General features: G+C 41.2%; 2 protein-coding genes and 1 long non-coding RNA gene across 5 annotated transcripts; 1 reads left to right on the top strand and 2 right to left on the bottom strand.

Annotated features, from left to right (window-relative positions):
* Window positions 1-4,063: 4,063 nt before the first annotated feature.
* On the bottom strand, window positions 4,064-4,968 carry LOC308660758. The gene is made up of 4 exons (XR_014024815.1): window positions 4,705-4,968; window positions 4,464-4,513; window positions 4,266-4,359; window positions 4,064-4,150 (listed from the first exon to the last, which is right to left on the bottom strand). It is a non-coding gene; the product is annotated as an uncharacterized lncRNA (long non-coding RNA).
* An 11,671-nt stretch (window positions 4,969-16,639) lies between these two features.
* RAB1A (RAB1A, member RAS oncogene family) lies at window positions 16,640-37,719 on the top strand. 2 transcript variants are annotated; one of them, XR_014028641.1, is made up of 7 exons: window positions 16,640-16,898; window positions 26,562-26,634; window positions 29,183-29,278; window positions 30,147-30,242; window positions 30,610-30,741; window positions 32,207-35,885; window positions 36,014-37,719. XR_014028641.1 is itself a non-coding variant. In XM_081345461.1 (6 exons), the coding sequence occupies exons 1-6, from the start codon at window positions 16,876-16,878 to the stop codon at window positions 32,402-32,404; spliced, it is 618 nt and encodes a 205-aa protein (XP_081201587.1). In that variant the 5' UTR covers window positions 16,640-16,875; the 3' UTR covers window positions 32,405-35,944. The 2 variants fall into 2 exon arrangements, 1 of the variants encoding a protein (XP_081201587.1); XM_081345461.1 differs by lacking the exon at window positions 36,014-37,719 and having other exon boundaries at window positions 32,207-35,944.
* A 198-nt stretch (window positions 37,720-37,917) lies between these two features.
* Window positions 37,918-64,886, bottom strand: CEP68 (centrosomal protein 68). Of its 2 annotated transcripts, none has more exons than XM_081345402.1 (7): window positions 64,792-64,886; window positions 49,773-49,888; window positions 46,775-48,193; window positions 45,258-45,380; window positions 42,754-42,850; window positions 41,222-41,384; window positions 37,918-38,279 (listed from the first exon to the last, which is right to left on the bottom strand). In XM_081345402.1, exons 2-7 carry the CDS (start codon window positions 49,815-49,817, stop codon window positions 38,276-38,278), a joined length of 1,851 nt encoding a protein of 616 aa, XP_081201528.1. In that variant the 5' UTR covers window positions 49,818-49,888; window positions 64,792-64,886; the 3' UTR covers window positions 37,918-38,275. The 2 variants fall into 2 exon arrangements, with proteins under 2 accessions (XP_081201528.1, XP_081201529.1); XM_081345403.1 differs by lacking the exon at window positions 64,792-64,886 and adding an exon at window positions 61,901-62,166 and having other exon boundaries at window positions 41,192-41,384.
* Window positions 64,887-69,788: the final 4,902 nt, after the last annotated feature.

Raw genomic sequence — 69,788 nt, 5'->3', positions numbered from 1 at the left:
TTGCTAAAGCAGTCGCTGCTTTAGGGAACAGTAGCGGCTGACGATTTGCAGGAAGTTATGGTAGAGCAGAGGTCTTCAAACTTGGCCCTTTTATGACTTGTGCACTTCAAGTCCCAGAATTCCTCAGCCAGGCATGCCTGGCTGAGGAATTCTGGGACTTGAAGTGCACAAGTCATAAAAGGGCCAAGTTTGAAGACCTCTGTGGTAGAGGCTGAGCGTCAAAGGATTGAGGCCTTTGAACTCTGGTGCTGGAGAAGACTCCTGCGAGTCCCTTGGACTGCAAGGCGTTCAGACCAGTCAGTCCTAGAGATCAACCCTGGCTGCTCTTTAGAAGGCCAGATCCTGAAGTTGAAATTCAAATGCTTTGGCCACCTAATGAGAAGGAAGGACTCACTGGAGAAGAGCCTAATGCTGGGAAAGGTTGAGGGCAATAGAAGAAAGGGACGACAGAGAATGAGGTGGCTGGATGGAGTCACTGAAGCAGTAGGCGTGAGCTTAAATGGACTCCAGAAGATGGTAGAGGACAGGAAGGCCTGGAGGAACGTTGTCCATGGGGTCGCGATGGGTCGGACACGACTTCGCAGCTAACAACAACATGGTAGAGCTCAAGATTAAAACTAGTTGCCATTATTATATACACAAGATGAAGTCACACCTGGCAGTTCTTTAGCTGTTCACCTTCATTGGCATAAAGTTCTTCCCAAGAACCTAGGATATCGTAATGTATTCACCTAGTACAGAATATGTGCGGATCCAAGTAGGGTGGTCAAGGGGTCCACATCTGACTTAGTACAGATATTCCCAAGGACCATTGGCTGATTTTTAGTCTTTGGACAGGAAAGTAGTTTTGATTAGTGCTTAAAACTATATCCGAAAGAATCCTGACAATCAGCTGATGGATTCTCTTTGACCATTCAACACATTTTTGCCAAACCAGAATGGACCTGACCAACCTTTTCACGTGGGTTAGATATAGCAGATGTCTGATATGCTTATATTTATAAAGTTCAGCATGCGTTATCTACCACATATCAGTAGTATCTCAGGGAGATTAAGATCTCTGAGGCAACGATCAGGTTAGATACCTGATGTGCATCAAGAAGCTAGTTTGAAAGAACAGACTTCCACTCCTCATGATCCTCGAAAATAGGGAAGAGACGGACTGCTCAAAGCAGCCATTTTTAAATTTTATTTTAGACCATTTGTAGGGCCTTCAACTTATAAATCACTCTAGGTGGCCAAAAAAAGTATAAGGAGTAAGTAAAAGGACGCAAAAAACACATATAAACCTGCTGGGGTCAAAATTCACATGTATTAATATATATTTATGGCTCATGGTCCATCCAGTCCCAACATCTGATGGGAGAAACAGGTCTTCAGAACTAAGGCCAGAAGGTGCAGAGTAATCCTGGTCTCCAAGAGAATGTTATTCCATAGAGCAGATAGAGTTAGTGAACAGGAACGCTGCCAGATGGCACTATTTAGTAGGTGGTACTAGAGTTAACCAACAGTGTAATCTTGTTGGAAAGGCAGAGAAAATTGGAGATAGCTGGTCCTTCAGATGGCCTTTTGAAAGGCTTTGTAAATGAAAAATCCATGTCTTAAATTTTACTCAAGAGCCTACTGAGCAGAAGTGGTGTTACATGTGCATGTCAAGATGTACTTATAACTACCTCCATTGCAGCATTCTGCACCAGGTGTAGCTTCCGAGTGCAGTCCCTTGTGGATTGGCTGCAGTAAACTACAATGGACAATCACCTAACTCTAGGTTCCCTTCCCCCAGATACAACTTAACAAATTGCAATTCTCACCCCCATGAAGCAGTCATTAATCATTCTCCAATTAGCCTGAAGTGCAGGTTCTCCCCAACTCCTCAGCCCACCAAAACGTTATCAGTCTGTGTCCTTTAGTTCCCACAGAGCTGCATTATTATTATTATGGCTAGCTGAGTTCAAGCATTCATACCCTCCCCCCTTCTACATCTAATTTCTAAACAGAAGAAAAAGCATATTAAAAGCAAAGCAAAAATAGCTGCAATTTCCATCAGAGAAGACAGCAGAAGAAAAAGGGGAGAAAAAGACAAAGAGACATCACATTAGCTCAGGCTCAATATAGCAACAAGAGAGAGTAGACAATGTAACCAAACCCATGATGTTTAGCAAATATAGTTGGACATAAAAGAGACTTAGAGAAGACAGAATAACAGAGTTGGAAGAGACCTCGAAGATCTTCCAGTCCAACCTACTGTTTGAGCAGAAGACCCTATAACAAATGGCTGTCCAATTTCTTGTTCAAAACCTCCAGAGATGGAGCCCCAAAACTTCCAGAGGCAAGCCTTTCCACCGATTCATTGTTCTCACTATCAGGAAATTTCTCCCTAATTCTAGGTTGGATTCCTCCTTGATGATTTTCTCTTGGTTACTTTTTCTCCTGTTCTCAGATGCTTTGGAGAATAGGTCAGCCCCCTTTTCTCTATGGCAGCCCCTCAAATATTGGCAGACTGCTATCAGGACACTCCTAATCCTTTCCTTGGTGAGACTAGTCACACCTAATTTCTTTAACCGATCATCATAAGACTTAGCCTCCAGATCCCTAATCATCTTTTACTTCACAGTTGGATGGACATTTGGGCAGATGGAAGGTATCAACTTGGCTGGCAAGGCCGTTGGCCAAAGCACGCTTGATGTCTTTCCCCTGGGCGCTCTTGAGGTTTTCTTTCTTAACATCCCAGGTACTCGGGGCAGAAACTTGCAGGGCCCCATCGTCCTGTGTGACACTCAAATTTCTGGAAGCATTTTCCTGACTTTGACCCCCAGACAAGAAGGGAATGCCAGAAGCAATTTCTTCAGGAGCATATTTGGTGGTGAAGGAGAATTTTCATAATATAGGTAGTCATCGTGTTGCAACTTCATTTGGGACCATATTGGGACCAATTGCCATTGTCTTTATTAAGGGAAAAGGTGTAAAAAGTGATGTATGTCACTTGACTGCATCTCTGAGCCACAGCTGGTCCTGGTTGTTCCTGGTTGGGTTAAGGGAGAAGAGGAAGTCCCCCAAAAAGGTACAGGTGTCTTTGAATTCAGTGAAACAGATTAAAAACAAGTAGGTTAGAGTGGAAATCATGTTAGTGCAATCCTGTATTTGAAGATTGTATTTGAAGAAAAACCAGATCTTATTTTGAAACAGAGATAAGAATTTCAGTAAAAAAATAACACATTAAATTACATATCAAACAGCTTTTTTGCCTAATCCAACCCAGCAAGTTGAAAGAGACAATAATTTATCTGATGAATAACTTCTCAGCAAAAATTAGCAGGTAGAATATTAGCCAATTTTTAAATTACATTTGCCTTTGGAACAATTCAGCCCAGCACGTCAACAAAAAGCCGTCTAAGCTCTACATAAGAGAGGGCATTCTGTCTAAAATCTCCTATTACATAGCTGAATGTTATAGTGACTCCGAAATATGTTATATTTTATCTATATCTTAAATTTGTATTTTATTGCTATTTCATCTTAAATTGTATTTTATTTTAATTCCATTTTAAATTGTATTTTATCAAATTCCATTTTGGATTGCTTTTATCAAGTTTTGGTGACGGTTTGTTGCTGGAACTTTGCACTTTGATATGGCCCAAGGGCTAATCAATGAAGTTGTTGTTGTTTACCTAATGTTGTATGATAACTTTTCTATGGAAAAAAAACATGTAATGTCTTTAAAAAGCGTAACATTTACCTTCTTGACGCATTCAAATATTATCTCCTATTCGCTTCTTGCAGAGGCTGAAAATTGTTAAAGAGATATTTTAGAACGGGGTTGAGTTGCATCAACTATTTCTCTCCCAGAAGCGGAAGGACAAAACTCACCGACAATCTTCTCTGAGAGTAGGGTATAGAGAGCAGGTGGGAGCAGACGGCATCGATTGCCTGCTCCCGAGCTCTCATAAGGTCTCTATTCCTCTCCCTCTCTTTGAACCTCCTGTCAAAAGAAATTGAGCAAGTACATTATAAAATCTCGCTTACAGAGGTTGTTCTAATTTCTTACTATCATGTAAGATACTTACAGTGGTGAGTCGGCTGATTGCCTTCTGGTACCTTTCACGTTGGTTCTTTAGGATTGCAACTAACAATTCCTCTCTGTCAGCGTCTCCTGGCAAAAAAAAAGTAACAAAAGAATTAGAACTCGTACAGCCAAGATGAATAAATCGCTTTTGTTTTTAAAATGAAAACAATTAAAATGTTGTTAAATTAAAAATAATACTCACTTTCTGGATCCAGATTTAGTTTGTGCTCCAGTTCCTCCTTCTGCCTCACTAGGAGGGACAGTTCGCTGGATAAGCTGCTGTTCTCCTCTTCCAGCTAAGATGCAGAAATTAGAGGAAGCGTGTATCCGTCATTGAATATAAGTTCGCAGACCAAAAGAAGGACTTAAATCAGGATTGTAAGGGAAATGAATGACTTACAGCTCTTATGGTGGCATCTTTATCTGCCAGCTCTTCTGTCTGCCTCTGTTCTGTATTTTTATGGAAAAACATTTGTGCTGTTAAACAATACTCCCAAAAGACATTACATATTAACACACAAACAACACTGAAATTTAAGACTGGTCATTCAATAGGAAGGTGTGATACAGAGGGAGGGTTGCTTTTGTATCCCCACTCCTGCCACAGCTTCTCACACACACAAAAAGAGTTGGTTACTCACTTAGTTCTCTTTGGTGGTCTCTATATTTCTGCAGACAGACCTGCCAAAAGAAGACATTTTGAACACGTCAGGACAAACCAACTGGAGGAGGCGAATTTACTAAGTATTATAAATCATAGTGTGGATACAATCATAGTAGTTGCAGTCATATCCAGTTACAATGCGCGTTGGCTGCATGGTGACTGTTTGTTCTAAAGCACTTTGCAGTAGTTCTGGCAAAATGCTTTGACCAAAAAGCCACATTTTGAAAAGCAAGGTAACTAAACCAATCTATGATTACTCTTACATTGTAGCTTCTTTTACTAGTTTTCAATGGAATTTAGAGATCCCTCCTGTAAGCAAAAGTTTAATACTTCTAGTTGAGATAAAATTTAGATCTTTAAAAATAATATCAACCTTGCATATAATCCATATAATTCTTCTATGATAACTCAAAACTGAGATCTGGAAGGTATTATATTACAATTTATATTTGTATTCTAAATATAGGTACATTTTTGGAAATGTTGCTGTTTGGGAATAATCATAACATGGGTCAACAAAACCGATTGGATTAGTGAAAAGGCTTTTTTTTCACCTGCTCTGCCTCTGCAGCCAGTAGAACATATTAGATTGTTTCCTGTAAAGTTAAATCAGGCTAATAATATAGGTCTGGGCGCTCTTGAGGTTTTCTTTCTTAACATCCCAGGTCCTCGGGGCAGAAACGTGCAGGGCACCATTGTCCTGTGTGACACTCAAATTTCTGGAAGCATTTTCCTGACTTTGACCCCCAGACAAGAAGGGGATGCCAGAAGCAATGTCTTCAGGAGCGTATTTGGTGGTGAAGGAGAGTTTTCATAATACAGGTAGTCATCGTGTTATGACTTCTGTTGGGACCAAATTGCCATTGTCTTTATTAAGGGAAAAGGTGTAAAAAGTTTTTTATTTTTATTTTTTCCAACTCTCCCCCATACATATCAACAAATATACTGTAGTATTTTATCAAGTATTAACATACATTCTTTTTATATTGTTATCTGTCAGATAGTCTTAATAACATAAATGTTGTTGTTGTTAGCTGCGAAGTCGTGTCCGACCCATCGCGACCCTATGGACAACATTCCTCCAGGCCTTCCTGTCCTCTACCATCTTCTGGAGTCCATTTAAGCTCACGCCTACTGCTTCAGTGACTCCATCCAGCCACCTCATTCTCTGTCGTCCCCTTCTTCTATTGCCCTCGATCTTTCCCAGCATTAGGCTCTTCTCCAGTGAGTCCTTCCTTCTCATTAGGTGGCCAAAGTATTTGAGTTTTAGCTTCAGGATCTGGCCTTCTAAAGAGCAGTCAGGATTGATCTCCTCTAGGACTGACCGGTTTGATCGCCTTGCGGTCCAAGGGACTCGCAGGAGTCTTCTCCAGCACCATAGTTCAAAGGCCTCAATTCTTTGGCGCTCAGCCTTTCTTATGGTCCAACTTTCACTGCCATACATTGCAACTGGGAAGACCATAGCCTTGACTATACGCACTTTTGTTGACAGGGTGATGTCTCTGCTTTTTAGTGTGCTGTCTAGATTTGCCATGGCTTTCCTCCCCAGGAGCAAGCGTCTTTTAATTTCTTGGCTACAGTCCCCATCTGCAGTGATCTTGGAGCCCAGGAAAATAAAATCTGTCACTACCTCCATTTCTTCCCCATCTATTTGCCAGGAATTGAGAGGGCCAGATGCCATGATCTTGGTTTTCTTAATGTTAAGTTTCAACCCAACTTTTGCACTCTCCTTCTTCACCCACAACAAGAGGTTCTTTAGTTCTTCTTCACTTTCTGCCATTAGAGTGGTATCATCTGCGTATCTTAGGTTGTTGATATTTCTTCCGGCAATCTTAATTCCAACTTTTGATTCATCTAGCCCTGCCTTTCTCATGATGTGCTCTGCATATAAGTTAAATAGGCAGGGCGACAGTATACAGCCTTGCCGGACTCCTTTCCCAATTTTGAACCAATCAGTGGTTCCGTGTCCAGTTCTCACTGTTGCTTCTTGACCCGCATATAGGTTTCTCAAGAGACAAATAAGATGGTCTGGTACTCCCATCTCTTTAAGAACTTGCCACAGTTTGTTATGATCCACACAATCAAAGGCTTTAGCATAGTCAATGAAGCAGAAGTAGATGTTTTTCTGGAACTCCCTAGCTTTCTCCATGATCCAGCGTATGTTGGCAATTTGATCTCTAGTTCCTCTGCCTCTTCGAAATCCTGCCTGTACTTCTGGTAGTTCTCGATCCACATACTGCTGAAGTCTAGCTTGTAGGATTTTAAGCATGACTTTACTAGCATGAGAAATGAGTGCAATGGTGCGATAGTTTGAACATTCTTTGGCATAACGTAAATACATACACATAAATTTTGGTGTTTCTCGTCCATTTCCCCTTTCCTCTTGTCTACCTTCTTTCTCACTTTCTTCTCTATTCCATACTTCCCTCTTCTTCCTCTCCTCTCCTCTTTCCTTAACTGCTCTCCTCCCATTTCTCCCCACTTCTCCTCCTTTTCTCCTCCAACCTTCGTACTACCTTCCCCCCTCCTCTACTCTCTTCCCTCTCTCCTCTCCTTTCTTCCCTCTCATCCCTCTTCAAATACAATTCAGGGGTAATGTCCAAGCAACTCCACTCCCTAGATTTTCAATATCTATATTAGGTACAATAACATTAATTTTCTATTTGACCTTCTCAGTATATACTTCTTGAAATATTTATACTACCTCCATTTATCCAATACTGTGTCGCCTGGGTCTCCCTCCTTATCTCCTCCTTTTTCTTCCATCTAAATTAGTGTTAGCTGTCTTTTAACCATATTCTCTTTTCGCCCAATCATAAAATTTTCCCCAGATTTCATAATACTCTGACTCTGTCTTATCTTTATCACTGTTACTGTTCATTTCCGCACATTCCAATATTTTCCCAATCACCTCTCCCTCAGGGGAGCGGGGGGGGGGGGCTTTCAGTGCTTTCCAATTTTGTGCAAACACAATCCTAGCTGCAGTGGTTATATGAATAATCAAATACATTTCCTCTTTACTATATTTCTCTGGTAAAATACCCAACAGGAATGTTTCTGGTCTATATATTGTTGTATCATCTTTTCTATCCATGTTCTAATTATATTCCAATAAGTTTTAGCTTCTACACACGTCCACCACATATGATAAAAAGAACCTGGTATTTGATGACATTTCCAACATTAAATAGATCTGTCCTTAAATATTTTAGCTAATCTTTCTGGAGACATGTTCCATCTGTAAAACATTTTGTACATATTTTCTTTATACGCTGTCACCATTGTTAGTTTATAGTTTCTTTCCCATAATTGCTGCCATCTATCAAATTCAATCGTATATCCAAAATTTCTTGTCCATTTTATCATTGACTCTTTCACTTATTCCTCCTCTAATTCCATATGTAGTAACTATACATCTTTTTTATCCATTTTTCTTCAGTTCCTGTATTTCATCTAACTCTGTTGTCCCCAAGTTAAAACCATCTATTTTAACATCTTTTTCATATCTAGATTGTATTTGCGTTCTCATGTACCAATCCATCTTTATTCCTTGTTCCTCTAATTGTTGTTTGGTTTTCAGCTCCCCCGTGTCTGTTAGTAGGTCTTTTATAATATTTCCCATATTAAACATATTGGGGTGTATTAGCGCTTCCATAGTTGAGAGCCAATTTGGAATCTTCAAATAATGCTTTCTCTTTATTTTCTCCCAAACCACCAATAAAGAATTCCTTATATGATGTGTCTGGAAATAGCTATGTATTCTATTTTTCCCATACCATATAAAAGCATGCCATCCCAACTGCAAATCATGTCCCTCTAATGTCAATAATCTCCTGTTCCTCAATAAGATCCATTCTCTCATCCACGATAATGCTGCGGCCTGGTAATATAATTCCCAATTAGGTAGACCAAAGCCACCTCTGAGTCTTGCATCTTGTAACATTTTTACATTAATCCTTGCCTTTTTCCCTGCCAAATATACTTCAGAATTATTTTATTAAGCCCCTCGAAATATTTCTTTTCCAATCTTATTGGTATTGTTGAAAACAAAAACAACAATCGTGGTAATATATTCATTTTGATTATTGCAATCCTTCCCATTAATGATAGTTGTACATTTTTCCATTTATCCAAATCTACTTCAATTTGTCTTTTCAATTTGTGATAATTATCCTCTTTAATTGTTGTACATCTTGCTGTCAGGTGAATCCCCAGATATTTTACCTTCTTTACAATCTGTATATCTAGCTTTCCCATCAATTTTTTTTGTTTTTCAGTAATACTTTTCACTAGCATTTTTGTTTTATCTTTATTAATTTCATTTCATTTCATTTCATTTATTGGATTTCTATACCGCCCTTCTCCCTAGGGACTCAGGGCGGTTCACAGGGCATATATAAATAACTGTACAAAAATTAAAAGAGAATTAAACCATGCCCAATTAAAATACAGCAATAGTAAAATAATAAAACCAATTAAAAACCCATATTCCCCTTCAGGCCAGACCAGCTAACTCAAACAAGTGGGTCTTCAACCCGCGACGGAAGGATCTTCCTCACTACCTCATCATATTTTTCTATTTGTTCTATTAATACAGGTCCTATCTCTAGTGGTTCTTCCAAGATAAATACTAAATCATCTGCAAAAGCTTGTAGCTTATATTCTTCTCTCTTACTTTTCATACGTTTTGTCATTATTGTGTCTTCTATTTTTGTTTAGTACCTCTAATGTCAAGATAAACAATAATGGAGATAGAGGACATCCCTGTCTTGTTCCCTTCATAATGTTAATCTTCTCAGTCATATCTCCATTTATCATTACTTTGGTTAATTGCTTATTGCAAATTGTTTTAATTACATTTATAAATTTCTCCCCAAATTTTTCCAGAGTACAAGGTATCGTTGTCATCGTTCTGATAGATCCGTGGTGGCGAACCTATCAATCAATTTCAACTTCTTGCCGGGGGAAAAAAAGATCTCGCAAAGTTGGAATTGCTTGATTGAACTTTATTTTCAGTCCCACAAAGTGGTGGAGGAAGTAATGGGTCGGAGCTGGAAAAAAGGTTCTGTGGGGGGGGGGGGAACGGCAGGAGCAGGGCGCTCCATGCAAGGGGTGGGGCAGGGGCTGTTGCTTCCCTCCCCCTGCCAGACACCTGCCGAAGTCGTGCAGGATAAGATTGCCGCCCCCACCCCCACCCAGATGCCCTCACAAGAAATTAGAAAGTCTGATGGAACTTTTTTTTTTACTGCAAACACATGGCAAAGGCTGAGAAGCAAACAGAGAAACGGAATGCAGCTGAAAGGCAGGTTAGTAAAACCTTGGGGGAAGCAAGGGCATCTGGGCGGGGGCAGCAACCTTACCCTGCATGGTGGCGGGAGGGTTAACAGCGGGCACGGGGGCCCCAGGAGCTGTGCAATGCAGGCGTGTGGAGGCCGGGCAGATTGCGGGAGCCAGCGGCAGTGGCAGCATGGAGACCAATCATAGGCGCGAGCGGGACAGCTACCCAGGACAGAGGCGCTGCCCAGGCCCAGAGCGGAGCCGCCACCACAGTCCGTCCCGGCTCCACTCCGGCCCTAGGCAGCACCTCTGCCCTGTGCAGCTGTCCCGCTCGCACCTGCGATCAGCCTCCACGCCAGCGCCCTGCAGCCCCGCCCGGCTCCACTCTGGCCCTGGGCAGCACCTCTTCCCTGTGCGGTTCTCCCGCTTACGCCTGCAATCAGCCTCCGCGCCTCCTGTGCCCCCCCGTGCCCACCATTAACCCTCCACACTGCTGCAGAAGTCACAATGGGGCGTGTATCTGGGCAGCTTTGGCAAGAAGGTGGGCTTCGTAGGGCTGGACCTGAGTCCTCCCATGACGGGGCCCTGCTGATTGCTGGCTCCGAGGGTGGTGGCGGTGGTGGCAAATGCGGCTCGATCCTCAGCAAGCCCTATTTGCCGCCTCCTGCCCAATACCGCTGCCATGAGGGCGTGGAACAAGCCGGGTGGAGGTGGCGGGAGAAGGGCACTCTGCAAGGGTTGGGTCTGACGCACGTGGGGCTGCTGCCTCGCTTTCCGTGCCGTGCCGGGGCTGGACTGGGAGTGGACCCTCCTTTCCGCTTCTTCCCTCATGGACATCAGGAGCACCCCCCCTTACTGCTGGTTCCAGGGCACCTGCCGCCATCCCGTGCTCTCCAGCCCATCGCTAGTCAGCTGGGCGCACCGAACTCAGGCCTCGGGCAGATGGAGGCTGGAGGGGAGCAAGAGCCGTGACTGTCCAGCTCCTCCGCCTGAGGATGCGTGCGGGGAAAGGCGCTCGGTAAGCCACGGTCCGCCTGGAGAAGGAGCAGAAGGATGGACGAGGAGGGCTGGCCGGGGACAGGGCTGCCCATGAGGGGAATCTGACCAACTCCAGCCTGGAGGTGGGGGGGAGAGGCCGAAGGAGCCCAAAGGAAGGCATCACGACATTCCTGGCTGGCCAGCGATGGGCTGGAGAGCGCAGGATGGCAGCAGCTGCCCCGGGACAAGCTGTTGGTGGCATGGGCGCTCCCGATGTCCACGGGGGAAGAAGCTACGAGGAGGCGCCATGCCCAGTCCAGCCCAGTCACGGCATGGAACGGAAAGCGAGGCAGCAGTGCCATGCGCGTCCCCGTGCACGAGCGTGCACCTGCCCTGCCAGGCAAGCGGAGCTGCATCTGCTGCAGAAGAGCACAGGCGGGCAGCGGAAGGCACGAGGAGCCCCAATCCCACCACAGACCCTTCCCACTCTCCTCTTCACCTCTCGAAAGAATTGCGTGGCTCAGGAGCCTCCCCCCATGCCCCCCCACCCGCTGAGCAAGATGCCCTCCTGCCCACTGCCCCCACCAGCCAGAGTAACATCGAGCTGGCTACGCCCACCCAGTGGGCCAACACCCCCCCAGGAGGCCACGCCCTCCCAGCACCCAGTAAGTTGGTTTTGGGTTGCAGTTTGGGCACTCAGTCTCTAAAGGTTTTGCCACTATTGACTTAGGTTTCCTTGCTAAGCAAGGGCCTCATGAGCATTGCAGTTGCCCTCAGGGGGCTGGGTGGGCGTGGCCTACTGGGTGGGCATGGCTAGAGTGCGTGTGGCCTACTGGGTGGGCATGGCCAGCTCTACATCGTTCGCATCAAGGGTGCCTATGGGGGCCTGGGCAGGAGTGGGACAGATCTGAGGGTCTCTGGCAGAAGGAGGGTCTCTGGGCCAGGGCCAAGGCAGTGGGGGCCGTTCCCTCACTGTTTCCAGGATGGCTTCGCGGGCCACATGAAACCACTTTGCGGGCTGGATCCAGCCCCCGGGCCTTGTGTTTGACATGTCTGGCTTACATATTTAGAATGTATTGTTGTTGTTGTTGTTGTTAGCTGCGAAGTCGTGTCCGACCCATCGCGACCCTATGGACAATGTTCCTCCAGGCCTTCCTGTCCTCTACCATCTTCTGGAGTCCATTTAAGCTCACGCCTACAGCTTCAGTGACTCCATCCAGCCACCTCATTCTCTGTCGTCCCCTTCTTCTATTGCCCTCGATCTTTCCCAGCATTAGGCTCTTCTCCAGTGAGTCCTTCCTTCTCATTAGGTGGCCAAAGTATTTGAGTTTTAGCTTCAGGATCTGGCCTTCTAAAGAGCAGTCAGGGTTTATCTCCTCTAGGACTGACCGGTTTGATCGCCTTGCAGTCCAAGGGACTCGCAGGAGTCTTCTCCAGCACCATAGTTCAAAGGCCTCAATTCTTTGGCGCTCAGCCTTTCTTATGGTCCAACTTTCACTGCCATACATTGCAACTGGGAAGACCATAGCCTTGACTATACGCACTTTTGTTGACAGGGTGATGTCTCTGCTTTTTAGTGTGCTGTCTAGATTTGCCATGGCTTTCCTCCCCAGGAGCAAGCGTCTTTTAATTTCTTGGCTACAGTCCCCATCTGCAGTGATCTTGGAGCCCAGGAAAATAAAATCTGTCACTACCTCCATTTCTTCCCCATCTATTTGCCAGGAATTGAGAGGGCCAGATGCCATGATCTTGGTTTTCTTAATGTTAAGTTTCAACCCAAGTTTTGCACTCTCCTTCTTCACCCGCAACAAGAGGCTCTTTAGTTCTTCTTCACTTTCTGCCATTAGAGTGGTATCATCTGCGTATCTTAGGTTGTTGATATTTCTTCCGGCAATCTTAATTCCAACTTTTGATTCATCTAGCCCTGCCTTTCTCATGATGTGCTCTGCATATAAGTTAAATAGGCAGGGTGACAGTATACAGCCTTGCCGGACTCCTTTCCCAATTTTGAACCAATCAGTGGTTCCGTGTCCAGTTCTCACTGTTGCTTCTTGACCCGCATATAGGTTTCTCAAGAGACAAATAAGATGGTCTGGTACTCCCATCTCTTTAAGAACTTGCCACAGTTTGTTATGATCCACACAATCAAAGGCTTTAGCATAGTCAATGAAGCAGAAGTAGATGTTTTTCTGGAACTCCCTAGCTTTCTCCATGATCCAGCGTATGTTGGCAATTTGATCTCTAGTTCCTCTGCCTCTTCGAAATCCTGCCTGTACTTCTGGTAGTTCTCGATCCACATACTGCTGAAGTCTAGCTTGTAGGATTTTAAGCATGACTTTACTAGCATGAGAAATGAGTGCAATGGTGCGATAGTTTGAACATTCTTTGGCACTGCCTTTCTTTGGAATTGGAATGTAAACTGATCTTTTCCAATCCTGTGGCCACTGTTGAGTTTTCCAAATTTGCTGGCAAATTGAGTGTAGCACTTTTACTGCACTGTCTTTTAAGATTTTGAATAGCTCAGCTGGAATACTGTCACCTCCACTAGCTTTGTTGTTGCTCAGCTTTTCTAAGGCCCACTTCACTTCACATTCTAGGATGTCTGGCTCGAGGTCAGTGACCAACTCATTGTGATTATCTGGGACGTTAAGCTCATTCTTGTATAGTTCTTCTGTGTAATTTTGCCACCTCTTCTTAATCTCTTCTGCCTCTGTTAGGTCCCTGCCATTTTGGTCCTTTATCATGCCCATTTTTGCATTAAACGTTCCCTTCATCTCTCCAATTTTCTTGAAAAGATCTCTGGTCCTCCCTATTCTATTGTTTTCTTCTATTTCTTTGCACTGTTCATTTAAGAAGGCATTCTTATCTCTTCTAGCTATTCTCTGGAATTCTGCATTCAATTGGGCATATCTATGTTTTTCTCCCTTGCCTTTTGCTTCCCTCCTTTCCTCAGCTATTTGCAAAGCTTCCTCAGACAGCCATTTTGCTTTCTTGCATTTCTTTTTCTTTGGGATGGTTTTGGTTGCTACCTGTTGTACAATGTCGCGAACCTCTGTCCATAGTTCTTCAGGCACTCTGTCTATCAGATCTAATTCCTTAAATCTATTTGTCACCTCTACTGTATATTCAACAGGGATATGATTTAATTCATACCTGACTGGCCTAGTGCTTTTCCCTACTTTCTTCAGTTTAAGCTTAAACTTTGCAAGGAGAAGCTCATGATCTGAGCCACAGTCAGCTCCTGGTCTTGTTTTTACTGACTGTATAGAGCTTCTCCATCTTTGGCTGCAGAGCATATAGTCAATCTGATTTCTGTGTTGACCGTCTGGTGATGTCCATGTGTAGAGCCGTCTCTTGGGTTGTTGGAAAAGAGTGTTTGCTATGACCATCGTATTCTCTTGACAAAATTCTATCAGCCTGTGCCCTGCTTCATTTTGTACTCCAAGGCCAAACTTGCCTGTTATTCCAGTTATCTTTTGGCTTCCTACTTTAGCATTCCAATCCCCCATGATGATAAGGACATCATTTTTTGGTGTTAATTCTATAAGGTGCTGTAGGGCTTCATAGAACTGGTCAATTTCATCCTCTTCAGCACTGGTGGTTGGGGCATAGACTTGGACTACTGTGATATTGAATGGTTTGCCTTGGATTCGAACTGAGATCATTCTGTCATTTTGAGGATTGTATCCCAGTATTGCTTTTCCTACTCTTTTATTGACTATGAAGGCTACTCCATTTCTTCTGAGGGATTCTTGCCCGCAGTAGTATACCTGATGGTCATCTGAATTAAATTCACCCATTCCTGTCCATTTTAGTTCGCTGATACCTAAGATGTCGATGTTCAGTCTTGTCATCTCTTGTTTGACCACGTCCAGCTTTCCTTGATTCATGGATCTTACATTCCAGGTTCCTATGGAGAAAAAATCTTTACAGCATCGGACTTTCCTTTCACCACCAGACACATCCACAGCTGAGCGTCCTTTCGGCTTTGGCCCAGTCGCTTCATTCTTTCTGGCGCTACTAGTACTAGCCCTCTGCTCTTCCCCAGTAGCATATTGGACGCCTTCCGACCTGAGGGGCTCATCTTCCAGCGTCATATCGTTTTGCCTTTTGGTACTGTCCATAGGGTTTTCATGGCAAAGATACTGGAGTGGGTTGCCATTTCCTTCTCCAGTGGATCACGTTTTGTCAGAACTCTCAGCTATGACCTGTCCGTCTTGGGTGGCCCTGCACGGCATAGCTCATAGCTTCATTGAATTACGCAAGCCCCTTCGCCACGACAAGGCAGTAATCCATGAAGGGGTTAGAATGTATATTAAATCCTTAATATCATCTAAAGTTTTCACAAAACTGATATTTCCCCATTCTTACTTATTTTGTAAATGTCTTAGGAAAATAATACTCAGAGAATGTTTTATTTCATCCTCTAATGCACGGGTCCCCAAACCCTGGTCCGTAGACTGGTATCGGGCCATGGCATGCCAGCAACCGGTCCACACAAACAAGCAAAGCCCCATCTGTGGGGTGCAGGCAACACACAAAACCATGCACTCTCTGGTCCCTAGAAAAACCAAAAGGTTGGGGACCTCTGCTCTGATGTATAATGACAAATACAAAGATGCAGTGGTGGGATTCAACCAGTTCGCACCAGTTCAGCAGAACCGGTAGCTAATTTTTTGTTGCCCAGGCTCAGAATGGACTTCCGGAAGCAGCAGCCACACCAAGAAGGACTACATTATATATTGCAAATATTGTTATACTCTTATTAATAGTACACAAAGCGCAGAATAAACTAGCTAATGGTACTTCACCAGGCAATACCATATTTAAACTGTTTAGGAAATGCTTGTGGGTAGACCTTTTGTAAGTTTTTGACATATTAGTATGGCATTGGATAACGGAATCTCAGCGTCAATTATTTAAAGGCAAACAGCAGGGTAGTATTAATCTGCAAGGGTTTACTTGGCGTCAAAGTTTCCGTTTTATAATCCATTCTAAATTGCGAAATAATAAGTCCTCTAAACCTCCCTACAGAGTGCTTATCAGTCCCCACCTGGCACAGACTCACATTTTTAAAAAATCTACTGGCATTATCTGCATAATATTTATAGATTAATACTTTCCCTTTTACCGCGACGTTGGACTCGAAACTTTATCCACGGGGTATTTTTTTTCCAAAAAAATAATAATCTATATTCTAACTGCTACGTCTAACCTCGGTTCAAATTCCAATTCCACGTGATCGCTCCGCCCACAAAATAGCTGGCGTCGCTTTTCCCTCCCTTCGCCGCTTGCCCCGCTTTCTCCCTATCCTGTCTGGAGAAATCAACGGCTCGCCCAAGCTGCCACGTTTCCCTGCTGACGTTGCCCGGCCGGCTGAACCTGTCAGCCAATCGGTTACCAAAATATCAAAGTTGAGTCAACCGGGAAAGACGGAGAAAAAAAGAGCTTGGATTACGCACGCGTCAATCTGCCTGTAGGTTTGCTGGGAAAGCGAGTTTTTCTGTGGGCTCGGCTCCAAAGCAACCCGAAAGCCGTCGCCGGACTTGGGAACTCAATTCCCCAGCATCCCTTGCCAAGGCTCCCGCCGCCTTCTCACCCATCATGTAAGAGCCGGCCCTCCAACGGAGGCTTCTCCGTTTCCTGGTTTCGGAGGTGGCAGCCATTTTGAGTGTTAGGTGCCAGAGCGGAGACGAGGCTGCAGTCGCCGCTTGTGTGGGGAGGGGTTTGTCCCTGTCGGAAGGAGACGCCGTTGTTGCCCGTCTTTGTCACCTTTGGGTGTTTGGTTGGCTAGGAAGCCCGACCGTTCCAGGAGCCGCCGGTGGTGGGTCTGACCGCCGCCTGCTCCGCGGAGAGAGCTCATTCTCTACAGGCCGTGGGGGGCCCCGCTGACATGTCCAGTATGAATCCCGAATAGTGAGTACTAATGGTAGCTGCCTTGCGGGCGTGGGGACAGAAGGGAGTGACGAGGTTGGAGAGGGAGCGGGAGACGGGGACGATGGTGGGGTAAGTGCTGACGGGGTGAAAGGCGGTGAATGGAGCAATTGCTCCTTGCCGAAGGAAAACAGGGACGCGGAAGCGGCTTTGGGGCCACAGCCCTCGGGAACAGGGAAGGCTGCCGGGGCTCTGGAGGGATTTAGAACGGTTGTTCGTGCCCGCAGCAAGTAAACGGAATGGTGGCTTTGGCTTTCATGCTTTTCAAAGAACATTCTGAGATATCACACACACACACACACACACACACACACACACACACACATTGAAAGATAGTAAACAGAATGGTGGCTTTGACTTTAATGCTTTTCAAAGAACATTCTGAGATATCACACACACACACACACACACACACACACACACACAGAAAGATAGTAAACAGAATGGTGGCTTTGGCTTTCATGCTTTTCAAAGAACATTCTGAGATCACACACACACACACACACACACACACACACACACACACACACATTGAAAGATAGTAAACAGAATGGTGGCTTTGGCTTTCATGCTTTTCAAAGAACATTCTGAGATCACACACACACACACACACACACACACACACATTGAAAGATAGTAAACAGAATGGTGGCTTTGACTTTAATGCTTTTCAAAGAACATTCTGAGATATCACACACACACACACATACATTGAAAGATAGTAAACAGAATGGTGGCTTTGGCTTTGTTGTTGTTGTTAGCTGCGAAGTCGTGTCCGACCCATCGCGACCCCATGGACAACGTTCCTCCAGGCCTTCCTGTCCTCCACCATCTTCTGGAGTCCATTTAAGCTCACGCCTACTGCTTCAGTGACTCCATCCAGCCACCTCATTCTCTGCCGTCCCCTTCTTCTATTGCCCTCGATCTTTCCCAGCATTAGGCTCTTCTCCAGTGAGTCCTTCCTTCTCATTAAGGGGCCAAAGTATTTGAGTTTTAGCTTCAGGATCTGGCCTTCTAAAGAGCAGTCGGGATTGATCTCCTCTAGGACTGACCGGTTGGATCGCCTTGCAGTCCAAGGGACTCGCAGGAGTCTTCTCCAGCACCAGAGTTCAAAGGCCTCAATTCTTTGGCGCTCAGCCTTTCTTATGGTCCAACTTTCACTGCCATACATTGCAGTGAAAGTTGGACCATAAGAAAGGCTTTGGCTTTAATGCTTTTCAAAGAACATTCTGAGATCACACACACACTTTGAAAGATAGGGTAGCCTGAAGCTTTGCTGTGAATTCTGTTGTGAGATGTAAATAATCATCTAAGAATAACTCAAAAGCATTGGGTGTCCCAGCCCTTCTGATAGCTAAGCAAGTTGGTTATTTGGTATATTCTCTAGCACAGATGGGAAACTTGTGGATCTTAGTCTGTCTGTCCTTAGCTGCTCTCCGAGAGTGACTTGTAAATTCCCACCTACTCTTCTCCACGATTTAGGTAGGTAAGCAATCCGGGATCGAGATCCCAGCTTCCTGTTGTTAAAGCTTATAGTGGGGAAATGGTGTGCGGGGAAACTTTTGTTCATGGAAGTGTCTTAGGTTAAGTGAAGGGGGAAAGTGTAGTTTCAACAAGGAATTTAGGGAAATGTACAGGTTTTTTTTTTCCTTTTCATTTAATTCTCCCAACTGTGAGGATGGATATACTGGAAGATGATCCAGGGTCATTTACTAAATGATGATTGTGACACTTGGAACACCATACTATATCAAGTAGACCTCAGTCTTGATTTTTTTAAAATTTTGTTCAGTTCACCTTGTCTTAATTGGTGACCACTTAACACGCATACATGTGCACTCCATTGGCTATAGTTTTCCTTAGATGTCTCTGGTTGTTCTGTACTCTTTACATGTTGTACCTTTATGCTTAGTGAGCAGCCTTGACTAAAAGCTGTATTTAATATTTAGGAAAAGCAGGGGGAGACTGTGGGCTTTGGGGAAATTTAAGTTGACTGCTGTAGAGCTTAGTTCTTATCTGTTCCCCACAATTAATGGCAGTGAATTGTACCATTGAGGTTCAACAATCAGGACCAGAAGCATTTACAAAGGGAGATTTAAGATTGTCAGTTGCCTGCCCCTGTATTATTACATTCTGTCTTTATCAGTATCCTCACTTTTATCTTTGCTTTATAAACAAATTTATCTTTTCATTTGTATCTCTAGCCATTCCTGTTCTTGTTCATTTCTTTAAACTTAAAATACAGCCTAACTCTGGACTTCTTTTCCTCTTCACATGTATGTAGCTTGTTTCTCTGTATCCCTGCTTTATCTTTACTTGTTCTCTTCAGCTTGGCAGCATTGGTACTTCAAAGCACTGCTCCTTGAATAATTTATATTGAAGGATAATTTGGCTGCAAAAGTTCAGAAAATAACTCATGTGAATTTATATATAATTAATTTTCCATAGTGCAACAATAACAAAAGTAGGGATATAGTATTCTGAATGTTGGTGGACTTAGTGTATGGCAACCACAATTAAGGCAGCTACAGTTTTTGAGGCCGCCTTAATAGAAGTGTAAATGAGTACTATGTGGAAAGTGTAAAAAGAATGACTTTGAGATGGACTCCTAGTGTAAGAAAGGCCATTCAACAGTGTTACCATTTGATCTCTTTGTACCTGATTCACCCTTTCTGACCAGTTGTTATTGACTGATTATTGTGGATGTTCATTTTAGCTGAGGGTCATGTGTTTGCCACATGATTCTTACAGAATGCTTTCTGGGCTTAGGTTGATTTTGCAATGTTGCTGCATTGCAGTGAAATACTTCTAAGCAATGAAAACTGAAATGTGGAAGCAACACCAAAAGATTAATGCTGACTTTTTTTTCTTATTAAGCACTTTTGATTGCTCAGAAACTTTTCTCATCATCCACCCTCACCCTCTGAGTTCTACAGCTTAAAGGATGAGTACCATCAAATTTGTTCTGCTGTTTCCAGGCAACATTAGTAATGACACTTTGGAACAGCAAGTCTAATTTTATCATGAGTTAAAGTTGCATGTGGTGAGAGCAAGGGCCTGAAGATTAAGTGTGTGTTTGTTTTTAGCATCCAAAACAAATGTCATCCTATCTGTGGTGTAACTTAACAAATTAAAACTATGGCTTGCTTAGTTATGTAGGATTCTGTACATTTAAACTGTGAAAAATTAATAATTTTCTGGAAATTCCCAAATGAAATACTGAGCAACAGCAAAGGAATATGGGGATGACTTTTTAATAGGATCCTAATCCATGATAAATATAGGGGGCCTTTTCTTACCTATGGGATTGGGGTCAGATAATGTTGGCATGACTGTGATATTTCTGAAGGATAGACCAAGAGGTGATGCTGGCAATTGTGCTGCCTCACTGGCTTTTGAGGATTCCATCTTGCCCTTCAGTCCTTTAAATATCCATATGAAACTTTTGGGAAATATTTTTTACAGGTTTGGATTAGAATATTGCTTTAAACTCACGAACGTGAGAGATTGAGATGAATCTGAAATTAAATTCAAATAAAAATGCACAGATACTACTAGTATAGGTACTGTAGGAGAAACTGATTTGTGGGAGGTGTGCAACCATTTCTAGATTGGATTGCATTCCTTCTGAAATACAACATTTGATGATCCTGGATTCAGTGCATAGCAAGCAACCAAATCAAGGCTCCATTATTATTTTCAATTTTACTGGTAAGGATGCAAACACTTTTAATGTTAACACTTTTAAAGTTGATGCTTCTGTTTACTTAAAGAGCAGACCAGCATTAGATTTAATGCTTCAGTTATGTACAGTTCAGAAAAGTACTTGAATGCAGTTGTAATTATTAAAATCAACCTGTAGTTCACATCTGCAGCAAGTTTTCATTGATTTGCTTTATGAAGTAGTGCTAAGTTTTATTAATTAAAAATATTAACCATTTTATTTTGCAGTGGTGAAGTAAAATGTAAGATATATATCTGTTTCGTATAGGTAAAGTGTTGAAAAGTAACTAATTCAAATAAAAACTTCGGTTAAGGATGCATTTTAGCCAAGATATCTGCCTGACATAGCCTGGTTTTGGAAACTAAGCAGAATCGGCTCATCTGATTAGAACCTGGATTGGCAATTTACAAAGTATAACAAGGATGTAGGCTAAACTGGAAGATTGAAAAAACATCCTAGAAGAAGGCAGTGGCAAATTACTGCTGTTTTGCTGCTAAAACAAATATCGTAGTGAAAGTTGTAAACCCTTTAGAGTTATTCATAATCCTGATCTACTTGATTTACAGTGTAACCGGAGTTTCATCTGGCTAAACAAAACACAAAACAATACACCGTGTCATATCTTTATTGAATACTGAGCCACCATTCTCTTAATGGGTTACAATGAGTTAGAATTTCAGACATGTCAAACTCGTGATGTCAAATGATGTCACAAGGCGTATCGGGACTGTTTTGCCATTGCCGGCTGTGCTGGACCAGTATACAGCTGGTCCATTTTATATCTAGTTTAGGAATTAAGAACTGTGTTAGAGTATTTAGCATTTACAGGGTTAATGCTGTATCATTAAGAAAAATGTGAGGACATTTAGCATTTAACGTGTTAAACACTGTTTCCTTAAGAGATGGCTTCTGGGAAATGTAGTCTAGTTAGTAAATCTTATAGTTTATCTAGAACATTGGGAGGAGTTTCCGTGTTTATTGCAGGACTTCCTGGCTTTGTGCCTTTGTATCATCACTCTGGGTGAACCCTAGCCATGCGGCTGGGGGATAACAAGCTCCGTATCAACATGTAACATTTGCACAGGATGAGAAAGTCCATTATTCTTTTACCTAATGAGATGGGTCCAGATTACAATCTATATTCCAGAAGAATTTCTGCTCTAACCGTGAGTTATTCATTGAGGATACCTGTGAATAAAGTAATTTGCTTATCCCATTCATTTGAGTTTTATTCTGGCTGTCTCACGTGGAACCAGCAATCCCATCTACTTGGGACAGCACACCGGCAATGGGGTGGGTGTGGCTTCTGTATGACGTGTCCGGCCCACAGGCCTGCAGTTTGACACCCCTGAGTTAGATGATCCAAACAATGATGATAATGACATGTAACTTTGAGGAGGTCCTTCTCTTTAAAAAAAAAACACAGACAAGTTGTGTCTGCTTTTCAGGACACAATTAATGGAATTGAATCGTGCCCTAATCAGATGAGATCTCTGAACTCTGAAAAGGATTATCAGTGTTCAGGAAACTGGAGAGGACTATGAAAACTTTTGTGAGCAGTCTGCTCTCCATCATGCTCTGATCAGACACATAGTATACAAATGGAGAAATACAATAACATTGTTACTTTCTTCCCACATGTAGTTGTCCAGAAAAAAACACAACAACATTGCAACAATAAAGTACACAATACTCATGTCAGGTTGCAAGGGCTTACATATCATCTGGTATTGACTGATTAGTCCTCCCTAGGTAAATACTAAAGAGAGGATAGAAAGCAAGAAGTCTCTGCTTTCCAGAAAGCACACTGCCACCTGTTTCAAGTTTGCCAAAAACCACATATTGCAGACTGGAACAACGCTGGGTGGGTAGGCAAGACAAAAACGGAACATTGTGGTGTTGATGAGAAATCAGAATTCTGTATTCCAACACAAGAATCTTAATCCCATCAGTGAAACATGGCATTGTTTGAAATCGTTTTGAAGGCTTAGAAATCCAGTGGCTTGCAAATGGTCAGGGAGCAATGGATTCTGATTTGGACCAGTAAATTCTAAAGAGCTTCAGCTTAGCCAGCCCTGAGTCGAATGTGAGTGATGCGGTACAACAGTGGTCCTAGGCATACATGTACAGCAGATTCACTGAAGTAGAAAAAAGTTCACATTTTTGAAAGAGCCAAATCTTAAGGCCTGAATTTAAATCTGTTGAAATGTTATGGCTTGACCTGAAGTAATTAGCATGCAAGATGGCTCCGAAATATCCAAGTTGAAGCAGTTTGTAAAAAGAATAGGCTTCAAGTAGGATTAATGCATACAGAAGACATTTGGATGAGGTATTTGCTGCTAAAGGAGATGCCACAATTAAGGTAATCTTCACATTATTTCTCTAACAAAAACAGTGATTGTTAGTTCAACATATACAGTGAAAAAAATGACACAATATACTGTTTTTAAAGTTTGTATAATGTGAATCTAATTAGTAATAGAATGCAGATGAAAGTCAGATCCATTATAGGTTACAGCAGGGCTTTTCAACCTTTTCACCCATTGTACCACTTTTAGGATATGGCAACATCCGAGTACCACCAGTCACCTAGCAAGGTGTCAAAAACTTGATGACCAAAAAAAAAGTGGAGAAAGTGATGAAGTACAGGTAGTCCTCAACTTACAACAGTTTGCTTAGTGACTGTTTGAAGTTACAACAGCACTGAAAAAGTGCCCCCCAAGCCACAGCCAAGCAAGACACGTGCCTGCCTGGCGGCGCTCTTCCTCCTGTCCGAGGTTTTCATTGTTGTGAGCATTTCTGTTGAGGATTGGCAGCAAGGGTGGGATGGGGGATTGGTTTTTATTCCCCCCATCTGCTGGCTGGTTGCAGCAGGTTTTGGTCACTTCACATGACCCTGGGACACTGTGACCGTCATAAATATGAATCAGTTGCCAAGCATCTGAATGTAAATCACAAGACCCTGGGGATACTGCAACATTCCAGCTGATCGGCGCTTCTTCTGGGCTCAGCAGAAGCACCGGGATCAGCACCGAGCTCCAGCTGGAGCCTGGCGCTGATCCTGGTGCTTCCGCTGAGCCTTAACAGCCCCAAAGAAGTGCTGATCCTGGCACTTCCGCTGAGCCCTGACAGCCCTGCAGCTCCAGCCATCTCTCGCTCAGGCTTGTGAAGTGCTGCCACCTGTTCAGCTCATTCCCTTCCCCCGCTACCACTTTTCTAGGATGGTCATGTACTACCTGGCAAGTGCTAATGTACCACAGGTGGTACCCGTACCACTGATTGAAAAGCCCTGGGTTACAGTACTAGGATTACAATTGCCAAGCATCTAAAATTTGATTGTGTGACCACAAGGAGGCTGCTACAGTCATAAGTATGAAAAATGGTCTTAAGTCACTTTTTTATTGCTGTTGTAACTTTGAATAATAACTAAATAAAAGTAAGTTGAGGACTACTTGTAATTTAATTTGGCTATGACTTGAATAAGGAGTTAATGAAAAACCCTCTACTGTATAAAGAAAATTAGAGTAGCATGAAAGGTTCAGAACATCTTGAAAAAACATTACCTTGTATTGAGATATAGATCCTGGCAGAAAATTATTGCAGTAATATAGGCATGAAACAAGGCATTTATTCACCAATAGAAACATAGGCTCCTCTGTCAGAAATGTTTATCAGAAAATAATCTTAAAATGAGTTTTTTATTCACTCCACTCCTGTAAACTAGATGACCTCCAAGGTCCCTTCCAATTTTATTATTATTATTAAATGTTTCTTGGGATTTTTCTGTAAGAGTTACCTTGCAGTAAGATGGACAAGCTATAGGTTTTATAAATAAATAACTGAACATAGGGAGCTATAGAACTTTAATTTATGTATGAAAAGCATTTTATCTACCTTGTCTTAGATTGTACAACTTATTTAAAAATCAGTTTGATAAATGCCTTGTGCATTTGAAGAATTGATTTTTTTCTGAAGCAGTTATTCTATTAGATATTGCTATGCAGGCTGTTAAAATATTACATTTGTAAAGGGAGTCAGGCTGCAAGATTGAATGCGAGACAACTTAATTGTTCTAAGGAAGTCTGGGTCCAACTTTATAATTTTTTAAAACTCAAATATTTAAACAACATACCCTTTTAGAACTAAAAAGAATGAAAAGAAATGGTTTTATTTCAAAAATGCATTGCTAATATTCATGAACTGTGTATTTTAATTTTTATATTTCATGATGGGATTTTTTTTAAAATTTTAAGATGATTTGCAATACAGAATCTGTTGCTGACATGGGTACCTTTACAAATTGAATAAATAGTATTGATGATCATAAGTGACCTGAAGATTTCATTTAATATAATACACTGGACTTACGTTACTTCCAGCATAATCAAAAAGAGTACAGTACAGAATTCCATGTGAATCTCTCTGCTGTTCTATCTTCTTGAACTTCAGTCTGAAACCAATCCTACTGAGAACTTTTTAAACCATGTGTTTAGAAAGGGTTTTCCTTAAAGTTGTCCATGATTTATTTTCTGTGCTTGTCAGGGACCTGAAAGTCTTAGCATAGCTGATATTTTTCTTTCCATAATCTTTAGGTGTTTTCCTCATAGCTCCTTACTGTGATTGTTAAACCAAAACACATGAAGATTTGTCTACTTTAGTGGTATTTGTATGATTTCTTTGGTCTATCTGTGGTGATAGATAGGAATACATGAGTAAACAGCAGAATATTGAACCAGCCGAAGGGAGTGGGAAAAGTCTCAGTAGTAAATATTGATAATTTTTAATTTGAATATTTTAATATTCTATTTGGATTGAGAAAAACATATAAAAGAATTTCATCCACTTGTTTCAAGTACTTTAAAATTAATTTCCTGTGAGAGCATATAGTTATGAGAGGTTAATTATGTTGTTCTGTAAGTTTGAAATCTCAGAATTAATCACTAGTATTTAAGACTGCTTAAATTTGAATACAGATACAAAATACAAAAATGGTTTCTGAAAATTATTTCATTATACTTTATGTTAGAACTTTCCTTCCTTGTAGTGAAATGCAAACATAAGGTAGTTCAATTTAAAGTCCTTTCTTTCTCTATTGGTGGCTTCTCTATTCAGATGCCAGGGGATCTAGAGAAGGGTGGCTAATTGTATGCTTGCTTTACCACAAAAGACCAAAATGCTACTTAAGAATGTTATTTGGAAACAAATGAAGGCTAGTGGAAGTTATGTAATGCAGGCAAGATATTTTATCTGTCCCAGTCAGCAATCTGGGAGCTTTGTCTTAGACCAACTTAAGTTCTAAACTGATTCCAAAGAAGTGCCATGTGTAGTGTACTCTGTTGCCAAACTGTTTATGACAGCGGTAATACTGTTAATACCAGTATTAGCAGAGAAGGAAACGAGCGATAAGAATATATTTACAATAACCCTAGGCTGATTTGTTTGCCTTTTTGCTGCTAAGTGTATTGTTTAAACAATCCCACCCATGAGCTGACTATCAGAAGTAGTTCCATCTTCTCTGGAATGAATTTTAGTGAAGATTGTTTCTCTCCAAATCCCTTATTCAAGACAGACTGCAAAATGGTCCAGCAAAGGCCGGTAGAGTTAGTTATTTCTTAGCACCAGAATTCTCCATCAGATTGTTCCAATTACTATATTGACCAATTGATCTAGAAAGATAACAAAACTGAAGATCTCTAACAGTTCTGTTATTTTCTAATTTTCATCATAATTTAGTTTTCAGATAGCCACAGAATTTAGATTTAAATTTGGTTTCAGTATAACATCCATTTATACATTTCCTGGCATATATTGACAGGAAGATTGAAATTGTCAATTTTAATAAAGATAAAACAAAATAATATGAATAAACAGATTTAATCCATCATAATATTGTACATATAATTGTGGTTTTCTCTTTGCAGTGATTATTTATTCAAGCTACTCCTTATTGGAGATTCTGGTGTTGGAAAATCTTGCCTACTACTTAGGTTTGCAGTAAGTTGTCTTGTGTGTTAATCTTTGGATTAATAATAAATGGTATTATAGCTAGGGTGTTTTAGCCTCCATAATGTTTATACTTGCTAAGTAATTGTAAAATAAATTTTCAGTTTGCAAGAAAAGTTAGAAGAAATGCTAATCTTGTGGGTGCATTCATAAAGACAAGGAGCTAATCCTTTACAAAACTAAGAGCCTTAAGCACATAAAAAGTCCCGAGTTCTTAAATTGGATATATGGCTAAATTTGGGGTATTGAATTTTTGCTTGTCACGTAATTATGTAAGGCCAGTTTGTATGCTCAGCCAAACTAACAGTAATTAAGAAATAAATCCTGCATTTCATGCTCTGTCTTTCACTACAGTGTGAATTATTGAATCATTATATGTCCTTCCAGGTCTGTCTACAATGAGGGGAAAAAATATTTGATCCCTTGCTGATTTTGTACATTTGTCCATTGACAAAGAAATTATCAGTCTATAATTTTAATGGTAGGTTTATTATAACAACAAAAAAATGCAGAAAAACGCATTTCAAAAAAGGTATAAATTGATTGGCATTTTAATGCATGAAATAAGTATTTGACCCCTTCGCAAAACATGACTTAGTACTTGGTGGCAAAAACCTTGTTGGCAATCACAGAAGTCAGATGTTTCTTGTAGCTGGCCACCAGGTTTGCACACATCTCAGGTGGGATTTTGTCCCACTCCTCTTTGCAGATCCTCTCCAAGTCATTAAGGTTTCTTGACTCATTGACAAGATCCTCCCATGTAGTTCTGGGCTGTTTCCTCACTGCTCTTATGACCATTGAAACTCCACGAGGTGAGATCTTGCATCGAGCCCCAGACTGAGGGAGATTGGCAGTTATTTTTTGTTTCTTCCATTTGCGAATAATCGCACCAACTGTTGTCACCTTCTCACCAAGCTGCTTGGCAATAGTCTTGTAGCCCATTCCAGCCTTTTATAAGTATACAATCTTGTCCGTAGCATACTTGCACAGCTCTTTGGTCTTGGCCATGGTAGACAGTTTGGAATCTGATTGATTGCTTCTGTGGACAGGTGTCTTTTATTACAGGTAACAAGCTGAAAATAGGAGCATTCCCTTTTCTGACACCTGGGAGCCAGAACTCTTGCTGATTGATAGGGGATCAAATACTTATTTCACTCATTAAAATGTAAATCTACAACTTTTTTGAAATGTATTTTTGGGATTTTTTCATTATTCTGTCTCTCACTGTTAAAAGTATAGACTGATCATTTCTTTGTCAGTGGGTAAATGTACAAAATCAGCAGGGGATCAAATAATTTTTCCCCTCACTGAATATGTACTCCTCAACTTACAACCATTTGTTTAGTGGTCGTTCAGTTACAGCGGCGCTGAAAATAGTGACTTATGACTATTTTTCACATTTGCAACCGTTGTAGCATCATGTGATCAAAATTCAGGCATTTGGCAACTGGTTCATATTTATAACGGTTGCAATGTCCTGGGGTCACGGGATCACCTTTTGTGACCTTCTGACAAGCAGTCAATGGGGAAGCCAGATTCACTATTACTGAGTTAACAACTGCAGTTATTCACTTAGCTAATGTGGCAAGAAAAGTCATAAAATGGAGCAAAACTCATTTAACAACTGTCTCGCTGTGCAAGAGAAATTTTGGACTCAAATTGTGGTTGTAACTTGAGAACTACCTGTAGTAAGTGCAAAGTATACGATCTATAATTGGTGATGTTTGTGTGGTACACTAAACGTATAAATGGCTTGATTGTATTAATCATTAGTTTAAAGTAAGTTACTTTCTCAACAAGCCCAAAAAAACAGCTCTAATTTCTTCTTTCTCTGGCTCCAAAATTGACTTCTATGATACAGGTAGTCTTTAATTTATGGCTCTTCAGTTAACAATGGTTCAGAGTTATGATGGCCTTGGAAAAAGTGATTTACAAAAAAGTATATTCACACTTAGAGCCATTACATCTCCCCTATGGTAATGTGATTGCATGGATTCTTGGCAACCAGCTTTATCATCGATTGCAGCGTCACATGATCATGTGCCTTTTTTTGCGAATTTCTGGCAAAACACCCATTGAGGAAGCTATATTTGCCTAACAGCTGAATGTTTTGCACAGCCACCGCTGTAAAACATGTCATAAAATCAGGTGTGGTTCAATTTGATTTGTGCTTAGATTGTAAGCCGCCCTGAGTCTTCGGAGAAGGGCGGGATATAAATGGGATTAAAATAAAAAAAAATTACAATCATAACATGATGGAAATTCAAGTCCCAAGTGATAATAATTCAAGGACTACCTGTATGATCAATTAATGGCAATCTGATAATGTTCACTGAACCATCCCAGCATCATCATCTGAGCAGTCTCAACTAGAAGCTACTCATTTTTTGTTAAAATTCTAGCAAATTTATCCGTCTTGGCATCAGTTGGAATTTTAATCAAGTACTTGTTTATTCTAAGACAGGTTTTTCCTTTCTGTGGTGGTGATGCTTTGGAATGCAGTATTGCTAATGATTCCAAAAATGTTTCCTCTTCCTAGGATGACACATATACAGAAAGTTATATCAGCACAATTGGGGTGGACTTCAAAATCAGAACTATAGAGCTAGATGGCAAAACTATCAAGCTTCAGATAGTAAGTATTGTACACTGGTAAATCTCGAAAGAGTGCGCTATCTAGGGCATTGTAAGCTTCATAGGGTAGTGATGCCATAAGCAAATCTGCATTGTGACCAATTCCAAATTCTGACAAGCAGCAGCAGCAAAATTGAATACATTAAGCGTATATAACAAGAGTTGCTCGGCATTTTGTAGCTTGAAGGTATTTTGTGGCAAATTTACCAAAAGGCTCCTATTGTTTAAGGTTATATCCAGATACGCCTGCCATGAACAAAAAAAAACATTCGCTGACAGATGAAACCTAGATTTTAGGTTAGATTTTATTGGGTTAATTGTTATGTATTTATTACATTTATGATTTAATTCTTTTTTAAATTTTGTATTTTATGTTTTTTTTTTACTTTTTATTGTTGTGAGCCGCCCTGAGTCCTTAGGGAGAAGGGCGGCATATAAATTTAATAAATTCTAATTATAATCCAACAGAGCCTCCTTGGAGGTAATAAGGCAGAATTCAAAGTGCAGATGGCTAACCAGCTAATTCAGAAATAAGAATTGTGTGGAATGCTTGCCCTGAAACATCAGAATTGGGTTTCTATTTAAAGATTTAAAAGAGATGGCAAGAAAGGACTTTTTACTGGTGCCTCCTGGTAATGCCATGAGCTTAACATTAAATCCCCAACAGCATTTTATAGTTGATTTCAGTGAAATGGATTCTATTTCATTGTTTCAGTTATTTTATTTCATCTGATCTTTGGTAGGTATTTCAGAATAGTTAGTTGACTAGTAGTATTACCAGTGGTTTTTTTTTAATCTGTCCGGTTATCAGATCAGAATGGGTACAGTCTTTTAAGCACTTTTCAACATTTTTTGTTTTGTTTTCATAGTGGGACACAGCAGGCCAAGAGAGATTTCGAACAATTACTTCTAGTTACTACAGAGGAGCTCATGGCATCATAGTTGTGTATGATGTTACAGATCAGGTAAGTATTTGTTAGTTGGGCATTGGAAGGAATTGCATGAGCAATAGCAGCAATTAGATGAAGGGATGATTGAATTCAGTGGTGACTGTATATCCTCTCACTTTGAAGTCTTAGTTCTCCTTGTAAGATGTCTTGCTGCATCCCTGATGCTTCCACAAATTATGGCGTGTCTTTGCATAAAAGAAGAGTCTTGAGGCACAGAGAAATCTTTCTTAATTCAAGCCAGAAATTCCTAATTTGTAAAGCAGAGGAGAGAGGTGGACACTATTGGGATTATGTTTAAAATGCATTGGGATTTGTCTTAGAATCCAAACACACTATGTTAAATGGCTGAGCTTAGATTTAATATATTCTTTTTATCTTTTAGGAGTCTTTCAATAATGTAAAACAGTGGCTTCAAGAAATAGATCGTTATGCCAGTGAAAATGTTAACAAGTTGTTGGTAGGAAACAAGTGTGATCTGACCACAAAGAAAGTCGTAGATTATACAACAGCAAAGGTATGCCTATCTTTTAAACAACTTTAATCTTCAAAAAGTATTGTTGAATCCATTGCAATAATTACCGTATATACTTGAGTATAAGCCGAATTTTTCAGCCCACTTTTTGGGCTGAAAAATTCCACTTCGGCTTATACTCCAGTGAACAAAAAAACTTACCGAGGACTTGTGCGCGGCCGAGGCTTTGGTGCTTCCGGGATCGCGCGCACCTCTCCCAAGCCACCGCTGTCCGGAGACCTGCCGAAGTTTGGGGAGGTGCGCGCGCACCTCCCCAAACGTCGGCAGGTCTCCGGACCTCCGCGCCCTGCCTGCCTGCTTCTTTCCGCTGCCTGGCTGCCCTACGATGTAACCCGCTTCATGATCGAGTGCGACGCCTGCAAGGACTGGTTTCACGGCAGGTAACACAAAGCAATCGGGCCTTTCCTTCCCCCCCCTTTCCCTCCCCCCTCCCGCTCTAGGGCAGAGATCCCCTTCCTGCCGTGAAACCAGTCCTTGCAGGCGTCGCACTCGATCATGAAGCGGGTTACATCGTAGGGCAGCCAGGCAGCGGAAAGAAGCAGGCAGGCAGGGCGCGGAGGTCCGGAGACCTGCCGACGTTTGGGGAGGTTTGGGGAGGTGCGCGCGCACCTCCCCAAACCTCCCCAAACTTCGGCAGGTCTCCGGACGGCGGCGGCTTGGGAGAGGTGCGCGCGATCCTGGAAGCACCGAAGCCTCGGCCGCGCGCAAGTCCTCGGTAAGCTCCGGGCGGTCACTTGCTTCGCGTCTCCTGAGGGAAGGGGGGGCGACTGGAGCGGGCGTGTTTCCTCGCCTGCTGGGCGCCGCGATTTGCCCGGGGAACGCGCAGGCCCCGAATGGCAGCGTGGAGCGAGGAAGCGGACAGCCAGGGCTTCCCCGAGAGCCGCGGCCACACAGGGTATTCCTGTGTATTCAGGCTTGCAAAATGGCGGATCGAGCCTCTGCTGGCGGCAGAGGCTTGCAGAGCGCGGATCCAGCCTCCGCCAGCGGCGGAGGCTTACAGAACGGCGGATCCCAGCCTCGGCTTATACTTGAGTCAAGAACTTTTCCCAGTTTTGGGGGGTAAAATTAGGGGTCTCGGCTTATACTCGAGTCGGCTTATACTCAAGTATATACGGTATAAACTTGGAAGGTGTATAATTCTGAGAATGAGTGTGGTGTAGTGGTCAAGATATTTAATTAGGGAAGCCCACATTCAAGTCTGTATTTACTAGTGGAACTTCATTGGTTGAATTTGGGCCAGTCACCTAGCCTTCTTCACAAGGCTGTGATGATAAACTTGGAAGATGAGGACTGAATATGCTAGCCTGAATTTCTGAAAGGAAGGCTATATGAAAAACAAACTAATAATAGTTAAATCTATGTGAGGATATGTCAGAGTCGTTCTGATGCTTCCTCTTCTTTTCCAAATCTGGATAACAGAATTAAAAGTGATCTCTTTATTCTACAGGAATTTGCAGATTCTCTTGGGATTCCATTTTTGGAAACCAGTGCAAAAAATGCAACCAACGTAGAACAATCTTTCATGACCATGGCTGCTGAGATCAAAAAACGAATGGGTCCTGGAGCAACAGCAGGTGGCGCAGAGAAATCCAACGTTAAAATTCAGAGCACTCCAGTCAAGCAGTCCAGCGGAGGCTGCTGTTAAAACTTTCCTTCCCAACTCTTTCTCAACAATGAATTTGAAATCTGAACCCAACTGAAAAATGCCTGAATTGTACTGTATGTAGCTGCACTACAACAGAATCTTAACGTCTTCAGAAAGGTCAGAGATTGTAAATGGTCAATACTGACTTTTTTATTCCCCTGACTCAATAAAGCTAACTTCATTTTCAGAAATGTGTTTAAACCTTTTGTGTGCTGGTTTATAAACGTGTGTAATCTTTGTTACCTTTTCTTATACCAGATTGTTTCCTGTGCTTGGCTAAACTTTGAACATTATTTTGTTCAGATCATATTGGCACGTTTAGATGTCGGGTTTAGGCTTCTGAAGATGAAGTTTAGTCTTTTTTTTTGTATTCGACAGCACAATTGTGGCTGTCACTTTTCCATGCATAAAGTTCATAAGGCATTCTGTGTAAAATCAGATTTGCTAGTTCCACGTAGAGCTCTTAAGAAAATGGAAAGCAAACACACTACCTGGGGGATCAGCACTAAAAGCAGTGTGCAGCCAAAGCAGGTTTGGACTCTTCCGCAGCACTCCCTTGGCAACCCCCTTTGAAACAGTAGGGCATTTCACAAAGGGGAGGGGGATTGCCATTCAAAAGGAAGGTGCAGTCCCATAATAGTTCTTTGGATCGCAGATGCTGATTTTTCTTCATACTCTGCATATAATTTGTGGCTGCAGACTCTTCTGATTTGTTGCACAAAATGTAACAAACTGAAGAAATGTTTAATAAATATTGTACTTATTGGAAGTAATATCAAACTGTATGGTGATAAGTATTGTCTTAATTCTTATGAATAAGGGGAAAGGCTTGCATTGTGGCCCCACTGAACTTTTTGTGTGCGGTATTGGCACTTTAAAATCACTTCCTTCTAGACTATACCTGCCCAGCCCAGCAAATGACTAGCAAATAAGGCCTACATGACTAAAGTGTCATGTATTTCTGGCATGTGCTCTGTACTTGGAACACAACTTATATATACCATTGTTTATAGAACCATAATCACTCTAGATGTACCACCTCTCTTTCCCTTTGCATCCTAATTGTGTTTGAATTTATTTCTGAATGGTTCCATTTAGAAATTATTTGTCTCTCTCGCTCTGTCATAGAAAAGGAAACAGTATTTTTCCTAAAGTATGAATGACTTCAACCTAACAAGATGATGTTAACTCTAATGATATGTTATGTCTTTTTCTAAATAATGTTACTTCCATTCTCTCACAATCAATACTGTTGACTTTAATAAAATTTTGTGCAATTTATTGGTCGGCTTGGTTATGCACAAAGGCACAAGAAAGCTACAGTGGAAGGCATAGTAATAAGGCGGCTGACCGAAAGACAAATATACCTTTGTGGAGGGAGGGAGCATTTAAATACATATGGGAATTTGAGCAAAAAAATATGGCTTGATTATTGCTTTGGTGACCATATGTAGAACTTTTGTATAAAAAAATTAATCCATTAGTGCCTGATATCTGGGTCTTAAAAGTTACCAACTTGATAAAAGAATATCTTATTTACAAAATAATTTAAAAGGGTCGTTGACACTTTTGTAAGCAAATACTCAGATGTGATTGGGAGGCAAATGTATTAGCAAATCTCTGAGAAAATTTCATTCCCATTATGGGATAAACATTAGCGATCTGCAACTGGAACACACAATACCTTAATTCTTTATAGTACTGTTGTTAGAAGATTGAAATTATTGAACTTTTGAATTTGCTCTTTAACTTCAACAATAAAGTGTACTTCAGAATGAGAAATGTTTAATCAGTTGATTCATAATGTGCTTTTAGTATTGTATCAATTCATATTGTTACATAGAAGAAAATCGACTACAATATTTAAATGATGATTTGGGGTCATTTTGAAAGTGCTGAAGCTCTTGAAAATAATAAACTCTAAATACTATTAACTGAGCACACTTTTTTAAAAAAATACAAGTGTACTGTTCTGACCTGAGAACACTTAGAATATTCTACTGACTTAGAATACTAATGAATACATATTTCAATACATTTGTTTGCTAGAGTGTATCCATGTTTCTTTTAAAACAGTAGTTAACATACAGTTGCAAGAAAAAGTATGTGAACCCTTTGGGATTACGTGGAGTTTTGCATGAATTGGCCATAAAATGCGCTCTAAACGTCATGTAAGTCACAAAAATAGAAAAACAGTCTGCTTAAAATAATACTACACAAACATTGGCTGTTGTCATGTTTTAATTGAACATAAGATGAAAACATTCACAGTGCAGGGTGGAAAAAGTATGTGAACCTTTGGACTTAATAACTGGTTGACCCTCCTTTGGCAGCAATAACCTCAACCAAACGTTTCCTGTAGTTGCAGATCAGACCTGCACAACGATCTGGAGTAATTTTGGACCACTCCTCTTCACAAAACTGTTTCAGTGTAGCAATATTCTTGGGATGTCTGGTGTGAATCGCTCTCTTAAGGTCATGCCATAGCATTTCAATCAGGTTGAGGTCAGGACTCTGACTGGGCCACTCCAGAAGGCGTATTCTGTTCTGTTGAAGCCATTGTTTTGTTGAATTACTTGTATGCTTTGGGTCATTGTCCTGTTGCATCACCCATCCTCTGCGGAGCTTCAGTTGGCGGACAGATGGTCGTACGTTTTCCTGCAAAATGTCCTGATAAAACACTCGAATTCATTTTCCCATCAGTGACAACAATCCGTCCAGGCCCTGAGGCAGCAAAGCAGCCCCAAACCATGATGCTCCCTCCGCCATGTTTTACAGTGGGGATGAGGTTTTGATGTTGGTGTGCTGTGCCTTTTTTTCTCCACACATAGTGTTGTGTGTTTTTCCCAAACAACTCAATTTTGGTTTCATCTGTTCACAGTATATTTTGCTAGTAGTGCTGTGGAACATCCAGGTGCTCTTTTGCAAACTTCAAACGTGCTGCAATATTTTTTTTGGACAGCAATGGCTTCCTCCGTGGTGTCCTCCCATGTACTCCATTCTTGTTCAATGTTTTCCTTATTGTAGATGTGTCAACAAAAATGTTAGCATGTGCCAGAGATTTCTGTAGGTCTTTAGCTGACACTCTAGGATTCTTCTTTACCTCATTAAGCATTATGTGCTATGCTCTTGCAGGCATTTTTACAGGACAACCACACCTAGGGAGAGTAGCAACAGTGCTAAACTTTCTCCATTTGTAGACAGTCTGTCTTACCGTGGACACATGAACATCAAGGCTTTTGGAAATACTTTTGTAACCCTTTCCAGCTTCATGCAAGTCAACAATTCTTGATCTTAGGTCTTCTGAGAGCTCTTTTCTGCGAGGCATGGTTCACATCAGACAGTGCTTCTTGAGACCAGTAAACCCAAAACAGGAGTGTGTTTTTAAAGGGCAGGACAGCTGTCAGCAACACATCCAATATCTTCACACTGATTGGAGTCAAGGTTGGCTCACTCCTGGCTCCAATTAGCTCTTGGAGAAGTCATTAGGCTAGGGCAGGGGTCTTCAAACTTGGCCCTTTTATGACTTGTGGACTTCAACTCCCAGAATTCCTCAGCCAGCTTTGCTGGAGTTGAAGTCCACAAGTCATAAAAGGGCCAAGTTTGAAGACCCCTGGGCTAGGGGTTCACATACTTTTTCCACCCTGCACTGTGAATGTTTCCATCTTATGTTCAATTAAAACATGACAACAGCTAATGTTTGTGTAGTATTATTTTAAGCAGACTGTGTTTTTCTATTGTTGTGACTTACATGACGTTTAGAGCGCATTTTATGGCCAATTCATGCAAAACTCCACGTAATCCCAAAGGGTTCACATACTTTTTCTTACAACTGTATTCTGAACAAAGTGACTATACTTTTTGTTCAATTTATGTTTCAGTTCTAGTTGTGGTTTTTTTTAAATCTGGGAAGCCTACACAAAAGGCAACAGATTTGGGAAAGAGTACATCTGATTTGTAAATGTCTGAAAATATTTAAGTTCTAAGTTTTCATGTTTTGTGAAGTTTTCATGACCTCTTGGCCCTAATGTGAGCAAACTATACTTGAGGGCACACCCAAATTCCATTGTTTTGGTCTTCTAGAGCCTTTTTCCAACTATTACAGCTAAACGCTGTCGTTTAGAAGAAGGAAACAAATATAAATCCAAAAACAGATATGCCAATATATTTTCAAAATGTTTAAAATCCAGCCTTACTCGCATGTGAGATGTGTGTTCATAACCCTATGTTCCTCTGTCCCACTTCCCTTGGCTATCACTACAACAGACCTGTAAAGTCAGTCTAAACTAGATATGGAATCAATCTCAGCAGTCTTGCGTGTTTAAATGCCACCATTGCAAATTAGATCAGTGACTTAGTGCCTTAGATTGTATCACTCACTAGCAGTTTCCAAAATGCATTCGTTCAAAGTAAGTTTTCTCGGAAAAACAATTTATGCTGCAGTATCTAAGCAGCACTTAAGAACATGCAAAGGTATCTTAATAGGCTATTTGCACATCATGCCAGGCTAAAATGTGAATCAGTATGTATGCAAACTCAGGCTACTGCATTAAGTTAGTAAACCTTCGCTCAGGTTTACCTGTATGAACGAGGCTAAGAGATTTGATAACTGTAGTCACTTTGTGGTGAGATGGGTGGCAAACAAATTTAATAAATCATTTTTCACCTACCCCTTAAAAGAAACTTCATTTCTTCTTGTTTCCAGTGAGAAGGAAAGTTGAACAGCATAGGAAGGAGACATTATCTTTAGTCTATCCATTGCTCTTCATGCAGCTTGGAAATTGCAGTTTCAAAAGTTGGAATTTGATTATTAATATGGAATGCACTCTTATTATTAGCCCATCATAAAGAACAGGAAGAGTTTTATCTCTGAATGCACATAAATCTTTTTAAGCTCTAATATGGATTCAGGATTACAGGCAATCAGGAGCTAGTATCCCTAACTACAAAGCTTGTGGAGGCAGCAAAAGAAGGTCTATGCAAGTCTATTCATGCTACACTATTAAACAGGTTTTCTGTTACAAATTGAGTCTCGTGTATTCTATTATAAAAACAGAACCACCCTTCATCCAAGAATTTACAAATAAGGTATCTATCAATGACACAGAAAAGTTCTATTACAATCTAGTGATTGGTAAGTAAAGGTGAACAGTGCCTCAAGCTTTCAGAATTTTTTGTAACTTCTTTAGCATGAATTTTGCACAAATACCATACGAGTCATGTAATTGCATCTTTAATGGACTATTATTTAACTGTTACTGAAATCATTTGCCTTCAGTGCATGTTTTAAAATAATAAAGTTGCTTTATTTGAAATGTAGCTTCCATATAATTTGTCACATGAGATAAACTGAAGACTTACAATTATTAATTGGAAAAAAAATACAAAACAAATAATAGGGCTATACATTTTTTGATTATTATTTTGAAGCACTTAGGATCTCCCATAAAAAAGTATTTTGGCTGTTTCATATAGCAGCCTCTATTTTGTTTCAGGTAGCAACACAAATCTGAAAATGAAGTGCTGCTACTTTAAGAAATCCATTCGTGGTCTGACTTTCAAACCAACTGCAGCTATTTTTTTTTTGAGGCTCAAGTGGAATTTGTGTCTCACATAAACACTTCTGAATAATTTCTGAAGAATGCAGAGCCCTGGCAAATAAATATCCTAATTAGAAGTGCATTATTAAACCTCCAACATCAGAAGTTTCCTTTCCACACTGTTCTTTGTTGTACCTTCTGAACTTGGAAATCAAGCTTGATGTCATTGTAGCACATCAAAATTTTGAAGGAAAAGTTCTTATTTCTTGAATAGGGAGCCTCATATTATTTATGGATGTAGTTATTTCATTTGTCCACATCAACAGAAATTTTATCTGAAATAAAATCATAAACAGCTGTTCTATTTCCATTCTTCTCACATTTTAAATAGAAATTACCAAGTATCACATAACTGATACATTATCTGAAATGAGGAATTATTCAAATTAGACTTATACCCTACATAAATAAAAGCAAACACTACATTTTTTAAAATGCTGATTCAGGATTTTAAGTTAATTTACAGTGCATTCAGAAAGTATTCAGACCCCGTTCACCTGTCAATTTTGTTATACTGCAGCCTGATTCTAGAGTTGCTGAATTTCATTTTTTTCTCAATAACCTACACTCAGTACCCCATAATGACGAAGTGAAAACAAGTTTTAAAATGAATGTAAATTTATTAAAAAGAAAAAACTGAAATTATACTTTGGCATAATTATTCAGCTCCTTCACTCAGTACTTTGTGGAAGCACATGTGAGTCTCAAGTCTTTGGGGGTATGACACAAGCTTTGCACACCTGGATTAGGGGTTTTTCTGCCATTCTTCCTTGCAAATCCTCTCAAGCTCAGTCAGGTTGGATGGCGACCATCCAAAATGGTCAGCCATTTTCAGGTCCCTCCAGAGATGTTCAATAGGGTTCAAGTCAGCACTCTGGCTGGTCCATTCTAGTACATTCACAGAGTTGTCCCTAAGCCATTCCTGTGTTGTCTTAGCTGTGTGCTTAGGATCGTTGTCATGGAAAGTAAACTTTCAGCCCAGTCTGAGGTCCTGAGCACTGTGGAACAGGTTTTTATTGAGGTTATGCTTGTACTTTGCTCCATTCAGCTTTCCCTCAACCCTGACCAGTCTCTCAATCCCTGCTGCTGAAAAACACCCTCACAGCATAATGCTGCCACCACCATGCTTCACTGTTGGGATGGTATTGGGCAGGTGATGAGCAGTGTCTAGTTTCCTCCAGACATAACATTTAGAATTGAGGCCAAACAGTTCAGTCTTGGTTTTGCAGACTTCAAGCAGGCTTTCATGTGTTTTGCACTGAGGAGAGGCTTCCATCTAGCGGCGCCACTCTGCCATAAAGCCCTGATTGGTGGAGAGCTGCACTGATTGTTGTCCTTCTGGAACTCTGTCATCTCCACACAAAATCTCTGGAGCTCAGAGTGACCATCAGATTCTTGGTCACCTTTCTTACTAAGGCCCTTCTCCCAATTGCTCAGTTTCACCGGGTGACCAGCTCTTGGACGAGTCCTGGTTGTGCCAAACGTCTTCCATTTGAGAATTATGGAGGCCACTGTCTTCTTAGGAACCTTCGGTGCACCAGAAATTTTATTGTAGCCGTCCCCAGATCTGTGCCTTGAAATAATCCTGTCTCTGAGCTCTGCAGGGAGATCCTTTGACCTGATGGCTTTTGCTCTGCTACAGTACGCATTGTCAGCTATGACACCACCTATGGAGAGGTGTGTGCCTTTCCAAATCATGCCCAATCAATTTAATTTACCACAGGTCGATTCCAATCAAAGTGTAGAAACATATTAGCAACGAGCAAGAAAAATGGAGGCATCTGAGCTAAATTTCACGTGTTGTTGCAAAGGATCTGAATACTTTTTAATAACGTTACAGACATTTCTAAAATTCTGTTTTCACTTTGTCATTAAGGGGTACTGAGTGTAGATTAAGGAGAAAAAAAAATGAATTTCAACAACTAGAATCAGGCTGCAAAAGTGACAAAAGTGAAGGGGTCTGAATGCACTGCAGGGTAGTCCTGGATTTACAACCATTTGTTTAGTGACCGTTTGAAGTTACAGTGGCACTGAAAAAAGTGAGATGACCATTTCTTGCACAACAGTTGCAACATCCCCTGTCACATGATCAAAATTTGGACACCTGGCAACTGGGAGAGCCAGTTTAATCTAGTAGTTATAAGGCCTTAGCCATGAAAGCCAGCTGGGCGACCTTGGGCCAGTCATTCTCTCTCAGTCCAACTCATCTCACAGGATTGTTGTGGAGAAAATGAGAGAATGAGGATGTGTTGGTTAGTCTGCTGCTTTGAGTGATGTCTATAAATAATAAAGGCGGGATACCAACAAACAACCTGGCATGTATTTATTAAACTGCAGTGTACAGGGGTCATGTGATCACCTTTTGCAAACAGATTCACTTAACCACATTACTAACTTAACAACAGCAATAGCACTTAATAGACTGCTTCACGGTGCTTTACAGCCTATTTACAGCCCTCTCTAAGCAGTTTATAGAATCAGCTTATTGCCCCCAACAAGATAAAAGAATAATAAAAAAAGGAATATAGAGAAATCCAGTGGTGCCTTCATTCATTATTCTTAAATCACTATTCTTTTCTGTGAAATGTTGAGTATTCTTTTTAACGCTAAACTTGCCCAAAACAGATGTAATTGCCTAGTTTACTCTCATTAACAACTGCCATTCTTAACCACTGTGGCCAAAGCCACACAAGCTGTGCAATTTGGAGAGTTGTTTCACTGTGGAACCCTTGGTGCTCTCTGAGCTTGTGTTTGTTTGCAGACATTTCCTGACAAGATAACACCATAAGTGCTAGTGAGTGTGGGGTTTGCTCCCTCTTTACACACAGTAGTTTGCCCTGTCTTAGTCACTGTCGGTGTGGGTGTGGTTTTTCTCCTTAGTATATCCTTGATTAGAGTACAATTTTTTGTTTGTCTAGTGTTCATCCCTGCCTATCCTAGTGTTGGCTGCTGGAAAGGACGTGTTCTAGTCTTTTTGTTTGCTTCTTAGCTTTTTTTTTTGTTTCACCATTTCTGGAGGAACAAGATTCAGGAAGGCAACCCTAAATCTCTTTTGATTCATTTGTTTTTAAGGAGTTGAGGACAGAATTGATGTTTCGCTAGTTCACAATGTAGAAAATTCCACATGGCCTTAGCATGAGATCCAGGAAAATAGACTTCAACAAAAAATGTATTATTTAATATCTACCCTTCCCAGCATCTTTCCCCTCTGGCTTACTCAGATGTATCTTCGTGGACCGCAGTTTCTTGAACATCGCAATGCTTCCTCAAGCCGTCATCAAGAGTATGTATTGCTGCTAAAATAGATTCATACAATCGTTCAGCATGGCTTTTAAGCATATCCGAATGTTTGGCAATCAAGCCAAGAGTTTTCTGTAAAACTATTAAGCAGAGTAGGATACAAATTATACCATGCAACAGCTGAGGAGCAGGATATAAGCATGCTTTTCTAAATGCCTTCATTAGAAGAGAAGAGAAAGTGCTAGAGAATCTCGCTCCTTTGTTTAACCATGCGCTGATTAGAAACGGCACATATTCTGCCTCTTTCCCATACGTTTACAAAGGGACAGGTCCTGGTCTGAACATTAAGCTATAATGTGTTTTCTCTCAACTTCACCTGATGTGTGAAGTTAGCCAGCTTACTCTCCCTTAAGGATTATTGTAAGATAAAATTACAGGGAAGGGGGAAAAGAAACTTAAGCTTCTTGGGGAAAAATGGAACATCCAAATAACATCATAAACACGTGCTAGAATGTACAGGTTAAACTATCACGGCCACGAATACTTTACAAGTTCTGCAATTCAACCCTTTACAAATAATGAACTAAATTTTGAAAACACTTAAGTTTGCCCAATCACCCAAACTTAAATTGGTTCGCCTTTCAGAGAAAAAGTATATGTGTTTCAATTATTTCAATGTGTCTTGAAGCTATAATCCTATTTCCTACCTTCCCAATTACAAGGGAACGTATCCTTAATTTGGTTTACTTCTGTGTAATATTTTAAATCAGGGGTCTTCAAACTTGGCCCTTTTATGACTTGTGGACTTCAACTCCCAGAATTCCTCAGCCAGGCACGCTGTTTTAGATCATATCACAAATCTGTTTATTGAAATTTGTGTAACTTAAGACTGAAATTCTGTATCTAATTACTAGAAGTAAGTCCTCCTGACAAACACCTTAAGACTTAAATCCAACTTCCCACTTGCAGGCTCACTATTTCTAAAATGAGAGCTAGAAATCCTAGTGTTTAAAAAAATATATATAACTATTTTCCTTAAATGAGGATGGGCCCCTTTTAGAGGTATTCACCTAACTATGATATTCAGCATTCATGTTTGAATTTATGATGGCACTGAATGAGTCGTGCTACCAGTCTTTGAAGTTCTGGCTATCGGTAGCTTCCTTACAACCACCTGACTGCGATCTAGGTGCTTGGCATCCAGGTAACAAATGCAGCTCATAGCATCCATTATCACTATTTGCAACCTAGTTTCCTGGCAAGGTCAATGGGAAAGCCAGCAGGAGGTCACAAATGGTGACTACGTGTAATCTTTACTTAGTAAACCTTATGGTTATTCACTTAATGATGGCTATTGGAACTGCTGGAATTTCTGTCACTAAGTAGCATGTTCACATGACATTCTACTTCACAATGACTTGCTTAGTGACAGAAATTCCAGCCCCAATTACAGTTGTTAAGTGAGGACTACTTGTATTTTCAAACTCCTGTATGTGATTGATTCCTTACCTGGTGAATTTGTTGACATGCATTTAAGAAGTTTTTCCCCATCATTCAACACACTTTCAGTCAATGCTTGGTGCTCAGCTAAGTCTTTTTTGAATTCCTGTCAAGAAATGTGAAATGTAATGCACAAAGTAGGAAAAAATCATAATATGGTTGGTTGCCTAGAGCAGGTCCCATTCACAAGAATTAACTGACTTGTTTATCAGAATGTGTGTGATAATGGATTTTTTTAAAGAACCTAACAAATTAGCTATTATTCAAAGTAGAGCAGGGGTCCCCAACCTCTGATCTGTGGTCTGGCACTGGGCCGCGCAAACAAGCGAAGCCCCACCGCGGAATGTAGGCAGAATGAGAAATCATGCCTCCCTCTGGTCCGCGGGGAAAAACTCCACGGAACCAGTCCCTGATGCCCAAAAGGTTGGGGGCCGTTGAACTAGAGGATACAAGTTCAAAAAAGTGATGAAATCCACTGGGAGCTTTAAATGCAATAGATTAATTTTGTCATACAACCCTCACAATCTTCTCTAAAGAGTGAGAAAACTGACTATAGCAGATTTGGTGAATGACATCCGGCCAGTGCAAAGAAAAGAGGAAGGGTGACTGCATAGATTTCTTAAGCATTTTATGTAATAGTGAAATGTTAGCCAAATACATTTATAAGTTATAACACAGGCTTAATAAAAATGTGCTTAACATTAATTTTTGATACTTCAATTTGTTAACGAGGTTGGGCCCCAATAAAATCCCACTTTTGCTTGCAAGCATGTTCTCTTGAAATGAATGAACCCCCTCAATCTGTTTAGAATTGCACTACACAAGTTTAATATTCTCCCCCCCCTGCCTCAGAGTACTGTAGTTAGCAGTCAGACCAATAAGCAACTTAGTTCAGCATAGTGATCCTTCAGTAAAGTACAAAGGGCAGGACATTCAAGAACTATAACACGGATTCCTTTACTGGTTTACATTTTGATGTACAGTATTCCATGTTTGGGGGACGCGGTGGCTCAGTGGGTTAGGACGCTGAGCTTGTCGATCAGATGGTCGGCAGTTTGGCGGGTCAAATCCCAAGTGCTGCGTAGCAGAGTGAGCGCCTGTTACTCATCCCAGCTTCTGCCAACCTAGCAGTTCGAAAGCACATAAAAATGCAAGTAGAAAAATAGGGACCACTACGGTGGGAAGGTAACAGCGTTCCGTGCGCCTTTGGTGTCTAGTCATGCCGGCCACATGACCACGGAGACTCCTCGGACAAGCGCTGGCTCTTCGGCTTTGAAACGGAGATGAGCACCGGCCCCTAGAGTCGGAAACGACTAGCACGCATGTGCGGGGGAACCTTTACCTTTACTTATTCCATGTTTATTTGGAAGAACATGTAAACTTCAGGCAAAATATAAAATGAGTAGCTCACTTGAACAGGAACACAGGCCTGGCTCACAGAAAGAAAGGAAGAGAGAACGAATGGGAAAATAATGAATCAGTGTTGGTGTATTTATACCTCAGTTTCTACTATTTCTACCCAAAGATGCTGAGTATATACTTTGGAGCCTCTAAGTAAAATGGCGAAAAAAATAGGCAAATTCATGCTTTTACCAATCTTGCTGCTTAAGTAGCTAAAGTTTCGTGAGGGAGTTCATTTATTCCAACTCTTTCCCTGTGCAAGTCACCAAGAGTTGCTTTGACTGCATTAGTATAGGAATATGTGTAATACATGATGAAAGAAAATCTCTTCAAAATTATAGCCAGACAGCAGTAATTTTGTCCAGTTACTGGCTAAAAGCTAAGTGGTTTCATGTGACAGAATGAATTACTTTTGCAAATTTTGTTTATATTTTAATCTGCCCAACAACAGTTGTTCTCTAGAATTTAGAATTAGAATCAGCACATTTAGAATTATTAGAATCAGCATCCAGAATAAAGTATGTAAAAGATCGATATGTGTGTGTGTTTTGTGTGTGTGCCTCCGAGTCAGTGGACTCCTGCTGTCTTGCCTGGACAGGTCTTTGTTGTTTTGACAAGGTTTTCAGAATGGGTTACTCCTTGCCTCCTTCCTAGGCTAAGAGATGGAAGATTCACCCAAGAAAGTCACCCAGCTGTTTTGGACCTAAGGCAGAACTGGAACTCCCAGTATCCCAGTTTCTAGCCTGGCACCTTAACCACTGCGTCAAACTGGCTCTTACAAATTCCATACAGGGCATTAAAAGAGTTCAGTGTTTATGCTGATTAAGAACTTAACTAAAAATGTTTAATTGAACCAAATACTTTTGATAAGAGTTCATACCATTTTACAGCTATCTCTAACTGCCACTTTCAAGCATCAATTCTGCCAATGCAAAGAAATACATGCAATGACTTAGCATTATCTTTCCAATGTCTTTTACAAAGGGCTGCAAGAAAAGGTTAGCAATTGTAGGCCTGCATATTACCCAAGTTGCGTAAATATACATGTATTACAAGTGTAATGAAAATGAACCCCACTATATTGAAATTCATGAAGGAGAAAATGCAGTTACCAGGTAGTTTTGAAATGATGCTTTAACACTTTCAATGTCTGGCTTGGGAGGAACCCAGCGATCTATAACTTCTGCCATTTTATGTAGCCAGCGAATGAGCTCTTCCAACTGATAGCAAAACATCTGTATAGATAATTCAGAAAAAAGTATTAAGCTACATTCAAATTTGGAGCCAGTGGATTTGATCAGCTTAAGCTGCACGATTGCCACAGATTATTCTAAGTATCCATTTGCAAGGAAACAGGAATATTTACCAAGGATATCACAATGTTTGCAAGACTTCAGAGTGCTAGCTTAATTCTACAAAATACTTATTTAGATACTTCAAAACAATAAAATCCAAACATCTCTGAAATTAAAGAGAAAAACACAAAATGGGACTATTTTAGATTTCTGTGAAGAACTTTTCTTACTGAAAAACCACATGGGAAATTATGGGGAAACTTCAGCGGATTCCTAATTGCAGCTGAAAGCATTGAAGTTGGCTGCCCTTCATACATTCAAAGTTCAGAAATGAGGCCTACCGATAGGATCAAATGGTAGAAAGTGAAAATGGTCAGTGACAAGAACTTTCTAGAGCAGAGACCCCCAACCTTTTGGGCACGGGGATTGGTTCTGTGGAGAAAGATTTTTCCATGGACCAGAAGGGGCATGGTTTCCATGGATGGGGCTTCACTTGTTTGCGCGGCCCAGTTGCTGGTATGCCACAGCCCAGTGCTGGTCCATGGACCGGGGGTTGGGGACCCCTGTTCAAGAGAACCACAAGATTCTTCACGGCAGGGAACCGAGAGTCATGTATCACCAGGACTGGGCAACTCATTCAAAGCAATATTCTGTAAAGGGTATTGGTGCAAGCAAAGTACTTCTTTGAAGTGCTTGAAGGGTTGGAAGTTCAGTGTAGCTACTTCAAGAGTTTTCTTGGGACATTTATCAACAATGTTCTGTGATACTGCCCCAAAATACAGTAGATATACATATATAGTACAACTACTGTATGCAGAAACGTTGCTTCAAAAAAAGCTTTTCACAAATCCCTACACAGCTATTTATTATATTGTCATATTAATTTGTGATAAGCTAAGGATATAGAAGACTCCATAGTCCATCAATGGACAAAGTCCTCAAATTAAAAGAACAGGATCTGGACAGAATAGCATAGGATTTAATAAGTAGTTGACTTTCTTGCTGGAATCCCTGGGAATTCAGAAAGTACAACACCGAATAGTGGAATGTTTCCATTTAAACAGAATGTAAATCATTCTGTTTGATGTACAAAAGAATACCTCAAACTCAAAGGAAGAAAAGATATGTTGCCCAGCAGTCAAGGTGAGATAATCTATAGTAGTGTGAAAAGTTTCGTTAATTCTTCTGAACTACCTATATTCATGCAGTTTGATGACTTACAGTATGATTTGAGCTTCCACAGAGACAATGAACCCCAATGAAAACTTTAAAGTATACATAATATGCTCAATTTTAACACGACGATGTTCAGATTTAGGTTTTTAAAAAATTACCTTAATACACTGTGCAAGAGAGTAACGGTCCTTCTTTTCTTCCTGGATAGAAAAGAACTCTGGGCATCTCATTTCAAGAAAATCAGTGCCAGCAGCTTCCCTTGGCTCATTTTCATGGTCCTTGCTGGTTTGATCCATTTCATCAGGTTCTTGGAAACTGCATGTATGGAAAGAGTCAGAGTACAATTCCCACTGGCTCTCATTGCCATCACTGTCTCCTTGAATCTCTGGCAGAAGCTGCTGCCCATTCACACTGATGCAGGGGAAGTCATCTAGTTCCTGGCCATGTTCCGGCTTCTTTATAGTCAGTGTAAGATCAGTTAGCTGCTGTGCCAATGTCTCTAACTCCTTGAGTCTAGGTGGTAAGGAGAGATATTCATCATCACTGGCACATACTTTCTGTAAGGGCAATATACTTGTAGAGCGCAAGACGTTTCCCCTAGCAGCTGTTCTCCTCAAAAGACACTCGTGTCTATTTTTGTGGCATCCTTGCTCAATTACAAAAAGGGAATTAGGTGGCTCGAGGCATCTAGGAGATAAACTAGGTGACATCCCTCCAGAAAGGCCAATTTCGCCACCTGCCAGGGACATTTTCCCAACGGGTGATATTCTGTGCTGAGAAACTGGAACGGAGCATTCCAGCTTTTTCGAGAAAGGACTTGAAAGTCTCTGCAGAGCAGTAGGGCTCTCCCTGGTTTGGTGTTCTGGGTCCCACATACTCACAGACTTCAAGGTACCCTCAGGGGAAATGGAGAGGCTATCAAGATCAATTCCAGAATCGTGGACAATGGAATCTTTGAGGTTTTTGGCAAGCTTGTATTTGGGCCGTAAAGGGTAAGTATAATCAAGCAAGTCCTCGTATTCTTTATTAGGATTCCAAAGCGGAGACTGACGGTCTGGTGATGGTGGTAGAGAATCAGGTATTGCACAAGCCCAGTAATCAGCCTGGAAGGAGGACATTCTTCTCGTTTGCCCCGCTATAGAGCAGCTTCTGGTGGGTGTTAGTTTCTGCCTGCCCAGTTTGGGACTTTCGTCATAGTCAGTCAGACTGCTCTGATGCCAAGGGACAGGCGTTTCATACGATGGACAGGCCCCAGTAGCTGAAACACTTCTTGATCTTTTTTTCAATTCCTGCGGTTCAAAACCGGTGTCCTCCAGAGGTTGTAAGGAACTGAAACTTCTAGGCAATACAGACATTTTGGCACTGAAATGTGGGCTTCTTTTACCTGACAAATGCCTTGGAGTGGACGAATAAGGGATAACTAATGCTTGTCTCCTACAGTCGGTATCAGGATTGCTAATGGATCTGGCAGCAGAACTGAAACAAGTAGCGCCTGGAACTTTTGTTGGGAGAACTCCTGGAATTTCCAGCATACCGTGAAATGGCTTAGTTCCATCAGAGCTCCTCACTGTATTCCTCTGAACAGTTTTGTTTCATAAAGGGGAAAACGAAAAAGAAACGTCATATTCCCGGACATTTAATTCAGAGTAGCGAACTATCTTTAGCTTAACTCACAAGCATTAAGTCGATATTTACATGGATTTAAGCCGTGAGCTGCGACTGCTCTATCCATCAGTAGATGGATTTTTTTCAATTAAATGTATATGCCACCCAAATTCCAGAGATTCATAAGATACATTAAGTGTCATATAAAATGTGCATTATTTTAAACATAGCACCATATCATGTATGGCAGAAAGCTAAGAATATGCAAATATACCCACTCAATTCCTGTTTGAGAAACCAGCTGCAGGAGCCACACAACAAGGGACAAATTATATTAAAGGACAAAGAATGATGTGCTTTACTTAGCTAATGGCTTTATTCTCTGGTACTTTCCAGGAAAACGAAGCCCAGGTCCCACACTTTCACATCATACTAAGCTTGATATCCATTCTGTCTCAGAGCCATTCAATACAATCTGGAACAGCATAGCTGTCTCCAAGATGTCTTACACCTTAGCATGATGTACAGACAGAGCCATAGTTGTGAAAAACTATTCACATTTTCTTTGGGGAAGAACAATAGTTTTGTAATCAAGAGCTCTGGAGAAGACTAATATCTCTTATTAAAACAGAAAAATTGTACTTCTATTTAAATCTGTACTGGGATAAAAAAAAACCCAAAATTAGGATTGTTATAGATCTGCATGAAACAGAAAACCAAAGGAAGAAAAATAAATGAAGAATCTAACTGCAGGGCAGCAGGAAGGAAGCAGAGGCAACCTGCTTTATATTAATTAAGCTATCATCCTGCATAGTATCATCTAACCAAAGTTTCAATTTTTCACAGGGAGGAGATATAAAATATACATGGGCATAAGTATTGCTCCAACTATTTACTCCAGGTATTTTATCAGGGAGTTTAGTGTTTGACAATATTTCATATGACTTTTATCTTTCCAGCATTCTCCTTTTTGCCACTAGAGACTACATAAGTAACAGAACATTAATGATCAAAGTCTCCCGCAACATCGAATAGTTGTGCCCAGTGCAGAATGAGAAATACAATCCATCGGCATCACTGTTCACCTAGGTCAGGGGTAGGCAACCTCGACTCTTTTATGACTCATGGACTTCAACTCCCAGAATTCCTGAGTCAGCTCAGGAATTCTGGGAGTTGAAGTCCATGAATCATAAAAGAGCCGAGGTTGCCTACCCCTGACCTAGGTGCAGAATAAAATGAAAGATACGCTAACCATGCCCTTGCTTAGAAGAGGAAACAAATATATTTCCACACCTTTACTTGCAGAAGTATACAAACTAGAGGGCCAGAGAAATCTTATCAACGAACATGCTAGGAATACATTTTTTTATGTAAAACACCCAAGATAACCACAAAGAAATGCTGATGCTGCTAAGTGTCTAAAGGGTACACATCCCTTTTATGAATCTCTATATAATACACCAATGGCAATATTTAATCTTTTTTAAAAAAAATACATACATTCTTTTGCAGTAAGATGATTAGCATAATTCAGATAAAAAGTACCCTTACCTGCTGCTTTTCAGAGTACAAATCACTTCTGCTAAAATGCCGCATGTCATTGCCATTAACGATTTTGTAAATGAGTGACTTTCTTTCCAGGTACTTTGAGGGTTTTTTGGTACAATCTGTTAAAAAGCACCAAAAATAATTACGTTTTTGATTCCTTACACAAACACCAGAAAACAGTACAATCAGTTTCCTCTTATAAGTATGGAACTTTTGTTCTCCATTCTTTTACAAATAGTCCTTCCTTCGCAACTGTTCAAAGTTATGACAGACACCTCCCACACAAACACACACATAGTTACTTATGACCAGGTTTTGGAGTTCCGACGAGTTCCCACCTCACAGACATTGCATTTACCAGCATCCCACTGTCACCTGACTATAATTTTTGGCATTTACTTCGGGTTTCTGGCAAAAAAATGCTAATTGGATAAAATGGATTGATTTGTTAAGGGCCACCGCAAAAAAGGTCGTAAAATTGGTCACTGTCACATGTAAGTCGAGGATCACTTTAAGGGTCAGCTCTTCATCTTCTGCATCCGAGAGCTAATGACTCTTCCTAATTAACTCAAGGCAACACAAGTCTAGTCCTGCATGACTTTACCTATCACACCTGACCCTCCCACAGCATCTAAAGGAGACTTTTTTTTAACCTCTGAAGTCATCTATAAAAACAGATGTGTTTAATTTCAGTACTTCAATCCCAAATCTGAAACAATGACATAAAACCCAAGATAATTATTTTCTAAGCACTAAGCTTGCATTGTTATGCCCTCTCCTCAGAGCTGGCTTCAGTGGGACTGAACTTCATGTGAAAATTCAGCTGATTTCACTGTAGACTTTAAACTGGATGCATGTTCACTTGGGACAAAGTTCTAGATCAGGGGTGTCAAACTGCCGGCCCATGAGCCGGACGCGCCACGACAAAACCGTGCCCACCCCATTGCCGGCAATGGGGAAAAAGCTCCGATATGTCGCACGACGTCATGTGACGTCGCGGGTTTGACACCCCTGTTCTAGATAGACAGGCTAGCAGACAGAAAGAAAAAGGAAGCTGGGGGGGGCACTGATTATAACAGAATTGTTTTCACCAATTTTTAACCGAATACTATAGAGGCATGGCTTAGTACATACATCCCTTAGAAACAGAGAACAAATCAAATGACCTTTGTGTTATTCACATATGTCACTATTCCAAATACAGGTGGTCCTGGACTTACGACTGCAAGTGAGCCCACAATTTCTGTTGCTAAGTGAGACAGATAAGTGAATTTTGCCCCATTTTACGACCTTTCTGGCCACAGTTGTTAAGTGAATCACTGCAGTTAAGTTAGTAACACAGTTGTTAAATGAATCTGGCTTCCCCATGACTTTGCTTGTCAGAAGGTGGCAAAAGCTGATCAAATAATCCTGGGACACTGCAACTGTCATAAATATAACTCAGTTGCCACGCGGCTGAATTTTAATCACATGACCATGGGGATGCTGCAACAATTATAAGTGTAAAAAACGATCCTAAGTCACTTTCTTCAGTGCCGTTGTAACTTTAAACAGTCATAAATGAACTGAATGTTGTAAGTCAAAGACTACCTGTATGTACAGTCTAAATATAATGCCTGGTTGAGTATAAAGGCTGAGGATTGTTGTTGTTGTTAGTTGCGAAGTCGTGTCCGACCCATCGCGACCCTATGGACAATGTTCCTCCAGGCCTTCCTGTCCTCTACCATCTTCTGGAGTACATTTAAGCTCATGCCTACTGCTTCAGTGACTCCATCCAGCCACCTCACTCTCTGTCGTCCCCTTCTTCTCTTGCCCTCGATCTTTCCCAGCATTAGGCTCTTCTCCAGTGAGTCCTTCCTTCTCATTAGGTGTCCAAAGCATTTGAGTTTTAGCTTCAGGATCTGGCCTTCTAAAGAGCAGTCAGGGTTGATCTCCTCTAGGACTGACCGGTTTGATCACCTTGCAGTCCAAGGGACTCGCAGGAGTCTTCTCCAGCACCAGAGTTCAAAGGCTTCAATTCTTTGGCGCTCAGCCTTTCTTATGGTCCAGCTTTCACTGCCATACATTGCAACTGGGATAAAGGCTGAGGATAAGTTATTCCTAAAAAAAATTATGCTACCAGTTTCAAATTGACTAATGTGTTCTCAGAGCTGATATCCATATTATCACCATACCAGTTCCAAAACCACACCAGCAGCCTTCAAATTTCTTTCCCACTTCCTCTTACAATTTGTAGGAGCATCCTCAACTTTGCCCTTCCTATCTGCCATCTCCTGTAACATCGTCATCAGACAGGAAACACTTGTTTCCACCTTCTTTCAAACAGGAATCTCTGTCAAAACCAGCAGCCAAAGAGAAAGGAAGGATGCAGGAAAAAAAAGGGCAGACAACAATTAGATATATTCAAAAAGAAACAAAAGAATTGACACTTGCCCAAAACAGTCAAGCGCATTTTCTGGTTCAAATTAAATAATTCACTTCCCCAGGCTGTAGTTTTAACTCAAATTTCATTTCTTAACAAAGAAACAACTGAGACTATTAGCCTGGAGCTTAAGGATGAACAAGATACTGCTCAGTCACGGACTCATTTCTAGGAAAACTGCTGTGTGGGGTCCCCACTCATCAAGGAACAAGCACACTTGTCACCAGTATGATCACAGGCAGATATTGGAAACAAAAGGCTTGGATTTCATCATAGGTAAACATCTTCCAATGTATCACTTTATGTGCGCCCTCTGAAAGAGCAAATCTGTCAGAAAGTGTAAAATGCAGGATAATTCCTCAAGTACAGTCTCCGTTAAAATTTATTTATTTTTATTTTTTTATTTTAACCCCATTTATATCCCGCCCTTCTCCGAAGACTCAGGGCGGCTTACAAGCTTAGCAGTAGCCTTCATTCTATGTATATGCCTGCTTATTAGGGCTTTCGCCCCCCACCCCCCAAGCGGCATTTTTACAAAGTCAGCTTATTGCCCCCAACAATCTGGGTCCTCATTTTACCTACCTCGGAAGGATGGAAGGCTGAGTCAACCTTGAGCCTGGTGGGACTCGAACCTGCACTAATTGCAGGCAGCTGGTGTTACTTAAGGAGGCATTAGCCCACTGCTCCACCAAGGCTCCACCAAGCAATGAGCATTTATGTTTCGTTCCAAGCTATCTTCATGTCCTGCCTGTGTACAATCGAAGCTGCAGTATTAAAGCCCACAAAAGTTTCTCCTCAAATATGCTGGGACTATTGTTGCGGTGGCTCAGTGGGTTAGGACGCTGAACTTGTCGATCGGAAGGTCGGCAGTTTGGCAGGTCGAATCCCGAGTGCCGCGTAGCAGAGTGAGCGCCTGTTACTCGTCCCAGCTTCTGCCAACCTAGCAGTTCGAAAGCACGTAAAAATGCAAGTAGAAAAATAGGGACGACTACGGTGGGAAGGTAACAGCGTTCCGTGTGCCTTTGGCATCTAGTCATGCCGGCCACATGACCATGGAGACGTCCTCGGACAAGCGCTGGCTCTTTGGCTTTGAAACGGAGATGAGCACCGGCCCCTAGAGTCGGAAACGACTAGCACGCATGTGCGGGGGAACCTTTACCTTTACCTTTATTGTTGCTTACCGCAACAATGATCTGCCTCCCTACCACATAACACATCCAAGTCGGCTGGCAACCAATCTGATCTCATGCCAGCCCTGCTTATAAAGCTACCCAGCCCTCAAAGACAACTCTGCTTCCTGTAGAACTAGACAGACATCTGAACCAAAGCTCCCACAGGCCTTTGCCATTAGCCGCGCTGGGTCTTGGGAGGTGTCAGAATGCTCAGACCCTGTATAAAGCTGCTGCAGGCCACATGGACTCCATTTAATCCGCCAGGACTTCACCAACTGGTACAAAGAACTACTCGGCAAGTACAATTATTATGCACCTCAAGGCAAAGTTTTGTCTTCCCTGATACGAGAAGTAACAATGAGTCTTTCTGAACAACCACCCCTCTTTATGCATTCGCCTATTCCTGCCAGCAAGATCAGTGGCAACAAACAGCTCAGGAGATTAGCATTCCGTGAAAAATTTAATTCACACTTGGCAAAAGTTGTTCAAAAGAGCTTTCTGGGGAAAGCGGTGCTGGCTTGCTTCAAAAGAAGGAGCCTGCTGTAGCGCAACCGGAGGAAGCCTTCCAGATCCGAGACCCTTTGCCCTCTGCTTCTTTCTCCTACTAATGCAAAGCTACTGAATTGAAGTGAAAGTTCTCTAGGCATTCAACACGCCTTTTGCTTTCATTCAGCACAGTTAAAACAGTTTTAAAAGGAGATTCACAGATTCGTGGAGGAAAAGACAGCGACTGTGACTCTATTTAACTTTCAAAATAAGGCTATCTATATCTATATATCATCTATATCTCTATATGTATCTATCAGAATAAGGCTATCTCTCTCTCTCTCTCTATCTATCTATCTATCTATACATAGAGATAGAGGATAGAGATAGAGATATCTATACAGTATATCTCTATCTCTATCTATCTCTATCTATCTATCTATCTATCTATCTATCTATCTATCTACATCTATAAAAGGGACGCGGTGGCTCAGTGGGTTAGGACGCTGAGCTTGTCAATCAGATGGTCAGCAATTTGGTGGGTCGAATCCCGAGTGCCACGTAGCAGAGTGAGCGCCTGTTACTCGTCCCAGCTTCTGCCCACCTAGCAGTTCGAAAGCATGTAAAAATGCAAGTAGAAAAATAGGGACCACTCCGGTGGGAAGGTAACAGCGTTTCGTGCGCCTTTGGCGTCTAGTCATGCCGGCCACATTTTATACACACACACACACACACACACACACACATATATAGATATAGATATAGATATAGATATAGATATAGATATAGATATAGATAGATATGTTAAATGCTTGTTAACTATTTAGATTACCTTGCTGGGCCCCAAACATGGGACAAATCTTTATTTCCTGTTTCGGCCTAACCGAAGGCCATCCACAGGCGGTAGTCACAACAGTGACAGCTCATATTTGTGTAAATTTTAGACTGTTAGCAATCTAAAATTTACACACACACACACACACACACACACACACACACACACATATATATAAGTTGCAGAAATAGAAGATGTAAGACAGTGTATGTTCACCCCGTAGATTTCCCAAGAGTTTCTACCTATCCACTATGGAAGACTACCGTATGATTGATGATGTAATCCTTTCAACTGGCTCAACAGGCCAGTCCTCTTATTATCAACTTTAGCTGCTCACAACAATAGTTATAACATACAGAATATTTTAGGACCGTCCTTATACATGAAAAGCCAGAATCTTGATACTGCATTCTATGATATGGATAAGCTTTCTTGGAATTTTTTTCAGTAGTGACCTTTAAGGACCAAAGCCACCAGGCAAAAAAGCATCTGATGAAGGCCACCATTCTACTTTTGTTCTATTGTATCTCAAGTCCACAGCTATGACACGAAAGTCTCATGACAGATTCCATGTCAAGTAACTCAAGACAATAAACAAGAAAATTGGAAGCCAATCAGCACTGAGAATCGAAACATCACAGGCCAAGATGATTTTTGACCCTCCCTTAGAGATTTTACAAGGAGACAAAATATGTTAACAGGAAGGCCCATGTGCTATTTTGATACTCTGTGCTGGCAGGCACTGAAAATGACAGAGGATGTATCAAGGCCTGGGAGAACTCCTTGGTTAGTTTGGAATGACAATCCTTTCCTGCTCTCCCCCCCCACACACACACACACGCTAAGGGCAAAGGTGGTAAGAATGCTCCCTTTGCCTCCATGATAGCACTGACTGTATGATGTGATAATATAATCGTGAAGATAACACAATCTCCAAGTAGCTTATCTGAAACAAACAGCACACTGCAATCTTAATATTACAAAAGATAAAAGCAAATAAATGCTTCAAGTATTTTGCACTGCTTGCACAATAAATCAGCTTAAAGAGATGGTGCTCCCAAAAGGAATCAGAAAGTTGCAGCTCTGAACGGGTGGCAATCCTCTAAAAGTGCAAAAGAGTAAAGTAAGCATTTATGGACCTTTATCACAAGCATGAAACAAGATCATATTCAATGTCCTTTTCCAAATATTTATTATTTGAGCATCTGCTATTCCACCATCGTGGGAGCTCAAGATAGTCCAAGGATAGGAATTAAGATTAAAGGTAAAGGTTCCCCAGCACATGCGTGCTAGTCGTTTCTGACTCTAGGGGCCGGTGCTCATCTCCGTTTCAAAGCCAAAGAGCCAGCGCTTGTCCGAGGACGTCTCCGTGGTCATGTGGCCGGCATGACTAGACGCCAAAGGCGCACGGAACGCTGTTACCTTCCCACCGTAGTGGTCCCTATTTTTCTACTTGCATTTTTACGTGCTTTCGAACTGCTAGGTGGGCAGAAGCTGGGACGAGTAACAGGCGCTCACTCTGTTACGTGGCACTCGGGATTCGACCCGCCAAACTGCCAACCTTCTGATCGACAAGCTCAGCGTCCTAACCCACTGAGCCACCACGTCCCTAGGAATTAAGATTAGGAAGAATTAATTTTTATAATCATTCAACGAAAACTTTGACCGAGATTCCCACAGAAACACAGGATATTAATAATTATTAGTAATAAGCACTGTGTATTTTTCCCCTGTATTCTTAAAACTACCACAGGCTTCTCTTGATTAAATAAGTTCATTATCCATCACATTATACAATCAGAGCCACGGCCACAACCTTAAAATGCTAAAGGGAAAAAAACTTCATACGGTAAATATATTTTCACCTACACAGCACTTTACAAACTTTTATGAAGATTACAACTTTAAACTGCTGTAGGAACCTGAACGAAACTCATTTATCCATTCACTCTGTATCAACCCACCATTACAAATTGCCATTTCAATCCTGGATTCACAAATCTAACAACTGTAGTTTTTATTCATGTAAACTGAACCTGGGGGAAAAAACCAAGTAGGATGTGGATCAGAAACAGCTTCACACTGCTGAAATGTGAATTTTGCCCACTGAAAAAAGTGACTTACGGGAGCGTTGTAGCATCCCCATGATCACTGCATCAAAATCTGGGCACTTGGCAGAGGGCATGTATTTACGATGGTTGCAACGCCCTGGGGTCACATGATCACCATCTGCAATCTTCCCAGCCAGCTTCTGACAAGCAAAGTCAACCAAGGAAGCTGGATTCACTTAACTGCATGATTCACTTAACAATCACAGTGATCTGCTTAATGTGATTAAAAAAGGTTGTAAAATTAATTTTACTCACTTAACAACTACTCCAATTGTGGTCACAGGTTGAGGACTACCTAAATGCTAGTATATAACTGTTATTTCAGATTTAAATGTTTTGATACACAAGGTTTTCCTTTAAAGGAAAAAAAAAGAGATTCCTGCAATCAGCCTCTGAAGAATTCTAGGGTATAATTATTTTTTAAGAAACTCTTAGTTGCTATTCAGCGTTAAGGGATAGCTTGTGTCTTCCACAGCACAAGTATACAAACAGATATCTCAATGATCCAAATGATTTCCATTTGGAAGCTACATATTTAAAAATTACCTTTAAGCTCCATGTTGCTTGCCAGAGTGCCAAAATGATTGCAATATCAATGCCAGTTATTAATGAGTATTATATAAATGGATGTTCCTACATTTTTAAAAATGTATTCTTTTATTGCTTTTTAAAGTAACAAAACATCACAAAACAAAGAAAAAAAACCCAAATATCTTGTCAACAACATAGAAAGTGCTTCTAAAAAGTGGATGTATATCATTTCAGCAGCGGCTAATTACAATACTGTAGAATTGCAAATGGGACTCTCTTATCAAGTATTTTTCTTTATTTCTTTTGATTATATGGGCACTCTATATAGGTTTTCATGGCAAAAAGAAGTATCTTGCTATTGAAAAAATACCACTGAGAAAGCTAATTTTCTGGTTTATCTACAGTCCTGCTATTCCATTGTAGAACAGGCTCAATCCCACTCAACGTTTTTGAGATCACCCATATACTGGTATCTACTTGGTTTTCTATAGGAGTTACCAACATTAGCAATTCTACAATAAAGTTTGATGGGGAAAAGAATTTTATACCATCCAAGATAAGACTATGGTTTTCACAGTATGGATTCTTTCAGCACTGGTTAATTCTGATTCAGTTTAGGGACAGAAAATATATAGTCCTTGACTTAAAACCATAACTGAGCCCAAAATTTCTGTTGCTAAATGAGATATTTGTTAAGTGAGTTTTGCCCAATTTTTACAACTTTTCTTGACACAATTAAGTGTATCACTGCAGCTAAGTTAGTAATAAGGTTAAGTGAATCTTGTTCCTCCATTGACTTTACTTGTCAGAGGGTTTGTTTGTTTGTTTATTGATTGATTGATTGATTGATTGATTGATTGATTGATTGATTGGATTTGTATGCTGCCCTATCTCCCAAAGGACTCAGGGCGGCTAACAACAATAAAAACACAAAATACAAACATTAAAAGGTATTAAATCAAATTATCCCATAAATAGTCCGATTAAAAACACAATAAAACAGAATTAAGAAAACCTCCCTTCCATCAGTCCAGGTCAGCCTGTTGAAAAAGCCATGTTTTAAGGTCGCGACGAAAGGAACGGAGATCCGGGGCCATCCGGAGCTCCAAGGGGAGTTGATTCCAAAGGGCAGGTGCCCCCACAGAGAAGGCCCTCCCCCTGGGGGTCGCCAGTTGACATTGTCTGGCCGACGGCACCCTGAGGAGGCCCTTCCTGTGTGAGCGCACAGGGCGATGGGCAGTCGTTCCTGGCAGCAGACGGTCCTGCAAATATCCCGGACCTAAGCCATGTAGGGCTTTATAGGTAAGAACCAGCACCTTAAATCTCACCCGGAGGGCAACCGGTAACCAATGCAGCTCACACAGGAGGGGTGTAATATGGGAGACACAAAAGCAAACAAGACACGAACCATGAAACAGGAGCTATTCAAGCGGTTGCCTTCAGCAAACCAGCCCTCCCACGCATTCCCCTTTTATACAGTTTAGGGCGTGGCTTCTCTCTGCCTCCTTCCGAGGTGCCCCATTGCCTTCCTCTGTTTACTTCTGATTCACTGCCTCCTGCGTTGGGCGTCCTTGAACAGGGCCAGCTGTGGGTCATCATCATCCACGCTGTCAGGCTCACACCCCCGGGAAAGTAGGTTGAAACCAGAGGGTTGGAGCGTGCAACTGCTCGAAGACAGCGGTGGCGCACTCCCAGGTTTTGGTATGGCCCTCTGTTCATCCATCTGCCGCCGTTCCCAATCACCGTGGGGATCGCTGTCCCCACCCCTTCCCTCCAAGAACCCTCCACCCCGTTCCCCCACCGCTGCGACCCTCAGCCAACCTGGACTGAACTTGATCCGGCAGAACCTCCCCACACTTTAGCCGAATCTTACATTCCTCCCCCCTCCCTAACCCATTAAAAAAATACATAAAAAACACCGTAACTTCCTCTTTGTGCCATGCCACCTCTCGAGGTCCCAAGACCCGTCATTAAGAAAAAGGCGACACAGGTTAGAAGGCCATTCCTGAGAGGGGGGGGACTCCCTCAGGGCTAGCAATTTAGCCACAGAATAAACCAATGTAAAGGCCATCAGTAACAATCAGACAGCCGGGAGGGACGAAATTGGCAAAAACAGATGGAAACGTAAATGATGGAAATAAGCCAAAAGTTACAGTAGATGATCATATGATCACAGGATACTGCAACTGTCATAAATATGAACCAGTTGCCAAGCATCTGAATTTTGATCATGTGACCATGGGGGTGCTGCAATGGTCATAAGCGTGAAAAATGGTCACAAGTCACTTTTTTCAGGGGTCACTAAATGAACTGTTGTAAGCCAAGGACTACCTGTATTTCCACTTTTCTTGGTTAACCAATTTTCCACCTACCCAAAGATGTAATAGCTTACTAACATGTAAACAGATTAAACCAACAGCTCCATTTTACATGGCTTGAAAAAACCTTAAGATCAGTTTTTGTTCCTTTGCCAATTCTTCTCAGCCAGGTTTAGAAGGGGTTTTACAGTACACTTTGAATGTCTATAGACTTCTTCCACACTCCAATTAAGAATAGCCTAACTCTGTATATAAGCAAATCACATTTTCCAGTTTCACTCCAAATTTTTAGCCACGATGAACAGTTTTAGCAAACTTTATTTCTGACTCTGGTCTTCATAAAATATCAGCTTCATAAAGTATCAGTGTTGGATTTCGTTTTTCTATAATTCTCCAGCAGGTCATCATCAGGCTGGTGGCTTCTGCTTCCTTCTTCTGGGAGAAGCATGTGGTAGTGGCTGTTTGTTCCTCTTTTTTAAACTGCCAGAGGGGGTGTGTTCTGTGGGTGGAGGTGCGCTCTGATTGGCTGGGGGATTAAGTGTGTTCTGATTGGGTGGGAGTGTGTTTTGAATGGTGGGTGTGTTCTGATTGGGTGGGGGTGTGTTTTGAGTGGATGGGCTGGTCTCAGCTGCCAGCCTTAGACCTGAGCTGGTGAGTTGTGCTGCTTTTGTTCGGCTTCGTGTTTGTGGTGGTGCCATGTTTTTATAGTGGGTGTCAGTTTGCTTATTGTGTGGTTTGGAGGGGTTTAAAGTGGCTGATGTTGCAGCTGTAGTTAGGTTTCTGTTTTGTGGTTGTGCGTCGTTATCATTGTGGGTTCGGATTTGCTTTTTGAATGGTTGTGTGGTGGTGATGTCATGTGATGTTATCATGAGTTTGGGTCTGGTATCATTCTTGGTGGTTGGGACTCGTCTGTCAATCAAGGCGGGTTTCCAAATGGCTGGTAGGCGAGAGGTATCATCTCGTTTGTTCATGCTGTGGGGGCGTTTTTCTATCTCAATGGCTTCTCTGATTATTCTGTTGTTAAAATGTTCGATTTTGGCGATAGTTTTGGTTTTTTTAAAATCAATTTCATGTCCCGTGGCTTCAAAGTGTTGGACCAGGGATGAAGTTTGTTCTCCCTTTCTGAGTGAGTCTTTGTGCTCTTCAATGCGTGCACTTATTCTTCTGTTGGTCTGTCCGATGTATGTGGTGGGGCAGGTGGTGCATGGGATTTCGTATACTCCTTGGTTTTCTAACCCAATTGTGTCTTTGGGGTTTCTTAGGATGGTGGATATTTTTCTGTCTGTGTAGAATGTCTGTGTAGAATGTGTATATATACACACACACACACACACACACATACACATACATATATACATATACACATACACATACACATACACATACACATACACACACACACACACACATATATATATATATATATATATATATATATATATATATATATATATATATATATATATATATATATATATATATATATATATATATATATCTGTTCATCCTGCTGGAGAATTATATATATATAAAGACTTGCTGCACAAATCAACACATTGCTTTACAATGCGTCTTCTGTGGTGTTTTTTTCCTAACAGAATCGAGCTGCCAATCTCTCCCACACAGCTAACCAAGCCCCTGGATTCGTAGCGTTCCCGGAATTTCTGGACGCTTTGACTGCCGTCGGAGGAATTCTATCTGGGTGCAGATATTAAAACTCCACAGGTGGTCCAACTGCATGATCTGAAGCCATCAGAAAGACCCCCTCGCACTTACAAAACTAAGACAGACTCGGCCGATAAAGAAGAACGGAATACGTGGGAGCGAGCCGTAGACGCATGCAACAAACAGGCTTTATCGAAGCAAAATTATGCAAGCCAGGCGGAAAACTAGACGCCCCCGTGCTCCCTTTCCCCATGTTTTGCCCACCGAGCGAAACCGGCTGCCACACTTGCAACACAGTCTGAGATGCCCAAGCTAAGTAAGAAGGCAGGGCTACAGAACAAAAGGCACCCTCCAGTTGCTATCAACTTGCAGATCTGCTGCCGTTTCCCGCTCGAAAAAGGAAAAGCCGTCCCCGCTTCCCCCCGGCATACAGACGATCCATACTCGGGGGCTCTGGGCCCGATTCTGTTCTCGCAAGATAAAAGAGGCACCATTTCACGCCGTCACTACAGCAGCAATTTCAGCCCCCCCCCCCAAAAAAAAAACTGCTTGGCCCCGACTCGGAAAGCTCAGAAAAAGCACCGTCTTTACCTGGGAGACCAAGGAGAGCCTGCAACCGTAGGTCGCTTCTAACTCCTCCGCCTCGGAAAGCCTCCGCCGACGGCCAAACCCCCCTCGAGTGCAAGAATAATAATAATAAAAAAAGGCTCCTTCGCCCGGGCAGGCTGCGCGCAGGCGCACTCCCATCCTCCGCGGGATTGCTTCCTTTTCCAATCAGCTCCTTCGGCGCTGAAATTGGATACGCGGAGAGCCAGCCAATCCAAAATCGGCTCCCTCGGTTAGACGGGGCGGGTTGCCGGAGCTCTGATCGCTAGCTGCGGCCTCGCTGCGTCGGGATTTAGGTCTGAGCGGTCTCTCAGGGGGAGGGGTCCTTCCCGGGCCGAAAGGGAAAGAGCGAGCCGTTAGTTGACGAAAAAGGAGGAGGAGGCGCGGCGAGAGGGAGGATATACATCAGGGGTCTTCAAACTTGGCCCTTTTATGACTTGTGGACTTCAACTCCCAGAATTCCTCAGCCAGCATGCTGGCTGAGGAATTCTGGGAGTTGAAGTCCACAAGTCATAAAAGGGCCAAGTTTGAAGACCCCTGATATACATGCTTCCACAGAAGTCCAAGAAAGCATTAGACAAAGCATCATTCCACAGATCAGAAGACAAGAACAGAATCAACTTAAAAGAAGACAAAACAGCCGTCAGAAAACTAAACGAGGACCAGACCATCACCATCTTACCTGCAAACAAAGGCCGGACCATAGTTGTTATGGACAGAGCACAATACCTACAAAAAGCAAAAATACTGGGGGACCAAGAAATCTACATCCCAATCAACATTAACAGAATAGAAAAACTAGACCACCAGATCAAGAGAGCCCTCAGTGACTTCACTAAGAAAGGCCAAATTATCAAAGAGGAACAGTGGCGGATGAGAAGCAGCAGACCCATCCTCCCTGGCATCCTCCCATGCTTCTATGGACGCCCCAAAATACACACACCTGGTGTACCCCTCCATCCAATCGTATCACTACCAGTGAAACCTACAACATTGCAAAAGAATTAACAAAAAAGATTGGGCACCTCACAAGAGGAAGCCAACACTCCATTAACACTCCACTAGAGTGTCTTCAAACAATCGGTGATGTGACTATAAAGGAGGAAGAAATCATGGTCTCATTTGATGTCACAGCCTGTTCACGTCTATAGATCCAGGATTAGCCAAAGAATCCATGACTGCTTTGCTCCACAGCACACCTAACTTAATTGAATACACAAAGATTGAAACACCCAGGATTATGGATCTCATATAAACCTTTGCTTCACTACATACTTCCAATCTGATGGACATATTTACCAACAAATTAAAGGAACACCTATGGGATCACTGCTTTAAGGACTTATAGCGGAGGTCGTCATGCAACATCTAGAAGCCATAGCAGTTCTACAAATACAACGGAAAATATGGATCAGATATGTAGATGACACCTTCACCATAATAAAAAGGACCAATTAGAGAGCACTCACAGAACCATCAGTTTTAAAGAATCCAGTTGACTAAGGGAGAAGAAAACAACTTGCTACCCTTCCTGAACATCCTGATCAGCAGAGACCAAAATAGCAAAGTAGAAATGCAAGTCTACAGAAAAACTACCCATACTAACCAGGTGTTCTACTACCAAAGCAACAACCCAACCTCCCACAAGAGAAGCTGTGTAAGGACCCAAACACACTGCAGCAATCCAGAACAGCAGAAAAAGGAAATAGAGCGTCTGTACAACACATTTCAATAAAATGGATATCCACACAACTTTATGAAAAAGTCCTTGACCATTCAACCCAATACATCACGGCCAACACAAACCCTAAAAAGAATTACACTGCCGTACATCAAGAATATCTCAGAAACCATCAGCAGACTACTACAATCACATGAAATCAGCATCGCACACAAGCCAACTAAAGCCCTTCAAAACATCCTAAACAGACCAAAAGACCCAGAGTCGTCTACAACATATAATGTAAGCACTGCAACAACCACTATGTAGGACAAACTGGCAGATCCACGAACACTAACTACCAGTCAGAAGACACACTGAAAATTCTTTAATTTCACAACATGCAGACAGATTTAATCATAGTTTCAAATGGGAAAATGTGACCATCCTAGACCAAGCTGAGTCCAAAAATGCCAGGGAATTTCTAGAAGCCTGGCACTTAGACAAATTAGCCATCAGTAATACATAGTCATTAACAACTTCTATAGACTATGCAAAAGAGACTATCACCCAGCCCAAAAAGGAACAAAAAGACCCAAGCACCTCTCCATCAGCAATCAGCGCCCAGATCAGCATAGATTAACTCCAAGATTAACATCAGACCAACAATCAAGAAAACAATACCCCAATCAAGAAACTGCCAAAGAAGCCAACAGCAAACAGTCCAATTAAAGAATCTCTAAGACTACTCCCACCAACACTGACAGGTAAGCCACTAGAACATAAATTGACAGCAAACAGCACTCCTTTCTAGCACTGATGATGTTACCAGTTGGGTAACAAAACGTCTGCAAGAAAATAAGCAAGCTCAGAGAGCACCAAGGACCATCACGACTCTTTAATCCAGCGACCTTCGTTCCAGCAGGGGTGGCTACCAAAAGAATAAGGCCTTTTGCACAAGTCTCCCTATATTTCCAATGTACTTTCTAGGCAAAGATCTGTGCTGCCCTTTCGTCATAATTCCAAGTTGGCATGTTTTACATTTTGTGCTGCTGTGTTTGGAGTCAACTCGTAAACTCATCTTGCAGATTTTTTTTCCCTGTACAGTTTTGTTATAAGTGATACATTACAATTCCTCTGTTGACGGTCCTTGGGAGAGTTTATCAAGGAAATATTTAATAAACTTGTAAAATATCAGAACACCATTACTGTGTACCTTTTCTGTTTATTGCTGAAAATTGTCCAGAAATAGCACTTCAGTTTTTGTTAGTTTCCCAGAAACTGCCATCTGACTGCAAATTTCAAAAGGTGTTGAGAACTGCAGAAGGAAATGGAAAATTGGAAATTCTGCACAATGGTTGGAAAAATACATTACTACAAACATTCATTTTCAAATATTCCTGCTTATTCTGAACAGTTAGCCATGTTTAGTATAGTCAGCTGTTAATGTGTTTGCAGTATGAAACAAAAGTATACTCTCCAATCCAGCTCATTTCAATATTTTTAATTAAACTATATTTAAGATAATACAAAGCTGTATTTATATAAAAAGTGTCTATTTTCACTGTTCTTTTCTTTTTCTTATGCCTGTCAATGAACCTAGATAGCACCTAAATATTATATTTTTAAAACTGGAGAATCAACCATTTTGTTTCTCTGTACCTGCAATCTTATATTCCCTCCTGGGTGCAGCCAATACTCATATCTTTATCAGGTACAGCCCACATAATCCAAATACCTGGAGCTTTCTCTCAGACACCATTATAAATGTATTATCCCTTCACACATAGCACTTGTGTGATTCCTGGATTGGCTGTACAGTGATAAAATTGCATGGTTCCATTCTGACTGAGTGGTAGCATCTGGTCCTTCAGCGCCATAGGAATCCCTGCAAACACAATTTGAAGCAAAACAGTGGTCACTGAAGGACAGATAATTTCCCATTGGTGGGAATTCCTAGTCACCCTTCCTTGGCTTTCTTCATGTTGTATATCTTTTAAGAGTCATTATAGTGTCATAAGGGGACGTGGTGGCTCAGTGGGTTAGAACGCTGAGCTTGTTGATCAGAAGATCGGCAGTTTGGCAGGTCAAATCCCGAGTGCCACGTAGCAGAGTGAGCGCCTGTTACTCATCCCAGCTTCTGCCAACCTAGCAGTTCGAAAGCACATAAAAATGCAAGTAGAAAAATAGGGACCGCTATGGTGGGAAGGTAACAGCGTTCCGTGCGCCTTTGGTGTCTAGTCATGCCGGCCACATGACCACGGAGACGTCCTCGGACAAGCGCTGGCTCTTCGGTTTTGAAACGGAGATGAGCACTGGCCCCTAGAGTCGGAAACGACTAGCACGCATGTGTGGGAGAACCTTTACCTTTACCTTTTTATAGTGTCATAGCATCCTGATGCTAGATTTCAAGAATCAGAGGGTAGCTTTGATGTCCACTTTCCCAGAAACACAGGTTTCTCTTTTCAATTCACCATGGAAAAATGCAGGATAAAAGTAGGTCAGGAACTGAGAGGGATGCTTGATGTTGAATTTTGTACTGTCCCTTTTGATTTGCTGGAAGGAGTCAGCTGGCCAGTTTTTCTTACATGTCATCAGTAGTTCATATAAAGGCCATTCTGAAGTGGTTTAGCGGTTCTAGGGAGTGAAAAATGATGGTTAAGCCAGGAATGTAAGCATAACTTTTACATTAGCAGCAGTATGTGTTAATTCCTGATTTTATTGCTATTAATGCTTAATTCTAAATTATAAGATTACAAATTACTTTGTCAGATATGGATTCACAAACATACATCTCTTGTTTAATGTTAAGAGAGGTACTTAATTTCCCAAGATTTCACTTAAATCTTTGTTAGCCATGCTGCCATTTTTCCCCATCCAGTTCTAAGACTACACAGAATAAAATATTGGAAGAGAAGAACTGCTATAGAGTGGGATTAGGAAATGGGTGCCAGCTTTGTGTTCATGGACTTTCAGTTTGCATATTCTGTATTTGCCCTCATGAAAGACAGTAGTAGAATTGTATTTTCTCTGTCCAGCCACAAGGTGGAATATGTACTCCAAGTTGTTCAGTAATAATGAACTGTGGCTGTTTCCTCACTAGTGGTTTAGCAGAACAACAGTGTTGGAAAGGACCTTGAAGGTCTTCTAGTCCAACCCCCTGCTCAGGCAGGAAACCCTATACCATTGAGTTGGAGCACCCGTAACTTCTCGACGCAAGTCGTTCCATTGTTTTTATTATTATTGTTGTTGTTGTTGTTGTTGTTGTTGTTGTTGTTATTATTATTATTATTATTATTATTATTATTATTATTATTATTATTATGAAGAAGAAGAAGAAGAAGAAGAAGAAGAAGAAGAAGAAGAAGAAGAAGAAGAAGAAGAAGAAGAAGAAGTTGGAAGGTACCTTGGAGGTCATCTAGTCCAACCCCCTGCTCAGGCAGGAAACCCTATACCATTTCAGGCAAATGGCTGTCCAGTCTCTTCTTAAAAACTTCCAGTGTTGGAGCATTCACCACTTCTGGAGGCAGGTTGTTCCACTGGTTTATTGTTCTAACGGTCAGGAAGTTTCTCCTTAGTTCTAGGTTGCTTCTCTCCTTGACTAGTTTCCATCCGTTGCTTCTTGTCCTGCTTTCAGGTGCTTTGGAGAATAGCTTGGCTCCCTCTTCTTTGTGGCGGCCCCTGAGATATTGGAACACTGCTATTATGTCACCCCTCACCCTCCTCTTCATTAAACTACACATACCCAATTCCAGCAACCGTTCCCTATATGTTTTAGCCTCCAGTCCCCCAATCATCTTTGTTGCTCTTCTCTGTACTCTTTCTAGAGTCTCGACATCTTATTACATCGTGGTGGCCAAAACTGGATGCAGTATTCCAGGTGTGGCCTTACCAAGGCATTGTAAAGTGGTATTAGTACTTCACATGATCTTGATTCTATCCCTCTGTTAATGCAGCCTAGCACTGTGTTGGCTTTTTTGGCAGCTGCAGCACACTGCTGGCTCATATTGAAGTGATTGTCTACTAGGACTCTGGGATCCCTCTCACAGTTACTACTATTGAGCAAGCTACCACCTACAATATACTGTACCTGTGCATTTGATTTTTCCTGCCTAAATGTAGAACCTTACTTTTTTCACCATTGAATTTCATTTTGTTAGATAGCGCCCAGTGTTCGAATCAGTCCAGATCCTCCTCTATCTTAAGCCTATCTTCCTGAGTGTTGGCTATTCCTGCCAGCTTGGTGTCGTCTGCAAATTTGATGAGTTCCCCATCTATCCTCTCATCCAAATCGTTGATGAAGATGTTGAAGAGCACTGGGCCCAGAACAGAGCCCTGGGGCACCCCACTACACACTTCCTTCCATGTAGATGCAGTTCCATTGAGGACCACACGCTGAGTACGGCTTGTCAGCCAGCTACGAATCCATCTGGTGGTGATGCTGTCTAACCCACATTTTTCTATCTTATCAAGTAGTAGGTTGTGATCTACTTTATCAAATGCCTTACTGAAGTCCAAGTAAATTATATCTACAGCATTCCTCTGGTCAACTAGTTTTGTCACTTGGTCAAAGAATGCAATAAGGTTTGTCTGGCATGATCTGTTTTTGACAAACCCATGTTGGCTTTTAGTGATAACTTTGTTCGCATCAAGGTGTTCGCTGATTTGTTGTTTGATTATCTTTTCCAGAATCTTCCCAGGTATTGAGGTCAGGCTGATAGGTCTGTAGTTTCCTGGATCTGTTTTTTCCCCAATGTTTGGAATGTTTTTTTCCAAATGTTTGGAATTGTAAACTACATACCGAATTAAAGGCATGGGGGTCTCTTTGTGAAAAACTAGCAAGATTCTTGATGCATTTGTTAAAGATCTATCCAGTATTTTCCAACTTGAGTATCCTGAACGACTAACATTAAATTGCTTAAATCCCCTAAACTGTGTTGGCTTAAAACAAGCCTTTTGCTTTTTTTTCTTTCAAAACAATAATAAAACAGCAACATAATTTCTACCACATTCCATAGACTATGCTTTCTAATGAAAGTTCTATTAGCTCAATACTTTGCTTGGCTCATGCATTTTTTCATTTTCAAATCTGGCGAGACATTCTTGTTTCTGTGACAGAAACAAAAACAATCAATTTATCTGAGGGAATCAGGAAATATAACTGGTAAAATCTGTAGATTTTATATGCTAAGTAGAACCCATATTTCAACACTTGTTTCCCCAGCAGATGTCCGTGCCTTGAGATTTAATAATCAGCTGTATCCTGAAGATAGCTGTGTCCTACCATGTGTCCTACCAGTTGGCTTACAGACTAATGGAGCCAATGTATAAAAAAAGCATAAACTTCTTTTGCTTCCGTTTTCTTTTGTTCAAACTAAAATATGCTAATTTTCTGTTTAGGAAATGATTAAAGTGACACCTATTATTGGACACTTTTAGGGGTCTTCCATTCAAAGATTATTTCCTCAAAAACATTTCCCCATTTTGATTCTGAAAGCTATCTTATTTTACAAGAAACATAGCTAAAGAAAATATATTATTACACATCTTAAGGGGGCTTTTCGAAGATTCTCTCCTGTTTTTCATGACAGCAATAAAGATACTCTTATAGTAATGTTTAACACTACAGTCAGTATATTATGGCGTGCAAATACTAATAAAAACCCACAATGTATTTTTATCTGCTATTGCAGGAAATATTCAATTATTCCTACTCTTTTAATAAAAGGAAGTTCCCCTTTATTTGCTTGTGTCTTCATTATTATGTAAGTTATTTCCTGCAATGACGTTAGGAACAATATATATGTATTCCCAGCTCTTGTTCTTTTTTTACCTCCCAACAGTGATAAAATCTCATATCCAAAATGTTTTTGCACAATGACAGATGAATTTACACAGCCAGGTTCTGCATCAACTGAGTTATATGAATATTAACCACAATTCAGTTGTATGAATATTGCAGATGGTGTAGAATGCATGCAAGAATCTCGTGATTACAGAACTCACTAGTGGCCAAAATTGTTTGGTGAACAGAAAAGGAAGAACCTCATTATGTCTAGTCCTTCACACGCTGCATTTAGATGACCATTCCAGGGTGAGATTTAGTTGTATTTAATTCGCAGTTGACATTAGCAGATTGCCAAGTGGCTTGCAAGTGTCAGGAAATGCAACTTTTGGTATCATTAAGAAGAATGCTCCGTCTTACAGTCCCAA

Source organism: Vipera berus (assembly GCF_964194415.1).
Source record: "Vipera berus genome assembly, chromosome: 1".
NCBI lineage: Eukaryota > Metazoa > Chordata > Lepidosauria > Squamata > Viperidae > Vipera > Vipera berus.
The sequence above is the reverse complement of the archived record's forward strand: the minus strand, read 5'-3'. Positions and strand labels throughout refer to the sequence as shown.

What these genes read in the sequence shown, in the direction of transcription:
- CEP68 (XM_081345402.1), bottom strand. Translation starts at nt 49,817, where the DNA reads ATGCGGCATTTTAGCAGAAGTGATTTGTACTCTGAAAAGCAGCAG. An exon ending in TGTACTCTGAAAAGCAGCAG is followed by an intron (nt 48,194 to 49,772) that starts GTAAGGGTACTT and finishes AAAACTGTTCAG; the next exon opens with AGGAATACAGTGAGGAGCTC. An exon ending in CATCATTTCAAAACTACCTG is followed by an intron (nt 42,851 to 45,257) that starts GTAACTGCATTT and finishes ATTTCTTGACAG; the next exon opens with GAATTCAAAAAAGACTTAGC.
- RAB1A (XM_081345461.1), top strand. Translation starts at nt 16,876, where the DNA reads ATGTCCAGTATGAATCCCGAATA. An exon ending in TCCAGTATGAATCCCGAATA is followed by an intron (nt 16,899 to 26,561) that starts GTGAGTACTAAT and finishes TTCTCTTTGCAG; the next exon opens with TGATTATTTATTCAAGCTAC. An exon ending in GCCTACTACTTAGGTTTGCA is followed by an intron (nt 26,635 to 29,182) that starts GTAAGTTGTCTT and finishes TCCTCTTCCTAG; the next exon opens with GATGACACATATACAGAAAG.